Below are 72,089 nucleotides of genomic sequence, written 5' to 3'. Positions count from 1 at the left end.
AGCTTTAGGTGGGGGAAAAATGAGGGAAATCCTTTCATCACTGAGAAGGTGCCTTAACCAGGAAAACAATTATTTACTTTGTCTAAATGCATTTCTTAGTCAAAATTTTGCAAAAAGTTGCCAGTGGTCACCAATGTTTGCCTCCAATTCTAATGAAAATGAAATAGTCTCTGGTAATCTTTGTATCTCAACAGAAGAGTTTAAAATATTACAAGAGTGACTGTCAAGTTAAAGCTTCATGTAAACCAAAGTTGTAGTAGAGTTAAGATGCGATATACAGGCATCAAAAGCAGATCTGCAAAGATAAGGATGAATATTCTGACACAAAATTGTATACTTCACTTCAATCCCAGCAATATTCACTTGGAGTTGGCACAAATCCTATGAGTTAAGGGCTCAGTTCTCTGCAAGACTGCCCTCCTTTCAGACTGCCCTCCTTCCAGCTGATTGTAGAGGTCTCTAGACCACCCAAATGTTTTACCATCTGGCTATAAATTTGAGAGTACTCAAGACCTCTTCAGATTCAATAATACACTAGAAAATCTCATGGGAGACACAGAGCTATTATAATTAAAATGGTAGCCTTATTATAAAAGATACAAATTCAGTTCAGTTCAGTTGCTCAGTCATGTCCGACTCTTTGCGACCCCATGAATCACAACACGCCAGGCCTCCCTGTCCATCACAACTCCTGGAGTTCACTCAGACTCACGTCCATCGAGTCAGTGATGTCATTCAGCCATCTCACCCTCTGTCCTCCCTTTCTCCTCCTGCCCCCAATCCCTCCCAGCATCAGAGTCTTTTCCAATGAGTCAACTCTTTGCATGAGGTGGCCAAAGTACTGGAGCTTCAGCTTTAGCATCATTCCTTCCAAAGAAATCCCAGGGCTGATCTCCTTCACAATGGACTGCTTGGATCTCCTTGCAGTCCAAGGGACTCTCAAGAGTCTTCTCCAACACCACAGTTCAAAAGCATCAATTCTTCAGTGCTCAGCCTTCTTCACAGTCCATCCATACATGACCACTGGAAAAACCATAGCCTTGACTAGACGGACCTTTGTTGGCAAAGTAATGTCTCTGCTTTTGAATATGCTATCTAGGTTGGTCATAACTTTTCTTCCAAGGAGTAAGCGTCTTTTAATTTCATGGCTTCAGTCACCATCTGCAGTTATTTTGGAGCCCCCAAAAATAAAGTCAGCCACTGTTTCCCCATCTATTTCCCATGAAGTGATGGGACCAGATGCCATGGTCTTCGTTTTCTGAATGTTGAGCTTTAAGACAACTTTTTCACTCTCCACTTTCACTTTCATCAAGAGGCTTTTTAGCTCCTCTTCACTTTCTGCCATAAGGGTGGTGTCATCTGCATATCTAAGATTATTGATATTTCTCCCGGCAATCTTGATTCCAGCTCGTGCTTCTTCCAGCCCAGCGTTTCTCATGATGTACTGCATATAAGTTAAATAAACAGGGTGACAATAGACAGCCTTGACGTACTCCTTTTCCTATTTGGAACCAGTCTGTTGTTCCATGTCCAGTTCTAACTGTTGCTTCCTGACCTGCATTCAAATTTCTCAAGAGGCAGGTAAGGTGGTCTGGTATTCCCATCTCTTGAAGAATTTTCCACAGTTTATTGTGATCCACACAGTCAAAGGCTTTGGGATAGTCAATAAAGTAGAAAGAGATGTTTTCCTGGAAGTCTCTTGCTTTTTCGATGATCCAGCGCATGTTGGCAATTTGGTCTCTGGTTCCTCTGCCTTTTCTAAAACCAGCTTGAACATCAGGAAGTTCATGGTTCATGTATTGCTGAAGCCTGGCTTGGAGAATCTTGAGAATTACTTTACTAGCATGTGAGATGAATGCAATTGTGCAGTAGTTTGAGCATTCTTTGGCATTGCCTTTCTTTGGGATTGGAATGAAAATTCACCTTTTCCAGTCCTGTGGCCAATGCTGAGTTTTCCAAATTTGCTGGCATATTGAGTGCAGCACTTTCACACCATCATCTTCAGGGTTTGAAATAGCTCAACTGGAATTCCATCACCTCCACTAGCTTTATTTGTAGTGATGTTTTCTGAGGCCCACTTGACTTCATATTCCAGGATGTCTGGCTCTAGGTGAGTGATCACACCATTGTGTTTATCTGGGTCATGCAGATCTTTTTTGTACAGTTCTATGTATTCTTGCCACCTCTTCTTAATATCTTCTGCTTCTGTCAGGTCCATACCATTTCTGTCCTTTATCAAGCCCATCTTTGCATGAAATGTTCCCTTGGTATCTCTAATTTTCTTGAAGAGATCTCTCAAATGAAGAGACATATAGGGCAAGATTTGCAAAGGTTCAGAATTCAAACCTCTTGTTCTCTCTCCATATGGAATCAGGATGTGTCATCCTTCTGGAATTTCAGTTTGTTCATCAACTAGAAACCTCCACCAAGCTTGGTGTATAACATTTTTATTGGGGTTTCACCATGTAGGCATAATTGATTGAATCTTTGACCATGTGATTGAAGTCAGCCTCTAGTCCTGTATCCTCACCAGATGTTGAGAGGTTAGGCTAATATCAAGTGGCTCCAAGCCCCAACCCTGTAATTGTTTGATTCATTTTTCTGACATAACCAGTGGCTCTCATCCTGAATCATCTCTTTAGTATAAACTCAAATGTAGTCCAAGGGCTAAACATGAATATCAAAGACATTCACATCACTAGAGAAATTCTAAGGATTTAGATATTACCTCCCAGGAACCAGACACAAAGACCAGCCAAATTCTGGATTATATAACAAGGGGACTGGGTGGGTATTTCAAAGAATCAAGGGGAAAAAAATCAGTTAGATAAGAAGCAAGTAGCCTTATGGAACTCAATTGTTTATTTATTTTTATATTAGATATTCATGATGTTTAAAATTCCTTTTACTTTGGTTGCTTTCCATTCCATGCACTCAAGCTATCCCTTTCATTTAGTAGAGAGGTACAGGGGAAAAACAAACAGTAAAAATGGCCATTTTGACACTCAAATAATGTGTAAGGATTTTATTTGATATTTAGAAGTTCCAGGAACATTTCAGATAGAGGAAAACAGAATGAATACACATATTAAGATTCAATAGTCAGGAAATGTGTAACCAGTTCCAGGAGTATTTTTTCGGTAGTAATATCTCTTTAGAGTACTGGGAAACTAAGGGGAAAAAAAGACTAACCTGCCTCAAAGCATTTAGGTGATTTTATGAGGCTCTCTTGGATGTTATGGGAATTGTTTTTTTTTTTTTTTTCATATCTGTGGACTAGCACCAAGGTGAGATAGTATGACTAAGATTTATATAGAAAAGGGTTTTATAAGAAAGCAAAAAACAAACAAACAAACAAACAAAAAACTTTCTTCTAATACAAATTTTCACAGCATTTTTCTAAATTTAACACTATTGTAACTTAGTAGACCACATTGTGCATGTGTGTTCAGCCTCTCAGTCATGTCGGACTTGTTGCAACCCCATGGGCTGTAGCTTGCCAGGCTCCTCTGTCTGTGGAATTTTCCAGGCACATACTGAAGTGAATTGCCTTTTCCTACTTTGGGGGATTTTCCCGACCCAGGGATTGAACCTGAGTCTCTTGAGTCTCCTGCATTGGCAGATGGATTCTTTACCACTGTACCATCTTTCTGATCAGAATTACAGAAATTGTTATCAGGAAAAATAGGAGAATTAGGCTTAACCCCACAATTTTTGCCTTTAACTTTAAATTATTTGTCCTGAAATACTCCCTCGTTTTGAACATTCATCTCCTTGTGACATTCAGCTCAAAATCTTGGTACTTGCATAATTTGTCACTCATATTCCCATTGAGCATCAATATTTCACTTGAATATGTAAATTATATTGATACTGAAAAGCAATGACAAAAAGTGAAGTAAAGACTCTTCAAGACAAATGACAAGTAGGTTATTAAGGTCTCTGTGTTTCAAAGATAAGGACTAGCAAAATGACATGATGACACTATAATTCAGTAGCGAAGTGGGGGAAAACTATTATCCAAGACTAATTTGACATTAGTTTCCTAACTAACCAGAGGATCCTGAATATTCCTTCAGTGCACCTGGATGGAAAGCATTTCAGAGAATTGTAAACAAGACAGATCAGAATGTTGGATGGAGCAGACTGTTAGGGACTTTGCAAGCCAACCAGATGTTTTGAACTTAATATGATGCATACATTATGGTTTGCCCCCTGGAATAATGAAAGACAGTAGTTTTAGGATCAACCTGGAATGACTAAGAAGGATTGATTAAAAAGGAAGAGAGAGGACAGCAATACTTTAAATTGTTGTGGGAGATGGGCAGAATTGTGGAAATATATTCCAAGACACAGGAAATGATGAAGTTCAGAGCATAAGAGAAGGAAGTGATTTTAATAAAGAATGATTTTTTTCTCTGAATAGTAATTGCTATAATTATTAGTAACAATTATTTCCACATAAATCTAGTTTCCTCTAGATACTTCTGCCTGCTGAGAGTCCTCTGGTTCCCTAATGATCCTTCTTCAGGGAAAATTATGTATGCAGTAGCTGAAAGGCTTTTTCAGCATGTTCAGATTATAGGGCAAGTACAAGAAGTCTGTGGAGGCAACTAGGCCTGATAGACATATTCCAATATATTTTTCTTCAGTAATTTGCAATTTTGTTTTGCATTTACACCTCTTCTTTTGGCTCTCCATTTTTATTTCAAGACAAACCCAAAGGGTTGTTCAAATTATACTCCTTAAGGTATAAGTTAACTTGGATGCACCAATGTGGGGAGAAGGCAGATGACTTTTTTAACTCCAAGATTGTGGGAATTTTAATGGACGCTTTTTAATATAGTATGAATCCCCAATGTAAGACGTTTTTGCACTCATTAAATGAACTACTAATCAAAATGACTACAGTCCCAACTTCAGGGAGACTGACTATTGTAAATCAGGTTACAAATATAGTGTAATAAGAGATGAATTTACTTTAACTTTTCTCCCCTCCATTAATTTTTGAAATTTTTATATTTCTTTCTGTAACATTAGAATGCCATTATGTTTTAATTGGCACTATCATTGAATGTAATCTGGAATTCTAGAACCATGGAATAAAATTATAAGTATGCATGTAGATATAAACATTAGACCAGTAGATATAACTTTATATTTTATGTTAGATTGATGAAATAACATACATCTACTTATTAGGTATATGGTGTGATCACTCATCTAGAGCCAGACATCCTGGAATGTGAAGTCAAGTGGGCCTGAGAAAGTATCACTATGAACAAAGCAAGTGGAGGTGATGGAATTCCAGTGGAGCTATGTCAAATCCTGAAAGATGATGCTGTGAAAGTGCTGCACTCAATATGCTAGCAAATTTGGAAAACTCAGCAGTGGCCACAGGACAGGAAGAGGTCAGTTTTCATTCCAATCCCAAAGAAAGGCAATGCCAAAGAATGCTCAAACTACTGCACAATTGCACTCATCTCACATGCTAGTAAAGTAATGCTCAAAATTCTCCAAGCCAGCCTTCAGCAATACGTGAACCGTGAACTTCCAGATGTTCAAGTTGGTTTTAGAAAAGGCAGAGGAAACAGAGATCAAATTGCCAACATCCACTGGATCATCAAAAAAGCAAGAGAGTTCCAGAAAAACATCTATTTCTGCTTTATTGACTATGCCAAAGCCTTTGACTTTGTGGATCACAATAAACTGTGGAAAATTCTTAAAGAGATGGGAATACAAGACCACCTGATCTGCCTCTTGAGAAATCTGTATGCAGGTCAGGAAGCAACAGTTAGAACTGGACATGGAACAACAGACTGGTTCCAAATAGGAAAAGGAGTACGTCAAGGATGTATATTGTCACCCTGCTTATTTAACTTATATGCAGAGTACACCATGAGAAATGCTGGACTGGAAGAAACACAAGCTGGGATCAAGATTGCCGGGAGAAATATCAATAACCTCAGATATGCAGATGACATCACCCTTATCCAGAAAGTGAAGAGGAACCAAAAAGCCTCTTGATGAAAGTGAAAGTGGAGAGTGAAAAGTTGGCTTAAAGCTCAATATTCAGAAAACGAAGATCATGGCATCTGGTCCCATCACTTCATGGGAAATAGATGGGGAAACAGTGGAAACAGTGTCAGACTTTATTTTTCTGGGCTCCAAAATCACTGCAGATGGTGACTGAAGCCATGAAATTAAAAGACACTTACTCCTTGGAAGAAAAGTTATGAACAACCTAGACAGCATATTCAAAAGCAGAGACATTACTTTGCCAACAAAGGTTTGTCTAGTCAAGGCTATGGTTTTTCCTTTGGTCATGTATGGATGTGAGAGTTGGACTGTGAAGAAGGCTGAGCACCGAAGAATTGATGCTTTTGAACTGTGGTGTTGGAGAAGACTCTTGAGAGTGCCTTGGACTGCAAGGAGATCCAAGCAGTCCATTCTGAAGGAGATCAGCCCTGGGTGTTATTTGGAAGGAATGATGCTAAAGCTGAAACTCCAGTACTTTGGCCACCTCATGCGAAGAGTTGACTCATTGGAAAAGACTCTGATGCTGGGAGGGATTGGGAGCAGGAGGGGAAAGGGAATAACAGAGGATGAGATGGCTGAATGACATCACTGACTCGACGGAGGTGATTCTGAGTGAACTCTGGAAGTTGGTCATGGACAGGCAGGCCTGGCGTGCTGGGATTCATGGGGTTGCAAAGAGTCGGACACGACCGAGCAACTGAACTGAACTGAATACTTTATCTGTTCTTATATTATTGCACTAGTTCCATACTTTTTGTAACAATCATCTCTTCAGTGTGTGTGTGTAAGATTCTTTCTAGAGTGTTTTAGAATTTAACTGTAGAATATGGAATGTTTTTAACATGAAAGTAATCTATGTTTAAAATTCATGTTTTCAAGATTAATATGTCTCAACCAATAATCTTTAGAGAGTTTTTATTGTACCCTGGAAACATCTTAGGAATTTTGGGAGGTAGAGGGTTTGGACATTCTTGGCAGGGACACTTTGTCCCAGTGATTGAGAGAATTGTTAGTGGTTAAGTCATAAAAGCTAGCCATCAACATGTATACAATTACAAAATGAAGAATATTTAGAAGTTCTTCACAAGTTATAGGTTTGCCTCTAAATATGTGAAAATCTTGTTTATCACTATCTAATTCTTAAACCAAACTCTTCTTTATTTTTCCAGCATATTTTTTGCACATTTTTATGTACATTGAATTTTTAAAAATGCAAAAACAATGTCATTTGAAAAAATGTTATCATTTTTCCTTCAGATTTTCTGAAGATTTAGCTACATTTTAGAAAATCATGTCTCTTATGGCAGCATTGTGGTATTTGAATCTCCACACCAAAAACTTATATTAGCCTATAGCAGTAACTGTCGTATTCATTATAATTTCATGAATAGGTTCAAATGTCTGAATGTTTTCTTTTTCTTTTTTCAAGTGCAGTTGTACTTGAGAATTTATATATTAAAGATGTGCTATTTTATTATATTTTCTTCTTACAATGTTTGATGCTCTGCCTGTTATTTCTTTACCTGACCTAAAACACACTAGCTGCTAACTGCTGAGGTGGTGGTTTGGTCACTAAATTGTGTCCACTGTTTGTGACCCCATGGATTATAACCCACTGGCCTCCTCTGTGGATTTTCTGGGCAAGAATATTGGAGTGGGTAGCCATTCCGTTCTCTAGGGAATTTGCCTCACCCAGGGATTGAACTGGGTGTTCTGCATTGCAGGCAGATTCTTTTTTTTTTTTTTAATTTTATTTTTAAACTTTATAATATTGTATTGGTTTTGCCAAATATCGAAATGAATCCGCCACAGGTATACATGTGTTCCCCATCCTGAACCTTCCTCCCTCCTCCCTCCCCATACCATCCCTCTGGGTCGTCCCAGTGCACCAGCCCCAAGCATCGAGTACCGTGCATCGAACCTGGACTGGCAACTCGTTTCATACATGGTAGTATACATGTTTCAATGCCATTCTCCCAAATCTTCCCACCCTCTCCCTCTCCCACAGAGTCCATAAGACTGTTCTATACATCAGTGTCTCTTTTGCTGTCTCGTATACAGGGTTATTGTTAGCATCTTTCTAAATTCCATATATATGTGTTAGTATACTGTATTGGTGTTTTTCTTTCTAGCTTACTTCACCCTGTATAATAGGCTCCAGTTTCATCCATCTCATTAGAACTGATTCAACTGAATTCTTTTTAATGGCTGAAAATACTCCATTGTGTATATGTACCACAGGTCTCTTATCCATTCATCCGCTGATGGGCATCTAGGTTGCTTCCATGTCCTGGCTATTATAAACAGTGCTGTGATGAATATTGGGGTACACATGTCTCTTTCCCTTCTGGTTTCCTCAGTGTGTATGCCCAGCAGTGGGATTGCTGGATCATAAGGCAGTTCTATTTCCAGTTTTTTAAGGAATCTCCACACTGTTCTCCATAGTGGCTGTACTAGTTTGCATTCCCACCAACAGTGTAAGAGGGTTCCCTTTTCTCCACACCCTCTCCAGCATTTATTGCTTGTAGACTTTTGGATTGCAGCCATTCTGACTGGCATGAAATGGTACCTCATAGTGGTTTTGATTTGCATTTCTCTGATAATGAGTGATGTTGAGCATCTTTTCATGTGTTTGTTAGCCATCTGTATGTCTTCTTTGGAGAAATGTCTATTTAGTTCTTTGGCCCATTTTTTGATTGGGTCATTTATTTTTCTGGAATTGAGGTGTAGGAGTTGCTCGTGTATTTTTGAGATTAGTTGTTTGTCCGTTGCTTCATTTGCTATTATTTTCTCCCATTCTGAAGGCTGTCTTTTCACCTTGCTAATAGTTTCCTTTGATGTGCAGAAGCTTTTAAGTTTAATTAGGTCCCATTTGTTTATTTTTGCTTTTATTCCAATATTCTGGGAGGTGGGTCATAGGGGATCCTGCTGTGATGTATGTCGGAGAGTGTTTTGCCTATGTTCTCCTCTAGAAGTTTTATAGTTTCTGGTCTTACGTTGAGATCTTTAATCCATTTTGAGTTTATTTTTGTGTATGGTGTTAGAAAGTGTTCTAGATAAATCCACGCACATATGGACACCTTATCTTTGACAAAGGAACCAAGAATATACAATGGATTAAAGACAATCTCTTTAACAAGTGGTGCTGGGAAAACTGGTCAACCACTTGTAAAAGAATGAAACTAGAACACTTTCTAACACAATGCAGGCAGATTCTTTATCAACTGAGCCACCAGGCTATCTGCTGAGATGCTCCTTCAAGAATTATCTTTGGATGGAATAAGAGATCCCTCAACCTCTGCTATGTTCTGTCTTCCCTAAATTTATATGTTGAAATTCTAAAACCATGTGATGATATTAGAAGCTGGGGCCTTTGGGAGTTCTTAGGTTCTGTTGGTGGAGAAGGCAATGGCAACCCACTCCAGTACTCTTGCCTGGAAAATCCCAAGGACGGAGAAGCCTGGTTGGCTGCAGTCCATGAGGTCGTTAACAGTCAGACACGACTGACGACTTCACTTTCACTTTTCACTTTCATGCATTGGAGAAGAAAATGGCAACCCACTCCAGTGTTCTTGCCTGGAGAATCCCAGGGACGTGGGAGCCTGGTGGGCTGCCGTCTATGGGATCGCACAGAGTCAGACACGACTGAAACGACTTAGCAGCAGCAGCAGCAGGTTCTGTTGGGGAGCAGGACGTTTCCTCCGTTAGCCCTCTTGAGTTCTAGTGGCTGGAATAACAATAAAGTTGACACCAGACAAATTAATAGGAGAAAAAGATACAAGTTTTAATTCATGTGCACAAAGTCCTCATAGAAATGGGACCTGAAAGATGGAGAAAGCAAGCAGTTTTGATATATTTTAGACAATAAGTTTGTGAGGAATTGACAGGGGAAAGAAACTTAGGTTTTGGGTGCTCAATTAATGAAGAATCTAAACAGAATTTGGATTTGGTAGTAAACAAGAGAAGCAATAAAGTTTATTTATACAGGTTTCTTGGTCCCAAATTCCCTATCTTTGGTGACAAGGTTGTTCTTCTACCTCTAAATACAGAGAGTATACCTTTCATGTAAGATTTATTTCCTGTTTTTAGGGAGACAGAAGAGTCAGAGTGTTATTCTCGTACTGGCCATTTCTTAAATAACTATGTGTGCTAAGTTGCTTCAGTCATGTTCAACTCTTTGTGAACCCATGGACTGTGACCCACCAAGCTCCTCTGTTCATGGGATTCTCCAGGCAAGAACAGTGGACTGGGTTGTCATTTCCTTCTCCAGGGGATCTTCCTGACCCAGGGACTGAACCCACATCACTTACATCTCCTGTATCAGCAGGAGGGTTCTTTTCCACTAACGCCAACTGGGAATTCAAAACAACAGTATGTCCTTGAAACATATTTTGGGGTAACATACCCTGTTTCCTAACAATTCTAAGGAGACCTCAGGAAGCTCCTTACCCCTTATACTATGTAATGATTCAAAGGAGAACTTTGTTTCTGGGGAAAATGATATGACATTAATTTTTTATTCATCTTAAAATTAATGGGTTACATTATTTTTATAAATGTCTGTATTTTACATCAGCTATAGATTTCAGTTCAAGATATAAAGGGGAATTTCAAAATACTTTTCTTAGAAGAAGGCACGAGGTCTGACAATCTAAGAGACACTTTATGACAAATTTAAATGTGACTTTATATGTTTATATTTTTATTTTAGTGTATTTTACCTGAAAAGCATCTCAATCAGGACATTTCCAGGTATTTACAGAAAGATAAATATTATGTAAAATATAAAATTGTTAGCAATAATATTTTGCTAGTGTAAGAAGCATTAAATATACAATGGCAGTGCTGATCACATTCTCAGCAATCAGACTGCAGGTTAATTCAAATAATCAAAAATAAGAATTTGGCATTGTTTTGGTCTCCCTCCACTAACAAACTCAGAATCGAATCATAGCAATACTTGAGGAGGTGGTATTTCATGAGCAATTGCAATAACTGAAAATAGGGTATTTCTTATTGTTGTGTTATCCATCACAAAAATGCCTGTGAACAGAAGAGAAAAAGAAAAGGGCAAATTTAAATCAGGCTATATAAAAGCAAAACCTGAGCCATTTGGGAAAAAGTAGAATCAGCTTTGACTTGAGCTAGAGTAGTCCTAGCACTAGAAAAGCCCGCCTCTGGCCTCTTGAATGCTATTACCCACAATCATTTTCTTATTTTCTAACATATCATAAGGAAAAAGCGAGAGTACAGTAAAGTTAACAAGGGTTTTAAAAATCAATTAACTACCTAAACCTGTTTGAACCTCAGTCTTACATTTAAAAGGAGATAATAATTAGTTGTCACACAGGTTTTTTTTTTTTTTTTTTCTTTTGTATGTGAGAATTAAATATGACAATTTGTTTTAAATTCTATCTACATTGTTATCTAGAGGATTCTCTGAGGAATAAAATAGGAAAAGTGAATACTTGGGCATTCAGGAGAAGATCTACCAACAAGGGACAGAGATTATAATAAGTTGGCAAGATTTCTGAAAAACCTGTAGCTTTCTCTAAGACTCAGAGGGAAGAAAACCTTGGGAAAGTTGGCTGGTATGACTCTTACAAAGAACATAATGGGAAATAAGGTATTGCAGACCAGAGTAGTCTGCTCACCATATGGACCTCTTTGAGGTTCTTGGGAAGGAATGGCTCTAGGGAAAGAGAAGGCGTTGCTCAGAAGTGTGCATTGGGAAGGAGTGTTGAAGTGACTGATTCTGTATTTGAATTCAGAAGCTGATGCTTGCATGCTAAGTTGCTTCATTTGTGTCTGACACTTTTGTGACACCATGGACTATAGTTCTCCAGGCTTTCCTGTACAAGGGATTCTCCAGGCAAGAATACTGGACTGGGTTGATATTTCCTCACCTAGGGGATCTTCCCCACCCAGGGATTGAACTCAGGTCTCCTGCATCGGCAGGTAGGTTCTTTACCACTAGTTCCACCTGGCCATTTAAATGAGAATGTTGATCCAGAGGGAGTTGATAGGTACTAGTGATGATTACAACTCTCGGCTTCCTCACCTTAAGAGCAAATTTCAGTTGCCTGTGAACTTCATGAAAATATTGTACCTTTGAGCTCTTCTGAACTTACCTGTGAGTTATGCTCTCACAGGCAAAAAGACTGCCTGACCTTCCTGTAGGTGTAAATTCGTGAGCAACCATTTAGCCCCTGCCAAAAGAGGCTGTGCCAACAGAGCATTTTGCAATGATGGGGTGTTGCAAATTCAGTCAGGATGTGTAGTCACATAGGCAGAACAGGCACACTCCAGCAGTGTGGTACTTTGGCCACTTGACTCTGGGAACATAGTGAGGACATTGATGGGCACATGCAGATCTAGAATGGGTGTATTCTACAAATAAGGGAATATTTTATGTGATAGGATTTTTATTTACATTTTATTGAAAATTTCATGATTAAAAAAAACAGCTGGATAAAATCTGCTAGCCATAAGTCTACAAAAGTATTTACCAATGACTACTCAGGAAATTCCATTGATTCTTCTTCCTTGACTCTTATTTTTAATCCAAAATTATATAATCTTAGAAGAAAGTTTATTTTATATGGCCAGTATTTTCAAAGCTGAGTAGTAATTATTTTTGACATATTATTTTGAGGTATTTAATAATAAGTCACAATACTGCAAGGTTGCCACAATTTTAAAGCTGATAGAGCACCACTATTCTATTCTGTCACTCAGTCATGTCTGACTCTTTGTGACCCCAAAGACTGTAGCCCGACAGGCTCCTCTTTCTGTGGAATTCTCAAGGTAAGAATACTGGAGTGGGTTGCCATTTCTTCCTCCAGGGGATCTTCCCAACTCAGGGATCAAATTCTGGTCTCCTGCATTTCAGGCAGATTACTGAAGAGTAAAAAAGGCTGTGCAGCTACATTCTGCTTTGGTCTGCATAAGAATTTACAATTTTTCTAATAGTAATTAGGTTTGTTGAAAGCATTATGATAAATGCCCTTATGTAGTAACTCACTTAATCCTCATAACAAGGAAGGGTAGAGTACTAATTAGGAGCATAGTCTTTGTGGTCAAACCCTTTGGCTTCAAATCTGGGAGGGTTTGCATTTTCTCTTCTCTTTTACTGATTTTCTTCTCCAAGAGCACATGTGGTTTGCTTTCTTCCATCATCAGATTTCTGCTCAAGCCTCACTATTAACATAGTCTTCCCCCATTATCCTGTATAAAATCACACCTCAGCACCCTCTCTCCTCAACTGTTTCATTTTTATTCCTGCACTTGTCATAATTTAATAGACTTTATTTTTGTGTTTGTTTTACCATTGTCTGTCTGTATCCAACAGATAGTCAATTCCATGTGTCCAATGACTTTGTTTTGATGACTCTTCTATCTCTAGTACCTAAAATTGTACCTAGCAGACAACAACAACAACAACAAAAATGTTGAACAATAAATGAATAAATAGATTTTCTCCAGCATGGAAAAATTATTGTTGAATTATCTACTTTTATTTTTTTATTATAATAAATACAGTGCTATTTCAACTGGGGCTATAGACATACGTGGTTTGATTTAATAGGGATAAAAGTAATCTATGTAAAAATCAAGTTATTTTTCTAAGCATTTGAATAAACTGCCATAACTTGAAAATATGCATTCTGATTTTAATCTCTGATCCTTCTAATGTAGAGACCTGACAACCTCCTTTTGTTGACAGGTGATTGAGTCAACATTTCTTTCTTCATAGTTCTCATATTTTAGTTGCAGAAGATTTGTATGCATCCATTTGTTAAATAATTAATTATTTTAGTGAAAAAGCATCTCTGCTGTCTCTGAAAAACATTGCCTGATTCTTCCTGCTGCCATTGTCCCTCTTGTCAGAATCATTCTCTTCAATGCACTTACTGAATGATGTGTTTGTTTTCTTCCTTTTCAACTTTGTACCATTGTGAATCACTTTATAATGTTCCAGAATCAGTTGTTCACATTTGTTTACTAGTTTTGGTTCATGGACATGTACTTCACCTTCAATAAGCTTCTATTTTTCAGTCTATACTAACTGACTGAAACAATAGGAGAGAAACTCATGCAAGGTGTATTGTGAAGTTCAGATTTGACTTAAGTGTTTGAGCACATGAATAACTAAAACTAGAATCATGTACAGTTTAGCTTGGGAACATATGAGAAGGAGGAATTAAACAATTATACTTGGTAGATGGAGGAAGGTATTATAGGATGTAGATTTACAAAAATCCCAAGTAATGACATTTGATTTGTCCCTGAAGTTTAGATAATGGAACATGCATATGAGAGAGTAAAAGTGGAAAGATGCAGAAGATAAAGAAAACATGAACAAAGCATGCTTATATATTATAGATAATACTTACCAATCAGCTACTGTGATGCCTGGCGCATAATACAGGTAACTTTATTTATACGATCATTTCCCTCAGTATGCTAGCTGCGCATATGACAAAGCCAGACTTTTAATGCAGAGCGTAAGTTCAGGCTGTGTTATGACTTCATATCCTGTGGTTTTTGGCTATCAAGCCATATTACCTCCTAACCCTAGCTATATACAACACTATTAATATCCTTTTTCTTATGATTGATAAACTTTGGCTGTTTGTCAAGATCCTAATTGAATGTACCCCTAATCATCTCTGCATAGTCATTTTCAAAGGAGTTCAGTCAGGACTTTAAAATGATAAGAGATTGTTTTTTGAGAACAATGGTTACTATGATTGATAAACTGATTTGATGATACTATGAAAAGAAGGAGTGGGTGGGATGTATGGAAAGAGTAACATGGAAACATATATTATCATATGTAAAATAGGTAGCCAATGGGATTTTGCTGTATGACTCAGAGAACTCAAACAGGGGTTCTGTAATAACCTAGAGGGGTGGGATGGGGAGGGAGTTGGGAGGGAGTTCAAGAAGGAGGGACATATTTATACCTATGGCTGATTCGTGTTGAGGTTTGGCAGAAACCAACACAATACTGTAAAGCAATTATCTTTCCATTAAAAATAAATAAATTAACAAAATGATTACTTCCCTGATCTGAGCAATTCTTGCTTGTTTTCTCATTTGGCAATGTATTGTCCTAAGTAATAGGATATTTCACTCCTTTCTGTGAAGAAGAATAACTTCCTGTTAGGTGTCATGTTAACAATTGATCCCTTTTTTAAAGAATGATACCTTCCTTACTGCTGCTGCTGCTGCTAAGTCGCTTCAATCGTGTCAGACTCTGTGTGACCCCAGAAACAGCAGCCCACCAGGCTCCCCCGTCCCTGGGATTCTCCAGGCAAGAACACTGGAGTGGGCTGCCATTTCCTTCTCTAATGCATGAAAGTGAAAAGTGAAAGGGAAGTCGCTCAGTTGTGTCTGACTCCTAGCGACCCCATACTGCAGACCACCAAGCTCCTCCATCCATGGGATTTTCCAGACAAGAGTACTGGAGTGGGTTGCATGGCCTTCTCTGATACCTTCCTTATAATACTTTTAATATTTCATTAATATATCAGAAATATTGTTTCATGTTGTGTTTTCACAACTGTGCAAATGTGAGGAGATATCTCAAACTGATTCCATTCAGTCCGCTCAAATATAAGGTTAGATGTTCACGGAACTCTTCTTTGTTGGAGAGAACTTAATCTTTGATAAAGGAGAAAACTGAGAGCACAGTTGGTTGAAGCCACAGATAGACTTTACTCTTCCTGGACAAATAAAAACATGATATATTGATTAGTTTCCATGAGAGGTATTTACAGGACACAAACAAGGATGACAGCTAGTAAAGAAACTCTTCTGAGTGGACTCTGGGTACTCTTCAATGACTTCAAAGAAGTCATTGAGACACACAATGTTCACTCAGGTTGGATAAAGGCAGTCTAACAAAACTGCCTTCATTCTTGTTTACATGGCCTTTTAAAACCACTGGGAACATGTGTACACCCATGGCAGATTCATGTTGATGTATGGCAAAACTAATACAATATTGTAAAGTAATTAGCCTCTAATTAAAATAAATAAACTTAAATTTAAAAAATAAAAAAATAAAATAAAACCTGGGCTCCCCTGACCTCCCTTTGTGAAGACTTTTCTTACCTTCCTTCTCCAGACTCCTGATTGTTTACTGTGAATGATGTTGGATTTGTGATCTCCAAAGAAGATTTAGCTTCAGGACCAGGAACTAGGCTTGATCACTCAAGAGCTTTTGTGTAGCAGAGTTTTATTTAAGTATGAAAAGGGACAGAGGAATCTTCTGACATAACATCAGAAGAGGGGCAGAGAGTGCCCCCTGGCTAGTGTTAGCAAGAGAGTTATATAATTTTTAAATTAGTTATTACAATAAATCAAAAGAATGTCTCAAGGTTGTAAAATTTTACTAGACCCACTCCCAGAATTTACTTTTTAAGGTAACAGGATTAGAACTTAACAATAGAAAGATCTTACCAGATCCATTCCTATAATATACATTTTAAGGTAATAGGATTAGTCAGAAGGTTTTCAGGAAGGAAAAGTGAAAGTAAAGTCATTCAGTCCTGTCCAACTAACTCTTTGTGACCCCATGGACTATAGCCTACCACGCTCCTCCATTCATGGGATTTTCCAAACAAGAGTACCAGAGTGGGTTGCCATAAACTGTCCTCAAGCAGGATACATTGTTGTTATATAATCCTTAGTACAGAGTTGAAACCGAGTTGTTTGTTGTGAAATCATCAGTTCCTGGCTTAAAGGAAGAAAAAAAAAAAGTTTTACGTGACTAAGACTAAGGAATGTAGAGGGGGAGGAAAGAAAAAAGACGTTTGTCCTTTCCTCCTCGTTGAGAATTCCAGACCCCTATCTCCTCTTTGAGAGATCCAGATTCCTCTTCCCAGCTTGGGAACCCCAGACTTCTTATCAACCTGCCTAGCAATTGACTCTCCCACTATTGGAAATCCAAAATTCAAAAGCAGCCATTTTATTGACATATTTAGTATAGTACTATTTCAATAAGGTAAGGAAGAGAACAATAGATTATATTTTAATAGGAGATATACAAGTCCAAAAATCTTTCCTTTTGGTTATTTTTGTGGTTTTCATACTATAAAATAGTTCTGTTGGTCTTTATTACCCATATCAATAAAGATACTGTAAATATATATTTTTTCTATATGTTATTCAAACATACTGTTTTTCTGCTTTCCAGTCTAAAAAATGATGGGGCCAAATAAATGTGAGGATTGGGAGAGAAATTGACACTGATTGGGGGAAACTGATGGAACTATATTTTCTGAAAGGTTGGAATGGTGAAGAAAAAAGGAATAAAGGGAGAAAAAATGTGTTTGTTCTTCAACTGTCCTTTCAAGCATTCATCTACTTGCATTTTTTAATCGAAAGCTCTTTTTCAGTTATTTTTGTTTTTATCAAATTATCAAGGAGTAAAATATACCTAGAAATTTTCATTAATTTCTGCTCAGTGTGTTAAAGAAGTATACTTTAGTTTGAAAATGATTGTAGATAGAAGGTTTAATATGTTAAAAAAGAGGAGCAAAGAGTTGAGGAAAAGATTTTTTTCAATGCATTTACTAAGATGCTGCTAAAATTTTGTTCATACCAAATAGAGTGAAAAATTCTGGTAAACCTTAGAAGGAAAAAATAAAGAATTCTGCAACAATCAGTTGCAAATGAATTTGGGAGTTATTACAAAACTATTCCTCATGGCTTGAAATTCATTATAATTATATATTGTAAAAAGCAAGCTGAATTCTAGAGAAATAAGGTATAAATCAAAGAGATGGTCTTATTATATATACAGTAGTAAGACTTCAACTGTAGCACTATAAAACACAGTGCACATGATACCTCAAGAAAGATGTAATTGTCTATAAAGGTATAACACAAGGTAGACTGGATTCTAAAGATGCCTGTGTGAGGAACAGGGGAGTATATATTTATAATGGCCAAGGGAGAAATTTCAGCTGATACACAGGACATATTTCAATTGTAGTCAGCAATTAATTGAATTGAGTCCAACTAGTTGTGTTTCATTGATCTTGATATGGAAGCTAGTTTCTAAAGAGGTAAGATTTTTTTATTTTCTTTTCTCTTTTATGTCAATAATAAAAAAGAGTTTGATTTGGAATCTTTCACCAAGGCCGTTCAGAGAGCTTATGTTTGACTGCATCACTCCTTTCAATCTTTTTGTATGATTTAGCCTGAATATACCTGAGTCCTACTCACTCTGTGAATCACTTCTATTATTTTGTATGTCCTTCTGCTCACTTTAATCAAAACCTCATTCAAAAAAGCTTCAAAAGTGTAAAAAAAATTTTTGTGGTAGGTTGGGAGGATATTACTACTGAACAATTCTATTAGGTAATAAAATGTACTGATAATGAAATAGAACATATTGCAATAAATCTAGGGTAGATTTAAAGCACAGTCATTTGTCTTAATTTTGTTAAACCAGCTCACCTGCTACAAATATAACAAAGTAATTTACATGTTAATTTCCCTTCTCTGTCCCAAGTTTCTTTGCCATAACTGCAGTTAATGCTAGTCAATAAAATTTTGGTGTTATAAATATTTTTAAAATAAGTACATTTTAATATTATTTGATACATTTGGAGAATTTTTCTGAGTGGTTTCATCCTCTGACGTTACTTACTTCTCAACATGTAGAGACATACAGCTTTCTTCCAAAGACAAGGTAGAGGTTGAAAAGGAAACTTGATTTCCAGCATCACTGCAGATGGTGACTGCAGCCATGAAATTAAAAGACACTTACTCCTTGGAAGGAAAGTTATGACCAACCTACATAACATATTCAAAAGCAGAGACATTACTTTGCCAACAAAGTTTCGTCTAGTCAAGGCTATGGTTTTTCCTGTGGTCATGTATGGATGTGAGAGTTGGACTGTGAAGAAGGCTGAGGGCTGAAGAATTGATGCTTTTGAACTGTGGTGTTGGAGAAGACTCTTGAGAGTCCCTTGGATTGCAAGGAGATCCAACCAGTCCATTCTGAAGGAGATCAGCGCTGGGATTTCTCTGGAAGGAATGATGCTAAAGCTGAAACTCCAGTACTTTGGCCACCTCATGCAAAAAGTTGACTCATTGGAAAAGACTCTGATGCTGGGAGGGATTGGGAGCAGGAGGGGAAAGGGAACAACAGAGGATGAGATGGCTGAATGACATCACTGACTCGATGGACGTGATTCTGAGTGAACTCAGGGACTTGGTGATGGACAGGGAGGCCTGGCGTGCTACGATTCATGGGGTCGCAAAGAGTCGGACACGACTGAGTGATTGAACTGAATTGAAATCATGAATGAAACCTTTAATACCTCCAGCCACATATTACATACTGATGCATTTACTAAAGAACAAATGGAGACTGCTGCTGCTGCTGTTAAGTCACTTCAGTTGTGTCCGATTCTGTATGACCCCATAGATGGCAGCCCATCAGGCTCCCCTGTCCCTGGGATTCTCCAGGCAAGAACACTGGAATGGGTTGCCATTTCCTTAACTCCAATGCATGAAAGTGAAAAGTGAAAGTGAAGTCACTCAGTTGCGTCAGACCCTCAGCGACCCAATGGACTGCAGCCTTCCAGGCTCCCCCATCCATAGGATTTTCCAGGCAAGAGTACTGGAGTAGGGTGCCATTGCCTTCTCCTAAATGGAGAGTTCAGTTCAGTCGCTCAGTCGTGTCAGACTCTTCGCGACCCCATGAATTGCAGCATGCCAGGCCTCCCTGTCCATCACCAACTCCCGGAGTTCACTCAGACTCACGTCCATCGAGTCAGTGATGCCATCCAGCCATTTCATCCTCTGTCGTCTCCTTCTCCTCCTGCCCCCAATCCCTCCCAGCATCAGAGTCTTTTCCAATGAGTCAACTCTTCGCATGAGGTGGCCAAAGTACTGGAGTTTCAGCTTTAGCATCATTCCTTCCAAAGAAATCCCAGAGCTGATCTCCTTCAGAATGGACTGGTTGGATCTCCTTGCAGTCCAAGGGACTCTCAAGAGTCTTCTCCAACACCACAGTTCAAAAGCATCAATTCTTCAGCCCTCAGCCTTCTTCACAGTCCAACTCTCACATCCATGCATGACCACTGGAAAAACCATAGTCTTGACTAAACGGCCCTTTGCTGGCAAAGTAATGTCTCTGCTTTTGAATATGCTGTCTATGTCGCTCATAACTTTCCTTCCAAGGAGTAAGCGTCTTTTAATTTCATGGCTGCAGTCACCATCTGCAGTGATTTTGGAGCCCCCAAAAACATGGTCTGACACTGTTTCCCCATCTATTTCCCATGAAATGATGGGACCGGTTGCCATGATCTTTGTTTTCTAATTAGTGAATAAAACAAATATTGTCAAGTAGAAGCAGATGGAACAGCTGATTGCACATAGTCTTTGGTATTAGAGGAAAAGTATTCAGTGTGGTAGCACCTTCCACTCACTTCCTGTATTAATCAGTTGTGCCATATCCTGTGCAACTTTGCAAAGCCACCAGATGGCTGTGTCAGTGAAAACTGTAGTAAATTATCACCTAGTTCTAAGTGAAATATGAGCAGGAAATAGAGGTTGAAGGGCTCTACCTTAGACTTTGCAAAAGAATAGTTTTAATATTCTTGCTACAAATGTTCTTGCCATATATTGTATTACACTTTAAATACTTAGCTATGTTTTAGTATTTTAAACCATACTCTTTTGTAGGAAATTCTTATGGCATAAATTAACTAAAAAAGTATTTTATAATGAAAAATTAGCTACCAAATTGTCATTTCTCAAAAATTTGACAATAAAAATGTGTGTTTCAGTCACATTTGTTTCAATCCACTGTCTACTATGGAGACTTCCTTAAATCACTGATCACATGACTAGTCAAAGACATAATTTTGCTGAAAAAGTATCAGTATCAATGTCAAAAGTTAGCATTCTGAGAGGAAGGCCATCTGCAGCACTCAGAAGTGGGGCAGCTGAGTGAAGAGAAAGGTCTTCCTCTTTTCTCTCTCCTTTAACAACTAATTAGATACCCATAACTAAACAAAAGTACCTCTGCATATTACACTAAGTGATCCAAGAGTTTTCTGTGCATCTGAAAATAAACAAGCAGACGTCAATAAGGGCTATGAATCCATATCAAAATTGCCCAACACTATTCACCATGACCAGTAATGAAAAGAACCCGCTGGTTACAAACTTGGTAGATAAACATGTGCAAAAGAAAATCTGTGAAAGTCCAGCCTGTCTGAAGACAGATTCCAGTGCACCATCATGATGGGACAGAAATCAGTTTGGATGCATTAAAAACATGTGTTTCCTACTGGTTGCTTCAGAAATTCAGCAGGAAGTCCACCTGCAAACCCCTGAGAATACCCCGACTACAGTATCCACACTGTCCTGGGGCAATCACCCCAAACTCCCATGTGCCGAGCATATCCTTTCCCCTACTCTACTGCCAGCTCCTTGTGTATGCTCCTGAGTGAATCCATGAGTTCCAGCTACAGCAGACAAACAGGCCAAACTTGAGCTAGAGTGTCACTTTCTGGAAGACAAAAGATTTTTCATAGCTTATTGAATTGAAAGAAGACATAGAATACAGTTAAGGAGATGTCTAGTACTTCAAATGCCAAAGCAGAAGTACATAGCTACAAACACATACACACACAAAATCATGGAACTATGGTATCACACACACACACACAAAACATGATGATTCTTCAGCAATCAAACTCAAAAGCATGGGATATTGGGATTTATTTTATAAAGAATTCAAAAAAGCTCATATGAAGAAAAACAATGAGCTACAAGAAAAGGCTTTTCCATAAACTCAAGAGTAAAATTAGTGAAAATAGTGAGTTCTTTACCAATAAAATTAAATTTTTATACACACACACATAAAATTGAACAACAACAAAAATAGTAACACTGAAAAATTCAATGAATGAGATGAAGAATACTATAGAAAACATTAGTGACAGGGCTGATCAGATGGAAGAAAGAATTAATGACTTGGAGATAGGGATATACAAATAATTGAGTTAGAGGAGGAGAGAAAACTAAGATTTTTCAGAAGTGAAGAAACACAATGAGAGCTATTACTTTCTATCATATATAATGTAATAATTGGTGTAGCATAAGATGAAAGGAATAAGGAGGCAGAGAGTTTATTTAAGGAAATAATAGCAAGACATTACCAATCCTGGGGAGAAAATTGGAATATACAGGTCCAGAAAGATAATAGGATTCTCTATTTTATCCGTACAAAAAGACCTTCTCCAAGACACATTATAATGAAATTACCAAACAATGATAAAGAACCTTAAAGCTAATCAGGGAAAGAATAGAAAGTAGCCTACAAAAGAACCACCATGAGCCTATCAGCAATTTCTCAGGAAAAAAAAAAAAAAAAAAAAACAACTCTACAGGCCAGGAAGGAATAGATTGCCATATTCAAAATGTTGAAAGATAAAAACTACCAAGCAAGAATACTTTGTCCAGCAAAATTACCCATCAGATATGAAGATGAATTAAGGCTTTCCAAGAAAAACAAAAGCTGAGGGAGTTCACCACCACTATACTGTCTTGCAAGAGATGCTGAGGAGCTTAGGTTGAAAGGGAATAATGACAATCAGGGATACTAAGGCATATAAAACTATGTAAAAATGAGAAAAATGAAAAATAGAAAACTGTAACTTTATATTAGAAACACTTAGCCAATGTATGAGTATTAACAGTAATTATAGTTATCATGATTTATTAATGCATATACATCATCAAAAGAGATAAATTGTACAATTGAGAACATAAAAGAAGGTTCTTACCTGTCTTTCCAGACAGTACTTTCTAAGATAACACATTCCTGCTCATCTATCTTCTTCCATGGTGCCAACAACATGCTTCAATCCTCAGTGCTAACAGATTGGGTTAGAAACATATTTTGTGGTTGCAAATTAGCAGCTAAGAATTAACTCTGTAATTGAATGTGCCCTTGTGTGGAATGACAGATTCTTCAGATGAGAATATAAACCTCAGAAAGTCAGTTCAAAATGTTGACATAGGAATATCTTGCACTCACCTCCTCAAATGAACACACCAAATCTACAACTACAAATGGAAAAATTCCCTCTTAACAAAGACCTGGAATTAGCTGAACAGCTCCTCCATAGAAACTCACGCCTACCTCCAGAAATAAGAAAACTCTCAAACTAATTTATACCTCAAAGAGCTAGAAAAGCAACAAAAACAAAGTTCAATGTAAACAAAAGGAAGGAAACATAAAAAATTGGAGCAGAAACAAATAAAATACAGACTAAAAAAAAATAAAAGATCAATGAAGCTAAAAGTTTTTTCTTTGAAAAGAAAAAAACAAGGTTTTAAAATTTTTATCTGGATTCACCAAGAATAAAAGAGCGAGGACTCAAATAAATAAAATCTGAAATAAAAGAGGAGAGATTGAACCTGATATCACATAAATACAAAGACTCATAAGAAGATACTATGAACAGTTATACACCAATAAACTGAACAATCTAGAGGAAATGAATAAATTCCTAGAAACATGCAACCTCCCAAGACTGAGTCATGAAGATTTAGAAATCTGAATACACCCATGATTAGGTAAGGAGATTGAATAAATAGGCAAATATGTCCTAATGAAAATAAGTCCAAGATTAGATAGTCTTACTAATAAATTCTACAATCCATTCAAAAATAATTGATAATAATTCTTCACATTTTTCAAAAAAATTGAAAGAAGAGAAATATCCAAGCTCATTTTGTGAGGCCAGCATTACTCTGATACCAAAATCAGACAATACAACAATAAATTAAAATTATAGGCCATTAGGCCTGATGAACATACAATCAAGAATATTCAAGAAAATATTAGTAAACTGAACTCAGCAATATATGAAAGGAACATACTTCATGATCACTGAGGTTTATTCCAGAGATAGATGGTTCTACATCAGTAAATCAGTCAACATGACATACTACGTTAACAAAATAAAAGTTAAAAATTATATGACCTTCTTAATAGACAATGAAAAAGCATTTGACAAAATTCAGCATCCATTTATGATAAAAATCTCGATGAAGTGTGTATAGAGAAAATGTACTTCAACATAGTAGAAGCAATATATAACAAGCCTACTGCTAACATCATACTCAATAGTGAAATGCTGAAATATTTGCTCTAAAATCAGAAGCAAGACAAAGATACCCATTCCTGCTACTTTTATTCAGTATAGTATCGGAAGTCTTAGCCACAGCAATCAGACAAGGAAAAAAAGGAATAAAAGACAACTAAATGGTAAGGGAATAAACTAATCATTTGCAGATGATATAATCCTATATACAGAAACCCCTAAAGATTCCACACACACAAAAAAAGACAACAACAACAACAACAAAAAGCCTGCAGAACTAATCAAAGTTAAAGAATACAAAATCAATACACAGAACTCTGTTGTGTTTCTATACACTAATAAAAAGCTATCAATAAACTATCAGAGGAGAATTTTTTAAAAATAATACCATTTACAATTGCAATAAAATGAATAATATTTAGGAACACACTTATTTTACAAAAGATGTAAAGATCTGTATCTTTTTTCAAAATTTTTTTCAAAGTTTTGAAAAGTTTAAAACATTAATAAAACATTGAAGAAGACACAAATAAATGGAAAGATATTCTATGTTCATGGATTAAAATTATTAATATTGTTAAAATATCCATACTACCCAAAGCGATCTACAGATCCAAAGCAATCTCAAATAACCAACCTAACGTAATATTTCAAGGTACTAGAAGAAGAAAAATTTAAGCCCAGTCTGTAGAATAAGGAAATAATATTGATTAGTGAAGAAACAAAGGAAACTACAAAAGCTTTTGGAAGGATCCAAAAAAGAAAACTAACCTGTTTTTTTAAAAAGAAACATACATATTATTATTATATAATTAGTGTAGCCTCAGCTAACTAAGTCATTGTTTCTGATATTCGCTGGTGGTTCAGATGGTAAAGAATCCATCTGTAATGCAGTAGACCCAGGGTTCAATCCCTGGGTTAGAAAGACCCCCTGGAGAAGAGAATGGCTTCCCGTTTGATCCCTGGATCAGAAAGATCCACTGGAGAAGGGAATGGCTTCCCACTCCAGTATTCTTGTCTGGAGAATCTCATGGACAGAGGAGTCTGGCAGTCTACAGTTCATGCGGTCACTAAGAGTCAGACATGACTGAGCAACTAACACTTTTCAAACTAAGTTATTCTCTCTGATACTACAGAAATACATAAGACCATAAGGGGCTACTATGAACAGATTATACACTGACAAATTAGATAGGTTAAAATTAATGGATGAAATATTTTATCCATTGGTAGAAATAATACCTGCTAAGATTGAATAAGGAAAAAGTTCTAATAAACTTTTTTTTCTACCAATTAAAAAAAAAAAAAAAGATGCTATTTTTTTCTCAAACTCTTCCAAAAAATTGAAAAGGAGTAAACATTTCCAAACTCATTCTATGAAGCCAGCATTCTCTCTTTTTTTTTTTTTTTTTGAGTGTTTATAACAGCTTTATTCATATGGTCAAAATTTAAAGTGAACAAGATATCCTTCGGTAGATAAATAGATAAATAAACTGTGTTATACTGTACATCCATACAGTGAGATATGACAGCATTTTTTTAAATTTAATTTTATTTAAATTTACAATATTGTATTGGTTTTGCCATATATCAAAATGAATCTGCCACAGGTATACATGTATTCCCCATCCTGAACCCTCCTCCCTCCTCCCTCCCCGTACCATCCCACAGCATTCTCTTTATATGAAAGTCATATGAGGACCACTATAAGAAAAAAAAAATGCTATAGAGTAATATCTCTAATGCGCATGTATGTAAAAATTCTCAAAAGAACGTTAGTGAACCAAATTCAAGAACACACCAGAAGAATTCTACACCACGACCAAGTGTGATTTATATATGGAATGCAAGGATGATTCGTACCTGCAAATCAAGAAATATAAAATATTATATTGGTAGAACAAAAGATAAAGGTCACATGCCACCAAAATGCATTGGACAAAATACAGTATGCTTTCATGATAGAAACTCTCAAGAAATTGGGTATAGAAAGAGCACACCTCACATTATAAAGTCCATAAATGACAAAACCCAGCTAACATGAAAATCTGAAAACTTCTTCTTTAAGATCAAGAAAAAGACAAGGATTCCTATTTTCCTCCCTCTTGTTGAATTTAGTATTCTGAGTCTTAGCTAGAGCAATTAGTCAACACTAAGAAATGAAGGCATACAAATCATAAAAGAAGAAGTAAAATTGCATAATTTGCATAAAAATTATTTTGTAAATAGAAAATCCCCAAAGACTATCTGTTGGATAATGAATAAGTTCATTAGATTTGTAACATATGAAATCAACATACAAAAATTTTGCATTTCTATTTACCAATGATTTTTATACAATTCATTCATCTGAAAAAAAGAAGGGGGCTTCTCTGATAGCTCAGTTGTTAAAGAATCTACCTGCAATGCAGGAGACCCCAGTTTGATTTCTGGGTTGGGAAGATCTGCTGGAAGGGAGAGGCTAAAAAAGAAAGGAAAGAAAAAATAAACCAAAAAAGATAAAAGAAAGGAAAACTATCTATCATATTCTCAATAGAAGTAAAAAATAAATAAAATACCTAAGAATACATCTAACCAAGAAAGTGAAATATCTATACATTGAAAACAACAATAACTTTGAAAAAAGCTGAAGACAAAAACAAGTGAAAAGATATCTTGTGTCCATTGATTGGAAGAATTAATATTGTTAACATGTCCACATTACCCAAAGTCACAGCAATAGAATAAAAAACCCTAAAAAGTTTGTTAACTCACAAATTACCCCTAATAGCCAAGCAATTCTGTAAAAGGACAAAGTCACAAGTATCACACTAGTATGGTACCAACATAAAAACAGACATATAGATCAATGGAGCAGAATAGAGAGCCCAGAATTAAACACCAATGTGTACAGTCAAATAATGTTTGACAAGAGAGTCAAAGAATACAATAGGGAAAGGACAGTCTCTTCAACAACTGGTGTTGGGAAAGCTGGATGAAAATGCAGAAAAATGAATTTGGATACTTATTTTATACCACTCACAAGAATTAACTTCAAATGGATCAAAAATTTAAATATAAAACATGATACCATAAAATCCTAGGACAAAACATAGGGAAGAAATGACTAGGACATTGGACTCAGCAATGACTTTTTGGATGTGACGTCAAAAACACAAGAAAGCAAAATTCAATGAGTGGGACTGCATCAAACTTAAATGTTTCTGCACAACAGATGATGAATGGATAAGAAAGTTGTGGTCCATATGCACAATGGAATGTTACTCAGCTTTAAAAAAGAATGCATTTTAATCAGTTCTAGTGGGGTGGATGAATCGAGAGCCCATTATACAGAGTCAAGTAAGTCAGAAAGTGGAAGACAAATATGGTATATTAATGCATATATATGGAATCTATATATGCATTAATATAGAAATACCATAAAGATGGTACCGACAATTTTACATGCAGGGCAGACAAGGAGACACAGGCATAAAGAACAGATTTTGGACACACTGGGAGAGTGATAGAATAGCACGGAAACATATACATTACCACATGTAAAATAGCCAGTGGGAGTTTGATGTATGACACAGGGAACACAAACCCAGTGCTCTGTGACAACCTGGAGAGATGGGGTGGGGAGGGAGGTGGGAAGGGGGTTCTGAGAAGAGGGGACACATGTATGCCTATGGCCGTTTCATGTCAATGTGTGACAAAAGCCATCACAATATTGTAATTATCCTCCAATGAAAATAAATAATTTTAAAAAGGCTTACAATAATGGTAAAGGAGGGGAACATAAAACATAGAAAATGATAACAAATGAATCCAATAATTTTCAAAGGAATACTACAAACACACAGAAGGAGAAAAAAGAACTAATCTGAGTAGCTTATGAACACATTACTTGAATTCAATCTTGAGTGGAATGAGCTGGTGAGGGGAAAGTGAAAGTGTTAGTCACTCAGTTGTGTCTGACTTTTCACATCCCCATGGACTGTAGCTCACCAGGCTCCTCTGTCCATGGAATTCGCCAGGCAAGAATACTGGAGTGCACAACAATTCCTTTCTCAGGGGATCTTGCCAACCCAGGGATCAAACTTGGGTCTCCTGCATTGCAGACAGATTCTTTACTATCTAGGACACCAGTGAAGTCAGGTGATGGGAAGGGAATCTACAAGCAAGTCCTGAACTCTTTTTAGGTCATTTCACTTTTTATTTGTATGAACAAAGCAATTCTGAAATTATCTTAATTATCTTGGGTGTGTTATAAGATTGAGAAAATTAGTAAATCTGTAAATTTTGAAAGTAAGAATTTTCAAAGTTGAAGGAGAAAGATAAAAAAATAAGAAATATGTGGAAATGTTAGATATGGAGGTATAGGTATGAATTCATGATTTCTAAAATATGTGTTTATATGTCTACTTAAGTAACACGTGTATATACACATGTATGTATGTATACTATACAGTCCTGGGTGTTCATTGGAAGGTCTGATGTTGAAGCTGAAACTCCAATACTTTGGCCACCTGATGTGAAGAGCTGACTCATTTGAAAAGACCCTGATCCTGGGAAAGATTAAGGGCGGAGGAGAAGGGGATGACAGAGGGTGAAATGGTTGGATGGGATCACCGACTCAATGGAAATGGGTTTGGATGGACTCCGGGGGTTGGAGCCTCCACGCCAGGGAGGCCTGGCGTGCTGTGGTTCATAGGGTCGCAAAGGATCGGACACCACTAAGCGACTGAACTGAACTGAAGTGATATGCATATATAGATAAACAGATACAAAACTATATCAAAATATATACATAGCATATGTTCCCTAGCTCTGACCATGGAAAGAGCCTAGAAACAAATGTATTCAAGTAAAAATAAGGACATCTAACAGTAAGATCTTGGTTTCTGACAACATTTCCTACTAAAAGGAAAAGCTTCTCTCCAAATCTATGAAGTCATAAATAAGAAGCTTTCAAAAAAGTATGGGGATATGTCACAGGGCACAGGTACTAGCTTTGAAGGGGATCCACTGGTCAAATCTGGGTTAATCTGAATATCAAAGTAATTAAGTATGATAATAAATTATAAACAATTGGAAAAATAGAAATCTATCAATCTATATCAAAAATCAACAGGCAAATAATACATACATATATAAACACACATAAATACATTTATAAAGGGGAGGGGGCTGTTGCTTACAATAGACTACCAAGTGTCAGCTAGTGAATATGGAGCAGGTATTAGAACTGGAAAATTGTCATTTGCAACCATGTGGTAAAGTGTTGTTAAGACTCAACAGATGACATACTTTGCTGGGGGGAGATGGTTACAGAATATTCTCATGCCTTAAATGCTTTTCTTACAAATTGCTCATCAGTTGCAAGGGAAAAATTGTATGTTAAACAGTGGAGAAATGAGGGATGATCTTGTCTGTGTATTGAATCACCATTGGGGACAAATGGACATCAAGTGCTGTCAGGTGTGATTTTTCAGACTGCAACACATCACAACAGCCAGAAATATATAATGGGTACCTAATATTGAGGAAATATCAGGAAAAGACAGATTGATGAGTCTTCTACTAAATATGAGTAGGAAATAACTATACTGTTAAAATACCAATGTTATGAAACAAAGAAATGCTGTTGTCATATTCTAAATTTGTAAAAGGACCAAATAGATGAGACAATATAATGTTTATATCCTGCATTGATGAAAAAATGCTATACAGGAAATTATTTATTCAAGTTGAAAAATTGAATTATAGATTGTAAATTAGGCAGAACTATTGAATCATTGCTAAATTTTTAGCTAATGGCTACTCTGCAGTTATATAAAATAATAATCCTATTCTTAGGAAATACATGGAAAAATCTTATAGTAAAGGGCCATATTTTACTTATTCAAATGGGGTAAAATGTTCACAGTTTGTATGTTTGTGTGTTAGTTGCTCAGTTGTGTACAACTTTTATGACCCCATGGACTGTAGCCCACCAGGCTCCTCTGTTCATGGAATTCTATGGGCAAAAATACTGGAGTGGGTTGCCATGACCTCCTCCAGGGGAGTTTCCCGACCCAGGCATCAAACCCAGTTCTCCTGCATTGTAGGCAGATTCTTTATCATCTGAGCCACCAGGGTGTCTGTATAAAAGAGATTAAAGTATTCTTCACATTGTACTTACTCTTGAATCCTTACTGCATGGTTGAAGTACTCTCCAAGTCAAATGTTAAAACTATCAAATTGTGTTTTAAAAGCATTAACATTATTGAGTACATGATAAGTATACTAAGTCCTTAGAGAATGTTAAATCTATTAGCTAGCAGCTCCTATTATCCTCTTTCAACAATAGACATGAAAGTTAGGAAGGCATTGAGTGGAAAATAACTGGCAAATATTAAAAAATAAGTGGTTTTCATAACTTTACCCATTACTACTTAACTTTACTTTTTTTATAAGGGCAGCCCAACTATTTAAAATCATTCACTTCAGTCACACACACACACACACACACACACACACACATCTCTTTCGTATACATTAAATTTTGATTTGTGAAGATCTGTACTTCAGAATAAAAGGACCCTGGATAGACAAGGGCTGCAGCTAGTCTGTCATCCATTACCTCTTCCTTTGTCTACTTCACTGTGAATTGTTTATTTCATTGATACTTGTGAGTAAACCAAGGATACTTCTTGTTGTGAATTTCACTCACTGCTATGCTTATAAAAACCAAGGAGTCACAATGAGACCTGCCCCCCCACTGCCCCCCAAAACATGGATGAAAGCCAGCTCATAGCATAGACTTCAGATCATCCTTGCAGAGTTCAACAGTGTTCTCACAAAGCTATTTTAAAATCAATGCAATAGAAAACCATCAAGATCTCTCTGCTTTGTGAATGTGTGACTTTGATAGAAGCCAATCTTTGTATAAAAATATATGTTTTTTAGAAAGTCAAAAGGCGATTTCATTATTTTAAGATACAAGGAAGCAGTTATTCAGAAGAGTTTAAAACTCAAGAAAAATAGATTCCTTTCAGAACGTCATCTTCTAAACAAATAATAAATCCAAACACCAGGCTTTGAATAATTTTCAGTGCTTCTCCTAAACGCAAACAACAGGGAATGACCTTGAAGAAATCACTGTTTAGATAAGTTGAATTTCACATCATAATGCTCTATTAGTCACCTACCCCACAGATAAGTCTCTAAACTTTAACATCTAGAATATATAAGAGAAAATGCAGTTAAACAGCCTGTACTCATTTCTTTTCAATTATTATGACAATATTCTTAATAGCACCTTCTTAATACCTGTATCTCTCTGATATGTTAAGAAAAGCAGATTCATATTGAACCTGATAGAAAAATGGAAGAATTTAGTTGCCACTTTTTTTCTTATCAAAAAGTGCCAAACCAATAAGTACCTGATCCGTGAACTATAGAGAAGGCCTATTATCTGGATAGTTCTTCTATTAAAAGTCATTAGTTAAAACTTGGATTGACTCATGCTGTTGTTGTCACTGACTTTTGTTTTTTTATTTGTACTACTTGAAACTGAGTATTTGTATTGTCAGTGTACCCAAAATTTTCTCCATGACTCTAAATTTCTTTAATTTTATATTCCACAGATAATCAGTATCTAATCCAAGTATTTGTCACAAATGTCAGGACTATCACTGTAATCTGTTGATTTAATTTCCAGTCTCTGAATTTAATCTCTTTCTATTTTAATTGCCAAAGGTATCCTTCATGATCCTATTGTCTCATGCCTGAGCCTTGGTAATTAAGTCAAAATCATGTCTCCGTGTTTCATCTCCTTCTGATGGAAAAACCAACAAATCTTATCACTGCTTTCAATAAGTATAATATGAAAAAAAGTGATATAAGCAAATCTTAAAATTTTTGGTGAATTTTGAAAGTCAAGATTAGAGCATATTCTCAGGCACCTGGGCTTTGGGAGAGGTGTGCTGAATGAATTGAACTGTAACACTTACTAACATTAATGCATTCAGCTGCAAATAGAAATTTATTCTCCTCCTGCTTTATTTTCCATTTATTCACCAAAATCAGATAACTAACTCTTTCCCAAATGCCCTTGTATAGTGTGGAATTTGTGTTTTCAACACCTTCTTTTGATATATATTTGTTTCATATATTCTTGGTATTTCTTCTTGCTTTGCTGTTGTTTTTCAATCACAAGTCAGGTCTGATTTTTGCAATCCCATGGACTGCAGCAAGCCATGCTTCCCTGTCCTTCACTATCTTCAGGAGTTTGCTCAAACTCATGATGCTATATAACCATCTCATCCTCTGTCACCCCCTTCTCTTCCTGCTGTCTAACTTTCTCAGCATCAGGGTCTTTTCCAATGAGTCAATTGGCCAAAGTATTGGAGCTTCAGCACCAATACTTCCAATAAATATTCAGGGTTGATTTCTTATAGGATTCACTGGTTTGATCTCCTTGCAATCCAAGGGAGTTTCAAGAGTCTTCTCCAGCCCCACAATTTGAAAGCATCCATTCTTCAGTGCTCAGCTTTCTTTATGGTCCAACTGTCACATTTGTACATGACTACTGGAAAAAACATAGCTTTGAATAGACAAACCTTTGTTAGCAAAGTGATGTCTCTGCTTTCTAATATACTGTCTAGGTTGATCATAGCTTTTCTTCCAGGGAACAAGCGTATTAATTTCATAGCTGCAGACACCATCTACAGTGATTTTGGAGCCCAAGAAAATAAAATCTGTAACTGATTCCACTTTTTCCTCAACTATTAGCCCTGAAGTGATGGGGCCATGATCTTAGCTTTTTGAAAGTGGAGTCTTAAGCCAGCTTGTTCACTCTACTCTTTCACCCTCATACTTCATTCTTCATCAAGAGGTATCTAGTTTTTAGTATTCAGTTTTTCTGAGACATTTTTTCTTGTCTCATAAAAGTTGTTGGCCATTTATTAAAATAATAAATATTTACAGTGTGTGTGTGTGCTCAGTTGCTCAGTGATATTGACTTTTTTTGGACCCAGGGACTCTAAACCACCAGGCTCCTCTGTTCATGTAATTTTCCAGGCCAGAATTCTGCAGTGGGTTGCTGTTTCCTATTCCAGGGGATCTGCCCAACCCAGACATTGAACCCACATCTCTGTTGTCTCTTGCGATAGCAGGTTGATTCTTTACCACTGCACCACCTAGAAATCTCCATTCACAGACAGAAATGTTATTTCTTTTATTTAGAAAATTTATCTTCCAATGTATAATTACTGCTATAATAAGACTTATTTTGCCACTTTTATTTTATATTTTCCTCTTATAGTACTTGATTCATTTGTTTTCATATTCTCCAGGCATTCAAAATTCAATGCAAAGTTAAGTATCTGCAAAAAAACCAACCTCCAAAATTGCATAGACATCAAAGGTTTTTTTTTAAATTTATTTTTTAATTGAAGCCTAACTGCTTCACAGAATTTTGCTGTTTTCTGTCAAACATCATCATGAATCAGCCACAGTTGTACACACGTTGTATGTGTACATATTGAACCATAGGTGTATATATTGAACCATAGGCGGACATACTGAGCCATGGGTGTACATATTGAACCCATTTTTGGCCCCGTATCTGCAGGCTATACATTTTGTCAATGAGAGGGAAATCTCCCTCAACCCCTCTTGAATTCTTGTGACTGGACTAGTAATAAAATTGACGCAGATTAACAGGAGAAAAAGAAACAGATGTAATCGGTGCACACAGAGGTCGTATGCAAATAGGACCTATTGCTATTGCTATTGCTAAGTCACTTCAGTCGTGTCCGACTCTATGTGACTCCATAGACGGCAGCCCACCAGGCTCCGCCGTCCCTGGGATTCTCCAGGCCAGAACACTGGAGTGGGTTGCCATTTCCTTCTCCAATGCATGAAAGCGAAAAGTGAAAGTGAAGTTGTTCAGTCGTGTCCGACCCTCAGCGACCCCATGGACTGCAGCCCACCAGGCTCCTCCATCCATGGGATTTTCTAGGCAAGAGGTAGTCAAAGCCAACAATGTTTATACATTTTAGACAAAGAAGCAATAAATTTGAGAGGAATTGACAGAAAAAAATAACAGGCTTTGTTTCTTAATTAATAAGGAATTTAAGCAAAGTTTTGGCTTCGGGCATAGTTAAAAAGTAATACACTTTGTTTATATAGTCGTCTCAGCTGGAGTTCCTTGTCTCTGGTGATAAAAGTCTTTCTACCACTCAGTACAGAGAGGCCACCTTTCACATGGCAGATTTATTGTCTGCTTTTAGAGAGACAGAGAGGAAGATCAAAGTATTCCTACTGCATCTGCCATTTCTTAAGTAACTTTAATTAAAACTAATCAATATGCCATTGAGGCATATTTTGGGGTGGTCTGTCTTGGGTCCTAACACACTCAAATAAAACACACTCAAATAAAACACACTCTAACTCCAGATGCATTGAAAAATAATTAGTTTCCTTGCAACTAGTTTCTTTAAAGTGGTATCACTATGAGTTTACAACCAATCCCTTGGCCAACTTCATAAATTTTCTTTTAGACATCTCTCCTTACCCTGAAAACCACCACACACAGAACCTGCTAAAAATTCCCTTTTAGTCTTTCTCTCTCTGCCTCCACAGGCTCCCTATCCCACCTCCCATACACAGACACATCAATATCACACAGCAAATACCTTTGAATCACATTGTTCTTCTGCTCCATTTTCATACTCCACTGAGCTACCCAAACACACTATTTCCAGATGTTTTCACAGGAAAATCACATATTATAAAGCCTCCTGGGCAAATCTAGTTCACTGTGGATACCTAAGTCATAGTTTCTAGATATTTGCTACTTCTCTCGAATGGGAGATTGTATTTCCTTGAGATTGTTGCACATGGGCTTGGTAATATGATTTTCTTAGCTACTGAAATATTTGCAAACATGCTGTGTGTCATTGTAAGGTAGCAAGTTTTAAATCCATCAGAAGGAGTGGTTAACCATGCTCAATACTTTTCCTTTTTTTAGTTGGATTTATCTTCTGTTCAGATAACACTGAACATTGAGTCCTAACAGAAGCAGAAGATAAAACATGAGGTGCAAGCATACACAAAAGAACTATACAGAAATGTCTTAATGACCCAGATAACCATGGTGGTGTGATCACTCATCTAGAGCCAGATATCCTAAAGTATGAAGTCAAGTGGGTCTTAGGAGGCATGACTATGAACCAAGTTAATGGAGGTAATGGAATTCCAGTTGAGCTGTTTCAAATCCTAAGAGATGATGCTGTTAAATTGCTGCAATCAATATGCCAGCAAATTACACAACTCAGCAGTGGGCCACAGGACTGGGAAAGGTCAGTTTTCATCCCAATCCCAAAGGGCAATGCCAAAGAATGTTCAAATTACCACACAATTGCACTCATTTCATGTGCTAGCAAGGTAATGCTCAAAATCCTTCAAGCTAGGATTCAGCAATATGTGAACCAAGAACTTCCAGATGTACAAGCTGGATTTAGAAAAGGCAGAGGAACCAGAGATCCAATTGCCAACATCCATTGGATCATAGAAAAAGCAAGGAAATTCTAGAAAAACATCTAAGTCAGCTTCATTGACTAGGCTAAAGTCTTTGTGTGGATCACAACAAGCTGTGGAAAATACTTCAAGAGATAGGAATACCAGACCACTCACCCTGCCTCCTGAGAAATCTGCATGTAGGTCAAGAAGCAACAATTAGAACCAGATATCGAACAACACACTGGTTCAAAATTGGGAAAGGAGTATGTCAAGGCTGTATATTGTCACCTTGCTTATTTAACTTATGTGCTTAGTACATCATGTGAAATATCAGGCTGGATGAATCACAAGCTGGAATCCAGATTGTCAGGAAAAATATTGATAACCTTGGATATGCAGATGACAACACTCTGATGGCAGAAAGTAAAGAACTAAAGAGCCTATTGATGAAGGTGAAAGAGGAGAGTAAAAAAGTTGGCTTAAAACTCAGAGTTCAAAAAATAAGATCATGACATCCAGTCCCATCACTTCATGGCAAATAGATGGGGAAACAATGGAGACAGTGACAGATTTCACTTTCTTGGTCTCCAAAATCACTGCAGATGGTGACTGCAGCCATGAAATTAAGAAATTAAGACATTTTATCTTAAGAAATTAAGACAAATTGCTCCTTGGAAGAAAAGCCACGACCAACTTAAACAGCATATTAAAAAGCAGAGACATTACTTTGTCAACAATAATACAGCTACTCAAAGGTATGGCTTTCTAGTAGGCATATACAAATGTGAGAGTTGGACCATAAAGGAGGCTAACTAATGAAGAATTGATGCCTTCAAACTGGTGTTGGAGAATACTCCTGAGAGTCACCTGGATTGCAAGGAGATTAAACCACTCAATCCTAAAGGAAATCAGTCCTGAATATTCATTGGAAATACTGATGCTGAAGCTGAAGTTCCAATACTTTGGTCACCTCATGTGAAGAATTGACTCATTTAAAAAGAGCCTGATGCTGGAAAAGATTGAAGACAGGAGGAGACGGGGACCAGAGAGGATGAGATGGTTGGATGGCATCACCTATTCAATGGACATGAATTTTACCAAACTCTGGGAGATGGTGAAGGACAGGAAAGCCTGGCATGCTGCAGTCCATGGGGTTGCAAAGAGTTGGACATGACTAGCAACTGAACAACAACAAGCTTTTTTTTTTTTAATTGATACATAGTTGATTAACAATGTTGTGCCAATCTCCACTGTACAACAAAGTTACTCCTTTAGACACAAGCATGCATGCACATGTGCTAAATTGCTTCAGTCATGTCTGACTTCCTGTGACTCTATGGACTGTACCTTGCCATGCTCTTGTACATGGGATTGGCCAGGTTCCTTTGTCTGGGGATTCTCCAGGCAAGAATACTGGAGTGGGTGCCACTCCCGCCCCCAGGGGATCTCCCTGATCCAGAGATCAAACTCTTGTCTTTTATGTCTCTTGCATTGGCAGGCAGGTTCTTTACCTCTAGAGCCACCTGGTAATCCCTGTTATACATATACATACATTCTTTTTGATTATATTTTATCCCAGGAGGTTGAATATAGTTCCCTGTGCTATATACTAGAATTTTGTTGTTTATTCACTCTAAACATAACAGCTTCCATCCACTAACACCAAAATCCCAGTTCATCTTCTCCCTCCCCACTCCACGTGGCAGCCACAAATCTGTTCTCTATGCCTATGAGTATGCTTCTGTTTTATAGATAGTTTAATTTGTGTCATATTTCAGATTCCATATCTGATTGATATCACATGAGGTATCATTTGCCTTTCTCGTCTTGACTTTCTTCACTTAATATGATAATCTCTAGTTGCATCCAAGTTGCTGCAAATTGCATTATTTTGTTATTTTTATGGCTGAGTAGTATTCCCTTATAAATATGTACTTCTTCTCTCACAAATGTGAGTCGTGATTTCATGATGAATATTTAGCATGAGTGATAAATAAATCTTGTCATTTGTGAATTATCAGGGTTTGGGGGTCAGCATTTTATGCAGTTTAGCCAAGCACCACTTGATCATTCATGCATATTTAATTCTTCCCTATGCATGCTGTGTTGCATTTCTTACTATTTCTGGGATGTTTGTAGAGTAAATTGTTCCACCATATATAAGACTGACTGTGAAAGTAATATATCAGAAATATTTAAAAATTAAAATAATTAAAGAGAGTAGATACTTTATTCTGATGGCTGAAATTAGGAAAGTTTCATGGAGATAGGTCTTAAATCAATTAAGTAAGTTAATCTTATAGGAATGATTAGAACAAAGATGAACTAGGGTAGGTACACATGTGTGTGTGCTAAGTCCTTTCAGTCGTGTCTGACTTTTTCACTTCACTCATGTCCATCACTTTTCGACCTTTCGGATTTTAACCTACCAGGATTCTCTGTCCATGAGATTCTCCAGGCAAGAATGCTGGAATAGGTTGCCAAGCCTTTTTCAAGGAGATCTTCCCAACTCAGGGATTGAACCAGGGTCTTTTATAGCTCTTTCCAGGTTCTTTAACATTAGTGCAACCTGGGAAGCCCAGGGGAGGTATGTTAGTTTTCTATTACTGCTGTATCAATGTATCAAAAATTTAGTGTCTTAACAAAAATTTATTATCTTACACTTTTGTTGTTCAGAAATCCAACATTAATGGGCTAATCTCAAGGTAGTATCAGGGCTTCACTACTTTCTGGAGGCTTTAGAGCAGAATTCATTGGATTATCCTGTCTAGCTTCTCACAATCCTCTTTTCTCTGAGCCTTGCCTCTTCTGAATTTTCTAAGCCAGAAACACCAGGCCTCCTTCTCATTTTTCCAACTTAACAACTCTTTTATATAAGTCCCTTTCAACTTTTAAGGACCCTTTTTATCACACTGGGGCCTTCTGCTTATGCAGAAGGATACTTGCCCTCTTTTAAGGTCAGCTGATTGTCATCCTTAATTTTATCTGTAACCTTATTTTCCATGTGTTAAGCAACCGTATATATTCACTGGTTCTGGGAATTAGGATATAGCCCATCACCCTGCTTATTTAACTGATATGCAGAGTACATCATGCGTTGTAAATGTACATAAGCACAGTCTAAATACTGCGCTGGATGAAGCACAAGCTGGAATTAAGATTGCTGGGAGAAATATCAATAACCTCAGATATGCAGATGACACCACCCTTATGGCAGAAAATGAAGTGGAGCTAAAGAGGCTCTTGATAAAGATGAAAGAGGAAAGTGAAAAAGCTGACTTAAAACTCAATCAAAAATCTAAGATCATGGCATTCTGGTGGCTCAGCTGTAAACAATCTGCCTGCAATACGGGAAACCCCAGTTCAATCCCTGGGTTGGGAAGATCCTCTAGAGAAGGGAAAGGCCATCCTCTAGAATTCTGGCCTGGAGAATTCCATGAACTGTTTAGTCCCTGGGTTCACAAAGAGTCAGATATGATTGAGCGACTTTCACTTTCCTCACATCCACTCCCACCACTTCATGGCAAATAGATGGGGAAACAATGGAAACAGTGACAAACTTTATTATCTTGGGCTCTAAAATCACTGCAGGTGGTGACTGCAGCCATAAAATTAAAAGATGCTTGCTCCTTGGAAGAAACCTAGATAGTGTATTAAAAAACAGAGACACTACTTTATCAACAAAGATCCATCTAGTCAAAGCTATTGTTTTTCCAGTAGTCATGTATGGGTGTGAGAGTTGGATCATAAAGAAGTCTGAGAGCCAAAGAACTGATGCTTTCTAATTGTGTTGCTTAAGAAAACTCTTGAGAGTCCCTTGAGTTGTAAGATTAAACCAGTCAATCCGAAAGGAAATCAACTCTGAATATTCATTGAAAGGACTAATGTTGAAGCTGAAACTCCACTACTTTGGCCACCTTATGAGAAGAGCTGACTTATTAGAAGAGACCCTAATACTGAGCAAGATTGAAAGCAGGAGAAGAAGGGGATGACAGAGGATTAGATGGTTGGATGGCATCACTGACTCAATGGAGATGAGTTTGACCAAACTCCAGGAGATGGTGAAGGATAGGGAAATCTGGTATGCTACAATCCATTGGGTCCCAAAGAGTTGGACATGACTGAGAGACTGAAAAATAACAGTCTTTAGGGGAGGGGACGTTATTCTGCCAAACTCAGCAGGCAATTCTGCTTTCTGATTAATGTTGTGATTGAAGTGTAATCTTCCAGGAAACGTGAGTATGGTTAAATAATAAAGGAAATTGCAGCCGTACCTTTCCCCTTTGCTTTTTTAGGTGACTGCATCAAATGCCCACGGAAGAATTCTGCTCTATTGTCTTACAAATATTAAGAGTAAAGGGATTTTCTACGGAGATATTTCACACAAACTTTGCCTGTGCAATCTGATTGACTCCCAAAGTTTTGTTATATATGGAACCTTGTTTCCGAAAGCATCTACATGAGCATTTCATGAGGAAAGATTATATATGGTCACTGCTTCCCTCAGACTGCTATCAGTTCAGTTCAGTTCAGTCACTCAGTTGTGTCCGACTCTTTGTGACCCCATGAATCACAGCACGCCAGGCCTCCCTGTCCATCACCAACTCCTGGAGTTCACTCAGACTCACGTCCATCGAGTCAATGATGCCATCCAGCCATCTCATCCTCTGTCGTCCCCTTCTCCTCCTGCCCCCAATCCTTCCCAGCATCAGAGTCTTTTCCAATGAGTTAACTCTTTGCATGAGGTAGCCAAAGTACTGGAGTTTCATCTTTAGCATCATTCCTTCCAAATAACACCCAGGGTTGATCTCCTTTAGAATGGACTGGCTGGATCTCCTTGCAGTCCAAGGGACTCTCAAGAGTCTTCTCCAACACCACAGTTCAAAAGCATTGATTCTTCAGCGCTCAGCTTTCTTCACAGTCCAACTCTCACATCCATACATGACCACTGGCCTTGAATATATGGACCTTTGTTGGTAAAGTAATGTCTCTGCATTTGAATATGCTATCTAGGTTGGTCATAACTTTCCTTCCAAGGAGTAAGCATCTTTTAATTTCATGGCTGCAATCACCATCTGCAGTGATTTTGGAGCCCAGAAAAATAAAGTCTGACACTGTTTCCACTGTTTCCCCATCTATTTCCCATGAAGTGATGGGGCCAGATGTCATGATCTTTGTTTTCTGAATGTTGAGCTTTAAGCCAACTTTTTCACTCTCCTCTTTCACTTTCATCAAGAGGCTTTTTAGTTCCTCTTCACTTTCTGCCATAAGGGTGGTGTTCTCTGCATATCTGAGGTTATTGTTATTTCTCCCAGCAATCTTCTTTCCAGTTTGTGTTTCTTTCAGCCCAGGGTTTCTCATGATGTACTCTGCATATAAGTTAAATAAGCAGGGTGACAATAGACAGCCTTGACATACTCCTTTTCCTATTTGGAACCAGTCTGTTTTTCCATGTCCAGTTCTAAATTAAATTCATGATTTAAGCAAGTGTTAAAGAGGAACTCAGGTTCCTCAGATGGTAAGGAATCTGCCCACAATGCAGGAGTCCCGGGTTTGATCCCTGAGTTGAAAAATCCTCACAAGAAGGAAATGGCAACCCACTTTAGTATTCTTTCCTGGAGAATCCATGGACAAGGGAGACTGGTGAGTGACAGTCCATGAGATGGCAAAGAATTGGACAGAACTTAGTGACTAACTCATACACACATACACACACACTTCGTAACTATACATTTCTCTCAAAAATTCCAGAACAAAACCATAGCAGGAGTGAAACTAAAGAATGGAGATCTATCCAACAAATCCTTGTTAATGTGAGTGTCACTGTTGATACCAATAGTTCTTCACCTAACAAAAAATCCAGGACAGTTATTAAATGACATGGGAAGTTGAGACAATATGGAAATTAATCAGAATTGTTTTGGGAAAATTGGGATGTGGGGCGACTCAAAATTCATATTAATATTCATTTCTTTAGGATTTCTAGAGACTATAGAGGGTATTAAAAATAAATCCACAGGAACAATTTATTTTAGATAACTATAATGTTCATTAATCTAATTTTTATTCAAAATGTATGTCACTATAATGTGATTTTATGGATATTAATTTGTATATTATTCTTGTGGAGGTCTTAAAATATATCTACAAATTATTTGTTATACATCATTCCAAAAATTAGAATCTAATTTTCTTCCACTTGACTTTGAGTTGTTCTCATTTATAACAAAAATGAAAAATGGGATAGATTCATGTTTGTGACTTTTGAGACTTTGTTCGAAAAAGTGCTGTGACCTCTCCCTCTTGATTCACTCATTCTGAGGGAGACTGCTTGTAAGAGCACTCAAATGGTTTGACAAGTAGCTGAGGAGGAGCTGTAACCTCTTGTCAGCAGTCATGTGAGGGAACCAACTGGCAAGCAGTTATTGTAGCTTCAGCTAAGCCTTCAAATGACTGAGGCTCTGGGCGAACTGTGGCTGCAAACTTATGGAACACTAAGGAAAAAAAAAATCTTGCTAAGTTACCCCCTAATTCCTGACCAACAACTGTTTGTTTTAAGCTACTATATTCAGAGTAATTTTTTTACACAGCAATATTAGTAGAGGACTCATTTTACAAACTTAAAATCTGGTAGGAGCAATCAGATATAAACACAAATAATTAAAATGTAAGACAAAATCTAAACAAAGGTCTGCACCTTAATAGGGAGAAATGCATTCTCAATGGAAGATCAGTGAAGGCTTTGTGAAAGAATTATATGTACTGAAAGTTGAAATTTAGGCTGTTGAGAGGTAGAGGAAATGACAACCCACTCCAGAACTCTTGCCTATAAAATCCCATGGACAGAAGAGCCTGATAGGTTACAGTCCATGGGGTCCCTAAGAGTTGGATGTGACTGAGTGACTTCACATGGTCATTTTCCCAACTGGAGAGGTAGAGAGATTGAGAAAGCTAATTACAGGAGATTCATAGGCTTAATCTCTTCCAAAATTAAGAAGAGGTGACAAGATACACAGAAGAACTACACAAAAAAAATGTCTTAATGACCCAGATAGCCATGATGGTGCGGTCACTCACCTAGAGCAGGACATCCTAGAGTGTGAAGTCAAGTAGACCTTAGGAAGCATTACTACAAAGCTAATTGAGGTGATGGGATTCCAGCTGAGCTATTTCAGATCCTGAAAGATGATGCTCTTAAAATGCTGCACTCAATATGTCAGCAAATTTGGAAAAGTCAACAATGGCCACAGGAGTGGAAAAAGCCAGTTTTCATTCCAGTCACAAAGAAGGGCAATGCCAAAGAATATTCAAACTACCATACAACTGTGTTCACTTCATATGCTAGCAAAGTAATGCTCAAATCCTTCAAGCTAGGCTTCAGCAGTATGTGAACTGAGAATTTCAAGATGTATAAGCTGGATTTTAAAAAGGCAGAGGAACCAGAGATCATAGAAAGTGCAAGGGAATTCCACACACACACACACACACACACACACACACACAGCCCTACTTCTGCTTCATTGACTAACATTAGAGCCTTTGACTGTGTGGTTCACAACAAGCTGTGGGAAACTCTCTAAGAGATGAGAGTACTAGACTACCTTACCTGTCCCTAAGAAACCTGTATGCAGGCCAAGAAGCAACAGGTAGAACTGAACATGGAAAAGTGGACTGGTTCAAAATTTGAAAAGGATTATGTCAAGGCTGTATTTTGTCACCCTGCTTATTTAATTTGTATGCAGAGTACATCATGTGAAATTCCAGGCTGGATGAATCACAAGCTTGAATCAAGATTGCTAGAATCAAGATTGCTAGAAGAAATATCAATCTCAGATATGCAGATGATACCACAATAATGTCAGAAGTGAAGAGGAACTAAAGAGCTTCTTGATGAAAGTGAAAGAGGAGAGTGAATAAGCTGGCTTAAAACTCAACATTCAAAAAATGTAGATCATAACATCTGGTCCCATCTCCTCATGTCAAATAGATGGGGAAAGTGGAAACAATGGCAAATTCTATTATCTTGGGCTCCAAAATCACCATGAATGGGGACTGCAGCCATAAAATTAAAATATGCATGCTCCTTGGAAAAAAGTTATGACAAACCTTGACAGTGTGTTAAAAAGCAGAGACATCACTTTACTAGCAAAGGTCCATATAGTCAAAGCTATGGTTTTTCCATTAGTCATGTATGGATGTGAGAGTTGGACCATAAAGAAAGCTGAGTGCCACATATTGGTGCTTTTGAATTATGGTGCTTGAAAAGATTCTTAAGATTCCCTTGTACAGCAAGGATATCAAACCAGCCATCTTAAAGAAAATCAAGCCTGAATATTTATTGGAAGGACTGAGGCTAAAGCTGAAGTTCCAATAATTTGGCAACCTGATGCCAAGAGTTAATTCATTGTATAAAACTTTGATCCTGGGAAAGATTGAGTATGAAAGGAGAAAGGGGTGACAGAGGATGAAGTGACTGGATGGTGTCACTGACTCAATGATATGTGTTTGATACAAATCCCTGGAGATAGGAAAGGAGAGGACAGACTGTCCTTCTGGAATCCTTGGGGTTGCAAAGTTACAGATATGACTTAGAAACTGAACAAAAACAAGAACAAAGGCTTCAAAGTCAGAGGATGAAAAGTGTGGGACTAAATTTAGACAATCATAACAATTTTACTTTGACTGTAATTTACTATACACACACACACACACACACACACACAAAGTGGGAAAAGTGAAAGTATTATTCTCTGAGTTGTGTCTGACTCTTTGCAACCCCTTTGACTATAGCCCACCAGACTTCTTTGTCAATGGAATTCTCCAGGCAATAATTCTGGGTAGCCATTCACCTCGCCTGGGGATCTTTCTGACCGGCATCAAACCCAAGTCTCCTGCACTGCAGACAGATTCTTTGCCTTCTGAGCCACCAGGGAAGCCCATGTATATATAGTGAAACAAAACTACTGTTGTAGGTTGGAATCAGTTTTTATACAGCCTTGATTCTAAAGACATTTGAATATTATTTAATATGAACTTTATACATATCAAAGAGTAATAATTATAGGTAATGCAATTTATAAGAAAAGGAATCTTGGATATGTTAGTATCTGATTTCAGATACAGAGTTTCTAAGTGTTTCCCTGATATGCCTTCATAAGTTCAGCAGAATTTATTTGGCTGTGGCATCATTAGTGGTTATTAATATTCTGTTTCTGTAAGAGTTAAGAAGAGTTGATAATCTTGACCTGAGCATCACTGAATTTAAGAACAAAAAATTTCAGTCAACTTCTAAGGAAACTATGGACTAAACAGAAGGAGAAGATATTAAGAAAAGGTGGCAAGAATACACAGAAGAACTAAACAAAAAAGATCTTAATGACCCAGACAACCATAATGGTGTGATCACTCACCTAGAGCAAGACATTCTGGAGTCTGAGTCAAGTGGGCCTTAGGAAGCATCACTTTGAACAAAGCTAGTGGAGATGATGGAATTCCAACTGAATTCCAACTATTTCATGTCCTAAAAGATGACGCTGTCAAAGTGTTGCTCTCAATATACCAGTAAAATTGGAAAATTCAGCAGTGACAACAAGGATTGGAAAAAGTCAGTTTTCATTCCAATCCCAAAGAAAGGCGAGGAATGTTCAAACTACTGCAAAATTATACTCACCTCACATGCTAGCAAAGTAATGCTCAAAATTCTCCAAATCAGGCTTCAACAGTACATGAACCAAGAACTTCCATATCTTCAAGCTGAAAATGGAAAAGACAAAGGAACCAGAGATCAAATTGCTAACATCTGCTGGATCATAGAAAAAGCAAGAGAGTTCCAGAAAAATATCTACTTCTGCTTTATTGACTACCCCAAGGTCTTTGACTGTGTGGATCACAACAAACTGGAAAATTCTTCAAGAGATGGGAATACCAGACCAACTTACCTGCCTCCTGAGAAATTTGTGTGCAGGTCAAGAAGCAACAGTTAGAACTGGACATGGAACAATAGACTGGTTCCAAATTGGGAAAGGGGTATGTCAAGGCTCTTTATTGTCACCCTGTTATTTAACTTATATGCACAGTACATCATGCAAAATGCTGGGCTGGATGAAGCACAAGCTGGAATCAAGATTGCTGGGAGAGATACCAATAACCTCAGATATGCAGATGACACCACCCTTATGGCAGGAAGTGAAAAGGAACTGAGGAGCCTGTTGATGAAAGTGAAAGAGGAGAGTGAAAAAGCTGCCTTAAAATACAACTGTCAAAAAACTAAGATCAGGACATCCGGCCCCATCACTTCATGGCAAATAGATGGGGAATCAATGGAAACAATGAGAGACTTTATTTATTTGTATTTTTTTTTCGGGGGCGGGGGGGGGGGGGGGGCTCCAAAATCACTGCAGATGGTGACTGCAGCCATGAAATTAAAAGATGCTTGCTCCTTGGAAGAAAAGTTATGACCAGCCTAGACAGCATATTAAAAAGCAAAGGCATTGCCAACAAAAGTCCATCTAGTTAAAGCTATGGTTTTTCCAGTAGACATGTATTGATGTGAGAGTAGGATCATAAAGAAAACTGAGCACTGAAGAGTTGATGCTTTTGAGCTGTGATGTTGGAGAAGACTCTTAAGAGTCCCTTGGACTGCAAGAAGATAAAACCAGTAAATCCTAAAGGAAATTCACTCTGAATATTCATTGGAAGGACTGATGCTGAAGCTGAAGCTCCAATAATTTAGCCATCTGATGTAAAAAACTGATTCACTGGAAACGACCCTGATGCTGGGAAAGACTGAAAGGAGGAAGAGAAGGAGACAACAGAAGATGAGATGGTTGGATGGCATCACTGACTCAATAGACATGAGTTCGAGTAGGCTCTTGGAGTTGGTGATGGACAGGGAAGCCTGGCCTGCTGCACTCCACGGGGTCACAAAGAGTCAGACATGACTGAGTGACTGAAATGAACTGATGAGACGTTTACCAAAATTGACCATATGCTAAATCATAAAATAATCCTTACTGAAATTCAGTTTCTTCTCTATCTGAAATGGAATTAAGATAGAAATAATGAACATACATATAAACAGAAAATCTCTAACTCCTTTCAAATTAGCTCCAGGTAGGGAACAAAATCAAAATTAAAAGGAAAAAAAAGTTTTAACTTTTTTCTGGCTAATGAAGGCTAGTGATGGCTAATGATGATTGGGTACTTCAAAATGAGGGAAATATAGCAACAGCAGTACTTAGAAAAACAATGTGGTATTTTGCACATATAAAATACAAAAGGAAAAACTGAAAATTAACTAGGTAAAATCCTACCTCCTAAAGGTAGAAAAACAACAGCAAATTGAAACCAAATTACTAAAGTAGAAAATAAGAAAATTAGGGAAAAACTTAAAAAACTGTTAATGACTATAAGCAGAGCTTAAAAAGCCCCAAATTGGCTCTTTAAAAAGATTAATAAAATTAAATAATATTTGGTGAAATTAATGAAGGGATAAAAATAAAACCATATAAAAATGACCATTATCAGGAATCAAAAGGAAAAATTTCAAAAGAAAGTTAGGCTTTAAATAAATAATAAGAGAATGTGATTAAAAACTTTAAGCTAATGGTTTTGATTAATTTTAATTTTTGTTTAGATAGAAAAACTCACTGAAACAATTTAGTAACATTGAAGTGAGAAGGTAAGGTTATTACAATAAAACAAAATTGTATGCCTGTGTTTCTCAGTAACATTTGTGTTAAATTATTCAACAAAATATTAGCAAGTCAAATTCTATAATATATAAAGATGTTAGTACAGAATTTCATGGTTTTGATCCAGGAAATTAAACATCATTTAATATTTGAAAATCTATACTGTGCTTCACCACATTAACATAAAAAGAAAGATTTGATCTTCTAGATGTACACTGAGCACATATTAAAAAGATTCAAGTCATTTATGTAAAAGAAAAAACAGCAAACTATGAATAGAATATAATTTCCTTAATCTGATGTATAGTTTACACAAATAATTCCAAATAAATCATAGTTAATGGTGAATGATTGAAAGTATTTGCCTTAATCACACTCTCTTGCCTGCCCATACCAGTCCTCACAAATTCATCAACTAGTTTAGCTGAACTTTTCAGTGTTTGGTTTTGTCCAGTAAAGAAATCCTGCAGTCACCTTTCTCCAAATTTGGGATTGTTTAGTTATCTTGATACCTCAGTTATTTGATGGTTTCAAAAAAGATTGTGAACTTAAATTTTATCTTGCTTTTGCTTGCTTTAAATTTGAGAGTGATGGTTTGTCAGCTGTTTAGACCCCCCACACAGAAATGAGTCTTAAAAACATTTATTAGAACATGCTATTCAACATGATAGTAAGTATATTAAAAAATGCTCTATATGAAGGTCTTTTTTTTTTCTGACCTCATTTTTATTTGTATTTATTTAATAATAAAATAATGGCTATTTATTATTTTTTGTTTTAATTAAATAATTTATTTGTTTTACTTTACAATATTGTATTGGTTTTGCAATACATTGACTTGAATCTGCCATGAGTATACATGTGTTCCCCATACTGAACCCTCCTCCCACCTCACTCCCCATCCCATCCCTCTGGATCATCTCAGTACACCAGCCCCAAACCCCCTGTTTCATGCATCAAACCTGGACTGGTGATTCGTTTCACATGAGATATATTACATGTTTCAATGTATTGGTTAGTATACTGTTAGTATACTAACAAGTATAGCGTTAGTACACTGTATTGGTGTTTTTCTTTCTGGCTGACTTCACTCTGTCTAATAGGCTCCAGTTTTATTCACGTCATTAGCACTGATTCAAATGTATTCTGTTTAATGGCTGAGTAATATTCCATTGTGTATATGTACTACGGCTTTCTCATCCATTCATCTGCTGATGAACTTCTAAGTTGGTTCCATGTCCTGGCTATTATAAACAGTGTTGCAATGAATATTGGGGTACAGGTGTCTCTTTCAATTCTAGTTTCCTCAGTGTGTATGCCCAGCAGTGGGATTGCTGGGTTATATGGCAGTTCTTTTTCCAGTTTTTTAAGGAATCTCCACACTGTTCTCCACAGTGGTTGTACTAGTTTGGATTCTCACCAATAGTGTAAGAGGGTTCCCTTTTCTCCACACCTTCTCCAGCATTTATTGCTTGTAGACTTTTGTATAGCAGCCATTCTGACTGGCGTGAAATGGTATCTCATTGTGATTTTGATTTGCATTTCTCTGATAATGAGTGATGTTCAGCATTTTTTCATGTGTTTGTTAGCCATCTGTATGTCTTCTTTGGAGAAATGTCTGTTTAGTTCTTTGGCCCATTTTTTAATTGGGTTGTTTATTTTTTCTGGAATTGAGCTGCTTTGAGATTAATTCTTTGTCAGTTGCTTCATTTGCTTTTATTTTCTCCCATTCTGAAGGCTGTCTTTTTACCTTGCTTATGGTTTCCTTTGTTGTGCTAAAGCTTTTAATTTTAATTAGGTCCCATTTATTTACTTTTGCTTTTATTTCCAGTATTCTGGGAGGTGGGTCATAGAGGATCCTGCTGTGATATATGTTGGAGAGTGTTTTGCCTATGTTCTCCTCTAGGAGTTTAATAGTTTCTGGTCTTATGTTTAGATCTTTAATACATCTTGAGTTTATTTTTACGTATGGTGTTAGAAAGTGTTCTAGTTTCATTCTTTTACAAGTGTGGACCAGTTTTCCTAGTACCACTTGTTAAAGAGATTGTCTTTTCTCCATTGTATATTCTTGCCTCCTTTGTCAAAGATAAGGTGTCCATAGGTGCATGGATTTATCTATGGGCTTTCTATTTTGTTCCATTGATCTATATTTCTGTCTTTGTGCTGTAGCTTTGTAGTAGAGACTAAAGTCAGGCAGGTTGATTCCTCCAGGTCCATTCTTCTTTCTCAAGATTGCTTTGGCTATTCGAGATTTTTTTGTATTTCCATACAAATTGTGAAATTATTTGTTCTAGTTCTCTGAAAAATACCATTGGTAGCTTGATAGGGATTGCATTGAATCTATAGATTGCTTTGGGTAACTCATTTTCACTCTATTGATTCTTCTGATCCTTGAACATGGTATATTCTCCATCTATTTGTGTCCTCTTTGTTTTCTTTCACCAGTGTTTTATAGTTTTCTATATATAGGTCTTTCTTTTCTTTAGGTAGATATATTCCTAAGTATTTTATTCTTTTCATGGCAATGGTGAATGGAAATGTTTCCTTAATTTCTCCTTCTGTTTTCTCATTGTTAGTGTATAGGGATACAAGGCATTTCTGTGTGTTGATTTTATATCCTGCAACTTTACTATATTCATTGATTAGCTCTAGTAATTTTCTGGTGGAGTCTTTAGGGTTTTCTATGTAGAGGATCATGTCACCTGCAAACAGTGAGAGTTTACTATATACAAATAAAATGGACAACTTGGAAGAAATGGACAAATTCCTAGAAAAGTACAACTTTCCAAAACTGAACCGGGAAGAAATAGAAAATCTTAACAGACCCATTACGAGCACGGAAGTTGAAACTGTACTCAGAAATCTTCCAGCCAACAAAAGCCCAGGAACAGATGGCTTCACAGCTGAATTCTACCAAAAATTTAGAGAAGAAATAACGCCTATCCTACTCAAACTCTTCCAGAAAATTGCAGAGGAAGGTAAACTTCCAAACTCATTCTATGAGGCCACCATCACCCTACTACCAAAACCTGACAAAGATGCCACAAAAAAGAAAACTACAGGCCGATATCACTGATGAACATTGATGCAAAAATCCTTAGCAAAATTCTAGCAAACAGAATCCAACAACATATTAAAAAGATCATACATCATGACCAAGTGGGTTTCTCCCAGGGATGCAAGGATTCTTCAGTATCCACAAATCAATCAATGTAATACACCACATTAACAGATTGAAAGATAAAAACCATATGATTATCTCAACAGATGCAGAGAAATCCTTTGACAAAATTCAACATCTATTTATGATTAAAAAAAAAAAAAAACCCTCCAGAAAGCAGGAATAGAAGGAACATATCTCAACATAATAAAAGCTATATATGACAAACCCACAGCAAACTTTATCCTCAATGGTGAAAAATTGAAAGCATTTCCCCTAAAGTCAGGAACAAGACAAGGGTGCCCACTCTCACCACTACCATTCAACATAATTTTGGAAGTTTTGGCCACAGCAATCATCACGGTCTTTTGAGCATTAATGTGTATAGGAATCAACTGGCGATTTTAAAAAATGAGTTATTGGATTAGGGTGAAACCTGATATTCTACATGTTTAACAACCTCCCAGATGATATAAATGCTGCTGCTCGTTGGGCCACATTTTGATTAGCTGTGCTCTACATTGGTCTTCATCAAGGAAATGCAAATTATAACTGCGAAGTGACTCTATTCCGAACCTATTAGAACGCCAAAAAATGACAGTAGTGGATGTTGACAAAGAGCAACAGGAATTGTCATATACCATTGGTAGGAGAAAAATTGTCACTTTGGTGCATGTTTTGTCAATATCCACTGAAGTTAAACAAATGCCCATCTAATAATCCAACAATTTCAGTCTTAGTTGTAAAGTCAAAAAAGAAGAGTATATATAGTACATATGCTTGGCTTCCCTGATGGCTCACTAGTAAAGAATCTGCTTGCCAATGACCCAAGTTTGATCCAAGGGTCAGGAAGACCTCTGGAGAAGGAAATGACAACCCACTTCAGTATTCTTTGCTGCGAAATCCCATGGACAGAGGAGCCTGGTGGACTATAGTCTATAGGGTATCAAAAGAGTCAGACATGACTTAATGACTAAACAACAGCAACAATGTATGCTTACCAAAGGATATACAGTATACAAGAATGTTAATAATAACACTATTGAATTAGCCTTAAACTAGAAAAATACATTGGTTTCCCCAATGGCTCAGCAGGTAAAAAATATCTGCCTGCAGTGCAGGAAATGCAGGTCAATCCCTGGGTTGGGAAGATCCCTTGAAGGAGGAAATGACAACCTATTACAGTATTCTAGCCTGAAAAATTCTGTGAACAATGGAGCTTGGAATTCTATAGTTCATAGGGTCACAGAGTCAGACATGACAGAGCACACATGAGCACAGAACAACACAAATGTTTTTCAAGAGAAGAAAGTGTATAATGTTTTTCAAGAGAAAGTAAGTATATAAATCATCATATGCTCAAACAAAAATCTACTCCACAGCAATGGGATTGAATTAAGTACAATATCCAAAACAGTAAATGAAACCAGTTACCTTATAAATACATGATTCCAGACATAAATTTCAAAAATGGTGAAACTAATCCATGGTGTTAGAAATCAGATAATGTTTAACTTAAAAGGGGAAGGTTGTACCCTGCTTCCAAGGGGATAAAAGTTAATCTTTTGGATCTTTCTAATCTGGCAGTTGGCTACCTTTTTCTGTTTTTTTTTTTTTTTTTTTGCTTTGTGAAAATTCATCCAGCTGAATGTGTATGAGTTGTATTTTTCTCTGCAATTGTTTTATTTACTTAACATTTTACTTAAATTTACCCAATTAATGATAGTTTTTAAAACTACTGTGAAAAAGTGAATGTTGCTAATTTGTGTCCCACTCTTTGCGACCTTATGGACTGTAACTTGCTGGCTTCCCTGTACATGGGATTCTCCAGGCAGGAATATTGGAGCATGTAGCCATTGCCTTCTTCAAGGGATTTTTCCCAAAACAGAAATCAAACTTGGGACTCTTGCATTGCAAGTGGATTCTTTATCATCTGAGCCACTAGGGAAGCTGAAAACTTGTAAATCACTCTAAAGAAAAGCCTATGAAGCCTGAAATGAGGAATATTTATGAAGGCATAATGGAGGGTTAGAATATGTGATTTTTAGTTTTTCTCTCTCATCTGGAAATGCAGCTTTTCAAGTTAAGTAAGTTTTTTGATTTATTGCTACACTCTCTGTTGAACTCTTAATTCTCATCTTTATGAGAGTGTAATGGTATTAGGCTCAATTTCTATAGCATTTCATACATTTGAAGCATGTTCTTACATATCATTTATATATTTACAATTTACAATGAATCTGTAGGGGGGAAGAACACTTATATCAGTTTTACTGGCTTAAAATTGTATCTTCTCTTGAAAATTGGGCTTCTTTTTCCACAAGAGAGACACAGGAAAAGAGTCAAGGTAGAATTTCATGTCCTTCTTTTAGCAATACTGTTCCTTTCCCTCATGCTTGCACTGTAACGGAAACTTTCTCTAATTCTTCCTTTGTCTCCACTTTGATAGTGAACATTAGCAACTTACTGTAATTGTTGTATAAATGTTGGCTTTTATAGCCTCTGAGAATAACTCAGAAAATACTAGAAAATTTAGCAAATTAATCATTGCCATGATTTAAGAATAATATTAATAAACTTTAAAATATGCTTACAATGCATGTGAAATGTTAAGGCAGTGTGGTCTTACATTCCAAGGGAGAGTCCACATCTGTTCTGAAAAGATAAACATCCTCTTTCTCCCTCCAAACATCCACAGAGACCTTCCTTGCAAAGACACAATACAATCTTTGGATCACATTGGCCATTAAACAAATGTTCCTTCTCTCTAGAATGACCTTGATACTCTCTTTTCCTTATATAAATCTCACCCTTTCTTCAGATTGCTGATTAAGTACTATTCCAGTCTGTCTTCTGTGTACACTTTGAGTAGGGGTTTTCCCTATATAAACTCCCACAATATTTTTGGATGCAGCAGAGGGTTCAATGCATAGTAAGTGTACAATTAACTTTTTGAATGAATGAAAAAATTCAAATAAGCAAAGCAACATTGAGAGGGAAAAACAGATCTGGAAGAATCAGACTCCCTGACTTCAAACTATACTACAAAGCTACAGTAATCAAAATAATATGATACTGGAACAAAAAAGAAATATTCATCCTGCTCAATGGAGCAGTATATAAAGCTCAGAAATAAATCAATACACCTACAGTCAATTAGTCTATAACAAAGGAGACAAGACTCTACAATAGAGAAAGGAAAGTCTGTTCACTAAGTGGTACCAGGAAAACTGGACAGTTACCTGTAAAAGAATGATATTAGAAAATTCTCTAACAGAATATGCAAAAATAAGGTCAGAATGGATTAAAAACCTAAATGTAAGACCAGATACTATAAAACTCTTAGAGGAAAACACAGAACACTTTTTGATGTATATCAAATAAATATTTGTTTGGATCCTTCTCCTAGAGTACTGGAAATAAAAACAAAAATAAATATTTGGGACCTAATTAAACTCAAAAACTTTTGCACAACAAAGGAAACCACAAACAAACCAAGAAGACAACCTATGGAATGAGCAAAAATATTTACAACTTATACAATAAAAAAGGGATTAATTTCCAAAATACACAAATAGCTAATACAACTCTCTCTCTCTCTCTCTCTCTCTCTCTCTCTCTATATATATATATATATATATATATATATATATATATATAAAACAACCCAATTAAAAAATATGTATAAGATCTAAACAGACATTTTTCCAAAGAAGGCATACAGGTGGCCAATAATTAGGTGAAGAAATACTCAATATGGCTAATTATTAGAGAAATGCAAATCAAAACTACAATTAGGTATCATCCCACTCCAGTCAGAATGTCCATCATCAAAAAGTCTACAAATAATAAATGCTGGTGAGGGTATGAAAAAAAGAGAACTCTCCTACACTCCTGGTGGGAAGGTAAGTTGGTACAGCCACTATGGAGAACAGTATGGGGATTTCTTAAATACTAAAAATTAGTTACCATATATGATCCAGCAATCCCATTCCTAGGCATATGTCTGGAGAAAATTAAATTTTAAAAGATATGTGCAACCCAATGTTCACTGCAGCTATAATAGCTAAGACACGGAAGCACCTAAACATCAAAAACTTAGAGAAAAAACTTATAGTTACCAGGGAGGAAGGGTTGGGAGGAGGGATACATTGGGAGTTTGCAACTGACATGTACACATTACTATATTTTAAATATACAGCCAACAAGAACCTACTGTATAGCAGAGGGAATTCTGCTCAGTATTCAACAATAATTTAAATGGGAAAAAATAATACATACATGTATATGTATAGCAATCACTTTTCTGTTCACCTGAAACTAACATACTACTATTAATCAAGTATGCTTCAATATAAAATAATCTTCTTAAAATGTGATATAGTGAGTGAGCACTATCTTTACATTAAAAAAGTTTACTTTTCTGTCATTAAATATCATTTGGAAACTTATCTATTTAAAAATTTTTTTTTAAATATTTTTTAACTGAAGGATAATTGCTTTAACCTGTCTTTTAATGGCCATGCTACTTATCATACTTATTGGCTTTAATAATCTACTTTCTAAGACTTTAAAACAACATTCTAGAGAAATACCTTCATTAATATACAAGGTTGCTTCCTATTTCATGAACTAGAAGTTTTTCCAAAGTAAGTTTGATATCAGCTTTAAGGTTCCATTACTTTTCTTTGTTTCATAGCAAAACAAAGAAGAAAAGATCATTTTCCAGAAGTGCCTTTCTCTTAAAAGATAATATCTTGGCAATCTTCACTAAGACTTGGAAAGCAGGAAAATGGAGATGTATGTGGTTTTGTGACATGAATCAGCCATGGATGTACATGTGTCGCCCATCCCAAAACCCCCTCCCAAACCCCTCCCCATTCCATCCTTCTGGATTGTTCCAATGCCCCGGCTCTGAGTGCCTTGTTTCATGCATCGAAGTTGGACTGGTGATCTATTTGACATATGGTAATATACATGTTTCAATACTATTTTCTCAAATCATCCCACCCTCACCTTCTCCCACAGAGTCCAGAAGTCTGTTCTTTATGTGTGTGTCTCTTTTGCTGTCTTGCATATAGGGTCATCATTACCATCTTTCTAAATACCATAATCTTTTTCTATAGCTACATCTCCGAACATCTTAAGAGAAGCCATCTGAGCCAATAACATTTGTTATAGAGTTTAAAAGTGTTGCAAGAATTACCAGCCCTGAAAGATGGAGATAGTATCTTTCTTCAGAGTTGAGAGCAAAAAAGTTTTTGTTTCCAATTTTTTCTGTTTTTGACTGACTGATATATTACAGATAATATGTCCCTGAAGGGCAACATCCTATAGATTTTCCTGCAGCCATTATTATAACAAATGTAGGTGAGCATCTATCTGGGACCCTCTACTTTGCCACCATGAGACTCAGGGAATGAGGAGATGCGAAATGAATGTGAATGTCATGCTGACTCTGTGTCATGAGTAATATAGATTTTTGTCTGACCCAAGGTTTCTATCTTCTGATAGCATTCATAAAATTGTGGAAAGCTAATTTATTAACCAGGAAGTAGTATAAAATCCAAAGCTCTTCACAGTTCTTAACTGTTGCCATACAAAAGAAAATAATTTTCATGAAGAAGAGTAAGCATCAAAGATAAAGGAAATTAAGGTCATTTCAAACAGTGTTTGAAAAGAACACATGCTTGGACTGGAAGTAGTCATTTTGCACTGACTTTTGGAAATTAGGGTCTTGCTGCTAAATATGATATTAAATTGTCAAAAAGTAGTGATTGTTCAGGACTGTCCAAATAATCTATGTAGACTAGAAAACATTTTCACTTTGTTTTATACATCCTGTATAAGTTATTACAGAGGCTCTACCACCTGATCTGCCTCTTGAGAAATGTGTATGCAGGTCAAGAAGAAACAGTCAGAACTGGACATGGAACAACAGACTGGTTCCAAATAGGAAAAGGAGTTCGTTAAGGCTGTATATTGTCACCCTGTTTATTTAACCTATATGCAGAGTACATCATGAGAAACGCTGGGCTGGAAGAAGCACGAGCTGGAATCAAGATTGCCGGGAGAAATATCAATAACCTTAGATATGCAGATGACACCACCCTTATGGCAGAAAGTGAAGAGGAACTCAAAAGCCTCTTGATGAAGGTGAAAGTGGAGAGTGAAAAAGTTGGCTTAAAGCTCAACATTCAGAAAACGAAGACCATGGCATCCGGTCCCACCACTTCATGGGAAATAAATGGGGAAACAGTGGAAACAGTGTCAGACTTTATTTTTTGGGGCTCCAAAATCACTGCAGATGGTGACCGCAGCCATGAAATTAAAAGACGCTTATTCCTTGGAAGGAAAGTTATGACCCACCTAGATAGCATATTCAAAAGCAGAGACATTACTTTGCCAACAAAGGTCTGGCTAGTCAAGGCTATGGTTTTTCCTGTGGTCATGTATGGATGTGAGAGTTGGACTGTGAAGAAGGCTGAGTGCCAAAGAATTGATGCTTTTGAACTGTGGTGTTGGAGAAGACTCTTGAGAGTCCCTTGGACTGCAAGGAGATCCAACCAGTCCATTCTGAAGGAGATCAGCTCTGGGATTTCTTTGGAAGGAATGATGCTAAAGCTGAAACTCCAGTACTTTGGCCACCTCATGCAAAGAGTTGACTCATTGGAAAAGACTCTGAAGCTGGGAGGGATTGGGGGCAGGAGGAGAAGGGGACGACAGAGGATGAGATGGCTGGATGGCATCACTGACTCGATGGATGTGAGTCTGAATGAACTCCAGGAGTTGGTGATGGACAGGGAGGCCTGGCGTGCCGTGATTCATGGGGTCGCAAAGAGTCAGACACGACCGAGTGACTGATCTGATCTGATGGAGTTTTATTTTTTTTTAAAGCAAGCCACATAGGAAATGCCCATTAACTTTCAACAAATGATCAACAAATTTAAAATGCAAAATCAAAGTCTTTTTACATATACAATTTCTTCAATATTTTTAAGAGATGCTATTTTTTGTTTTAATTTAAAATGTTAAGACTTTGCTTGAAAAACTTATCTCCTACCACATTAAATTATTAACATCCTTCTTAAAAAGATGATTCTTAATATAAAGAAACTGTTTTCCCTGAATTAAATCTATTTCTTTAATGTGTATCTCCATAGGCTATTGATTCCCTCCAGTATTTATGCTATTCAAATATTTGTAAATAATTGTTACAAGTTTCAAAACTTATTACATATGTATTAGTCACTCAGGCATGTTCAACTGTTTGTGGCCCCCTAGACTGTAGTCCCGGAGAAGGCAATGGCACCCTACTCCAGTACTCTTATCTGGAAAATCCCATGGATGAAGGAGCCTGGTAGGCTGCAGTCCATGAGGTTGCTAATCGGACACGACTGAACGACTTCACTTTAACTTTTCACTTTCATGCATTGGAGAAGGAAATGGCAACCCACTCCAGTGTTCTTGCCTGGAGAATCCCAGGGACAGAGGAACCTGGTAGGAGGCCATCTATGAGGTAGCAAAGAGTTGGACATGACTGAAGTGACTTAGCAGCATCAGCAGCAGCAGACTATAGTCCACCAGGCTCCTCTCTCCATGGAATTCTCCAGGCAAGAATACTGGGGTGGATAGCCATTCCCTTCTCCAGGGGATCTTCCTGACCCAGAGATGGAACACACTGTGGGTAGATTGTTTACTGTTTGAGCCACAAGGGAAGCCCAAGTTATTACATATCTAGTAGAAATGGAATTAGGTTCTTAGTTTTGTTCTTGCAAGTTTAAATATAAACTATCTCATATATAATTTTAAATTCCCACCATAATCCTAACTATGGAATACTTCCTTTTGGATTAGGCACATGCAGAATTTTATTCCTGTGACCTCACAATCCTGGGCCAGGACATTGATTCAGTCAAGCAGATAGGCTTATGGGTTCACTGTAGCAACCTACTTAGAGCTTGACTGAACTTTAAAGCCCTTCTGTCCTGGTACCTTCAATGAAAGGTAATGAAGCTGAATCTCTTGATCTTAAATGACTAGGCCAACACACATGTGGACCATTTCAGGTATTTTCTACTAGAGAGCGCCAATGATTGAGGGAAAGGGAATAGTCCAATGTTAAAAGGCACATTCTTGAGAGAACTCAGGAAATTCAGCCTGTAAAAACTCATAAAGAAGTGAACAGTGAGTATCAACTGTCATGATGATCACATTTGGAATTTAAGGGCATGTTAGTGACTTACAGACCCCTTTTAACAACGACAAGAACAACAAAAAAAAACCCCAAGAACTAATGATGTAGTCAGTCAGTCAGTCATTTCAGTCACTCAGTTGTGTCCGACTCTTTACGATCCCATGAATCGCAGCATACCAGACCTCCCTGTCCATCACCAACTCCCGGAGTTCACTCAGACTCACGTCCATCAAGTCAGTGATGCCATCCAGCCATCTCATCCTCTGTCGTCCCCTTCTGCTCCTGCACCCAATCCGTCCCAGCATCAGAGTCTTTTCCAGTGAGTCAACTCTTTGCATGAGGTGGCCAAAGTACTGGAGTTTCAGCTTTAGCATCATTCCTTCCAAAGAAATCCCAGGGCTGATCTCCTTCAGAAGGGACTGGCTGGATCTCCTTGCAGTCCAAGGAACTCTCAAGAGTCTTCTCCAACACCACAATTCAAAAGCATCAATTCTTTGGCACTCAGCCTTCTTCACAGTCCAACTCTCACATCCATACATGACCACTGGAAAAACCATAGCCTTGACTAGACGAACCTTTGTTGGCAAAGTAATGTCTCTACTTTTGAATATGCTATCTAGGTGGGTCATAACTTTCCTTCCAAGGAGTAAGCGTCTTTTAATTTCATGGTTGCAGTCACCATCTGCAGTGATTTTGGAGCCCAGAAAAATAAAGTCTGACACTGTTTCCACTGTTTCCCCATCTATTTCCCATGAAGTGATGGGACCGGATGCCATGATCTTTGTTTTGTGAATGTTGAGCTTTAAGCCAACTTTTTCACTCTCCACTTTCACTTTCATCAAGAGGCTTTTTAGTTCCTTTTCACTTTCTGCCATAAGGATGGTGTCATCTGCATATCTGAGGTTATTGATATTTCTCCCAGCAATCTTGATTCCAGCTTCTGTTTCTTTCAGTCCAGCGTTTCTCATGATGTACTCTGCATGTAAGTTAAATAAGCAGGGTGACAGTATACAGCCTCGATGTACTCTTTTTCCTATTTGGAACCAGTCTGTTGTTCCATGTCCAGTTCTAACTGTTGCTTCCTGACCTGCATACAAATTTGTCAAGAGGCAAGTCAGGTGGTCTGGTATTCCCATCTCTTGAAGAATTTTCCACAGTTGATTGTGATCCACACAGTCAAAGGCTTTGGCATAGTCAATAAAGCAGAAATAGATGTTTTTCTGGAACTCTCTTGCTTTTTCCATGATCCAGCAGATGGTGATTTGATCTCTGGTTCCTCTACCTTTTCTAAAACCAGCTTGAACATCAGGAAGTTCATGGTTCATGTATTGCTGAAGCCTGGCTTGGAGAATTTTGAGCATTACTTTACTAGCGTGTGAGATGAGTGCAATTGTTCGGTAGTTTGAGCATTCTTTGGCATTGCCTTTCTTTGGGATTGGAATGAAAACTGACCTTTTCCAGTCCTGTGGCCACTGCTGAATTTTCCAGATTTGCTGGCATATTGAATGTAGCACTTTCACAGCATCATCTTTCAGGACTTGAAATAGCTCAACTGGAATTCCATCACCTCCACTAGCTTTGTTCATAGTGATGCTTTCTAAGGCCCACTTGACTTCACAATCCAGGATGCCTGGCTCTAGGTCAGTGATCACACCATCATGATTATTTGGGTCATGAAGATCTTTTTTGTACAGTTCTGTGTATTCTTGCCACCTCTTATTAGTATCTTCTGCTTCTGTTAGGTCCATACCATTTCTGTCCTTTATCGAGCCCATCTTTGCTGAAATGTTCCGTTGGTATCTCTAATTTTCTTGAAGAGATCTCTAGTCTTTCCCATTCTGTTTTTTCCCTCTATTTCTTTGCACTGATTGCTGAGGAAGGCTTTCTCATCTCTTCTTGCTATTCTTTGGAACTCTGCATTCAGATGCTTATATCTTTCCTTTTCTTCTTTGCTTTTCACTTCTCTTCTTTTCACAGCTATTTGTAAGGCCTCCTCAGACAGCCATTTTGCTTTTTTGCATTTCTTTTCCATGGGGATGGTCTTGATCCCTGTCTCCTGTACAATGTCACGAACCTCATTCCATAGTTCATCAGGCACTCTATCAAATCTAGTCCCTTAAATCTATTTCTGACTCCCACTGTATAATCATAAGGGAGTTGATTTAGGTCATACCTGAATGGTCTAGTGTAGTAACAGTTCATAAAACAGAACTTACAAAACCACTAATGTACACAGATATTGCATTTTATTCTGATAAAATATCTTTCAACTACAAATGCCACAGTAGAAGAGAATTTTATTCTTAAACAGATAAAATGCTTATTTACATTTTTTTACATTTTTCATAACAAACTGATATTTATTTAAAATGCTATACTTTAATCAAAAAATCTTATTCTTTCCCTTGACTTAAAAATTTTTTTTTTATTTTAATTGGAGTATAATTGCTTTACAATATTGTGATGGTTTTTGCCATATGTGAGTATGAATCAAACATAGGTATACTTGTGTCCCCTCCATCCTGAAACCCCCTCCCATGTCCTACCCCGCCCTATTCCTCCAGGTTCTTTGAGAGAATAACATTAAAACTTATAGATTACCTTCCCTTGACTTTTAAAAATACATTTGCAGATTTCAGAAGTCAGACTACACAGATCTCAACTTGTGAGATATAAGATGAGAGAGATCTATGCATGTGAAAACATGAAGGGCAATAATAGGTCACATCTACTGAAATGAAAATGTCTATATAGGATGCAAAGAAAGAGCTGTCCATTCTAGCTGGAGTTGGGAATATAGAAAGGATTAACAGAGAAGTCCATTCTTAAACTAGGTTTTGAATGATGAGATGGTACTGCAAGAAAAACAGCGTATTTGAATAGGAAAAATGCAGCATTAAAATAAATATATAATGGCAAAAATTCATGGAATAACAGCATGTTTAGTGAACTTCTGATGCTCCTGTTTGGCTAATGATAGGTGCTGAGCAGGAAAACATGAATGAAAAAGTAAGTCAAGAAGGAGGCAAAATAGATATAAATGACATTGAATTGGAAGTGAAAAGCAGATATAAATAGTTCTAAAGGAAGGTCAGCCCACTGGAATCAGAGTTAATACTGCCCTGGTTTACTCAGGATTTAGGGGTTTCCAGGACACAAATAAAGATGACTGTTATCCTAATTAAAATGTAAACAAATATCTGTTTAGTTGTCATGGATGCTGTTTTCCCTAACCTGTTTTGTGTGCATGCTAAATTGCTTCAGTTGTGTCCAACTCGTGACCCTATGAAGCCCACTAGGCTCCTTTGTCCATAGAATTCTCCAGGCAAGAATACTGGAGTGGGTTGCCATGCCCTCCTCCTAACCATGTTTTAATCTGTACTATACTAAATTCTCTTTAATGGTATTCCTATTTCATACTTCTACTCTCACATTTGGTTAAAGGGTATACTGAGATCTAAATTCTGTCATATTTATTATTGTTAAAAAAAATCAAAAAACGAATCAAAAAAAGAAAAACCTTTCATCTCAAACTTGAAGTTCTCTTTTCCCACAATCCTGGCAGAGCTGAACTGTGTGTGGCTTCATAAATTGAGAGGCATTGGAAATCTCCTTTCTACAAACATCTCCAATTTCTCTCCTTTTAATGATTAACTCCTCTTAATGCATTGGGCAAGGAAAGATGAGAGAAAAGAAAAGAAAAAAAAAAAAGTTGTACTTATTAGGCTGAGATTGAGATCTTTCCCTTGGTGAGTGGTTTTATTGCCCATAACCTCAAACTTCTTATCCATCAACTATTTCCCTAAGTCAACAAGAAAAGTTTCTTCCTATGCATTATGCTCACTGGCTAGCTGCTGCTTCCAGCCATTTCTTCTAGCTCAGCAATAGTTGAACTATTTTCTTTTCTGTTTTTAATTTTTAAATATATTTTTTGAAAATGAAATATATTTACTCATTATACTGAATGAAAACTTCAGCTCAGTTCAGTAACTCAGTCATGTCCAATTGTTTGTGACCCATGGACTGCAGCACACCAGGCTTCCCCCTCCATCACCAACTCCTGGAGTTTACTCAAACTCATCTGCATTGAGTTGGTGATGCCATCCAACCATCTCATTCTCTGTCATCCCCATCTCCTCTAGCCTACAATCTTTCCCAGCATCAGGGTCTTTTCCAATAAATCAGTTCTTCCCATCAGGTGGCCAAAGTACTGGAGGTTCAGCTTCAGCATCAGTCCTTCCAATGAATATTCAGGACTGATATACTTTAGGATTGACTGGTTGGATCTCCTTGCAGTTCAAGGGACTCTCAAGAGTCTTCTCCAACACTACAGTTCAGAAGCATGCTAACAACTTAGTTTGACACCAGACAAAACTGAGGTAGTAAGCATAGCAAAGTAGTTAAACAAACAAGCAAACAGTAGTCTCTGGTTAGATGGCATGGATTCAAAACTCATTAGGATAATCAGCAGTTGAGGAATGTATTTAAAAAATTCTGTGCCTCAGTTTCCTCCACCATAACACAGATATAATATTATAGTAGTCTAAAATGCCGATCAAATAGATCTACATATGTAAGAGCTCTAACAAAGTAAAAGTCCATTTGTTTCACTTGTAGTCATCCAGGGCAGAGATCAAGATTGTGAATGACATTTATCATTGTGATGAATGAGAAAACCTGTTTCTTCTAATATGCAACTCTGCCTATCCCATAGACCTTATCAGGGAAACCCTTATCCTTGACATACCAGCTGGCCAAAGGGAAAAGTGGTAGAGGAGAATGCACGCCTGCTTCTTCAACGTTTTGGCCAAGAAGCAGCACATATTCTTTCCTCTCACATTCCACAGGTAAAAATTTGTTGCAAGGCTACAACAATTTTTATATCTAGCTGGGAAATGACACATATAGAGTTGCTTAGAGGATTAAATACTGTAATATATACAAAGGGCTTTGAAAAATGCCTGACTCAAGCAAAGTATTCAATAAATAATAGGTATTATTATTATTAGCTGTGACTTAGCTGTTCTAAGATCTTAAAGACCCTTCTCTCTACTAATGCAGTTTGAAATCTCAGCAGCAGGAATGAATCTAGAGAAGATGGAATGAATCTAGAGAAGATAAAATGATGTGCCTTTGCAGTATGAATTCTAAAAATAATTTTAAAGAACTTGAGAGTTTAATATTCATGTATTCATAGTCTAAAGTAACTTCAGCATCTTCTAAAATAAAGTTTTGTTAGTAATTTAAAGAATCCATGCAAGTTATCCTTCTCCTTAAGGCAGTGGCACTTTCCCCTTGGAACCTATGCATCAAGATGCAGTCTTGGATTTAAACCATTTCTTCTGATAGTTGTGAGTGACTGTTTTTTTTCCTGGCTCCACAAGATTAATTGACAGTGATCATTTCCTCTTAACAGTGAACTAAAGTGATTTGGGGATAACACTGTTGTGCTTTCCACCCTTTTTCAATGACCTTCAACAGAGTTGAAGCCAACTTTTCTCAAACTCTTTCATTAATGAGCTGATACTTCCATTTTAAGTGTATTTCTGCAAACTCATCATGAAACTTCCACCTGACAGTTTTAGAAGTTAATGGACTCCAAATTGCTATTCAGCAAGGTGTATACATTTACAAATCACCAGGTAGCCACAATTATAGCTTATATTTGATTAATAAAATTATATTATCAAATAAACAAAGCATGTAAGCATGTTAATTATATTACTTGTTAGCTGAAGCTAGTAATTAACTCCCCACTTGGCAACTCCCCACTTTTATTTTAATAATATATATATATTTTTCCTCTGTAAGGGGAACATAATCCCTTACAAAATTCCCAGGTAGTATATAACACCTACAAAGCTAAATACGCACAATTCACTTCAACCCTTTCTTCTTATTCCATCATTTTCAAATAACTAAGCTAAATGAAACTTTTTTCTTAGTTTTTTTTTTTAAATTTTTATGTCATAACTTTTAATTCCTCAATACACATGTTATTTTTCAAGATCCATATAGCAGATATCAAGTTAAAAGCTTTTCTTTCCTCACTAAGAATTCTTTTATCCTAAAAGTATCTTTATTAGATAATAATTTAGCATTCTTCAAGTTCTTTGGCAAATTTGACATTTTAATGTGTTCTTTTTTTTTTTTTCCCTGACTACTCAAATTGTGAAAGTGAAAAATGAAGTCGCTTAGTCGTGTCCCGACTCTTTGCAACCCTGTGAACTGTAGCCTACCAGGCTCCTCTGTCCATGGGATTCTCCAGGCAAGAGTACTGGAGTGGGTTGCCATTTCCTTCTCCAGGCGATCTTCCCAACCCAGGGATCAAACCCTGGTCTCCCGCATTGCAGGCAGATGCTTTAACCTCTGAGCCATCAGGTAGTTAAATAATATTCTAGATTTAGGTGGCACTAGTGGTAATGAATCTGCCTGCCAGTGCAGGAGGTGTAAGAGATGAAGGTTCGATCATGGGTTGGGAAGATCCCCTGGAGGAGGGCATGGAGATCCACTTCAGTATTCTTGCCTGGAGAATCCCATGGAGAGAGGAGCTTGGTAGGCTACTGTACATAGGGTCACACAGAGTTGGACATGATTGAAACGACTTAGCATGCACATAATATTCTAGAAATTTGGAAATTCAGAAAGGATGACTCATTTCTTTTTTAATTGAAGTATAACTGATTTACAATGTTGTGTTAGTTTCAGTTATACAGTACAGTGATTCATATATATATATATATATATATATATATATATATATATACACACACACACACACACACACACATATATACATATCCTTAATTGCTCACTGGTGTCTGATCCTTTGCAACTCCATGGACTGCAGCCTGCCAGACTCCTCTGTCCATGGGGATTATCCAGGCAAGAATATTGGAGTGGGTTGACATTCCCTTCTCTAAGAGATTTCCCAATCCAAGTATTGAACCCAGGTCTCTGGCATTGCAGGCAGATTCTCTACTGTTTGAGCTACATACTATTGAGTATGTTATTGTTGGTTATTTGTTTTACATATAGTGATGCTGCTGCTGCTGCTGTGCATATGCTAATCCCAACCCTCTAACTTTATCCCTCTCACCATCCTTTTCCCTTTGTGTGTCATATGAATCTTTTTTTAGATTTCACATATAAGCAATATCATAACATATGTGCCTTTCTTTCCCTGACTTATTCACTTAGTATGACAATCTTCAGGTCCATTCATGTTGCTGCAAATTAATTCATTCTTTTTTATGGCTGAGCAATGTTCTATTCTATATATATATACCACATCTTCTTTATCCATTCATCTGTCAATGAGCATTTAAGTTGCTTTCATGTCTTAGCTAGTGTAAACAGCATTGCAGTAAACGTTGGGGTGCTTGTATCATTTCCAACCATGGTTTTCTTGTGATGTATGTCCAGAAGTGGAATTGCTGAATCATATGGTAGCTCTATTTTTAGTTTCTTAAGGAACTTCCACACTATTATCCACAGTGTCAGTCCAATTTATATTCCCTTTTCTCCAAATACTCTCTAGAATTTATTTTTTTGTAGATTTTATGATGAAGGCCATTCTGATTAGTGGGCTTCTTTTATAGTTCAGTTGGTAAAGAATCTGTCTGCAAATCAGGAGACCCCAGTTTGATTTCTGGGTCAGGAAGACCCACTGGAGACGGTATAGGATACCCACTCCAGTACTCTTGGGCTTCCTTTGTGGCTCAGCTGGTAAAGAATCCGACTGCAATGTGGGAGATCTGGGTTTGATCCCTGGGTTGGGAAGATCCCTTGGAGAAGGGAAAGCCTACCCACTCCAGTATTCTGGGCTGGAGAATTACATGTACTTTATAGTCCATGGGGTCACAAAGAGTTGGACATGACTGAGTGACTTTCACTTTCATTTTGATTAGTGTGAGGTGATAGCTCATTGTAGTTTTGATTTGTATTTCTCTAATAATTAGTGATGTTGGGCATCTTCATGTGCCTTTTAGCCATCTGTGTGTTTTCTTTGAAGAAATGTCTATTTAGGTCTTCTGCCCATTTTTGGATTAGTTTATTATTATTACTATTATTTTAATTTAAATTGCTTACGCTATTTGTAGATTTTGAATATTATTTCCATGTCATTACATCTTTCACAAATGTGTTCTCCTATTTTGTGGGTTGTGATTTACCTATGGTTTCCTTTCCTGTGAAAAACCTTTTGAGCTTAATTCGGTCCTATTTGCTTATGTTTGTTTTAATTTCCTTTTCTTTAAGATACAGCTCAAAAACTATGTTACTGTGATTTATGTAAATGGTGTTCTGCCTATGTTTTCCTCTATGAATTTTATAATATTTAGTCTTTCATTTAGATATTTAATTAATTTTGAGCTTATTTTTGTGTGTGGTGTTGGAGTATATTCTAATTTCAATTTTTTGTGCTAGTACAATACTGATTTGAAGGCTGTAGTTTTGTAGTATAGCTGGAAATATGAGTTCAGGGTGCCTAGTTCCTCCAGCTCCATTATTCTTTCTCAAGATTGCTTTGACTATTCAGTCTCTTTTACATCTCTCTATAAATTAAAAAAAAAATTTGTTCTAATTTTGTGAAACATGCCATTGACAATTTGAATGATATTGCACTGTAAATTGCTTTGGGCAGTATAGTCATTTTCACAGTAGTGAGTGATTCTTCCTATCCAAAAACATGGTATACCTTTCCATCTGTTTGAGAAATTGTTGATTTCTTGCCTCAGTGTCTTACAGTTTTTGGACTACAGGTCTTTTGTCTCCTTGAGTAGATTTGTTCCTAGGTGTATATATATATATATATATTATTCAATAGTAAATGGGAATAAAAAAAATTCCCTTTGTGATCTTTCATAGTGTATATAAATGCAAGAGATGCCTGTGTATTAATTTTGTATCCTTTAACTTTGCCAAATTCATTGACTCTAGTAGTTTTCTGTAGCAGCTTTAGGATTTTCTATGTATAGTATCATACCATATGCAAACAGTGACAGTATTACTCCTTTTTCTCCTCCAATTTGGATTCTTTTTATTTCTTTTTCTTCTCTGATTTCCATGGCTAAGACTTCAACAGCTATGAAAAAACTGTTAAATTTTATGAAAAAAAAAAATGAGTCAATGGTGGACAACCTTGTCTTGTTCCTGATCTTAGAGGAAATTTGTTTAGCCTGTCACTATTGAGGATGACGTTAGCTACATATATGACCGTCATTATGTTGAGGTATGCTCCTTCTAAGCCAACATTCTGAAGATTTGTTATCATAATTGGGTTTTGAGTTTTGTCAAAAGCTTTTTCTACATCTTTTGAGATGATTATATGGTTTTTTGTTTTTCAATTTGTTGATATGCTGTATTACACTGCTTTGCAGATACTGAAAAATCCTTGTATTCCTCAGATAAACCCCACCAGATCATGGTGTATATTTTTATTGTATTGCTGAATTTGGAGCACTGGTATTTTGTTGAGGATTTTTGCATCTATATTCACCAGTGATATTGAATATAATTTCCTTTTTTTGTGATATCTTTGTCTGGTTTTGGTGTCAGTGTGATAGTGGCTTCATAGATTGAGTGTGGGAATATTCTCTGGTCTGGCCTGGTGTGCTGTAGTCCATGGGGTCACAAAGAGCTGGACATGACTGAGTTACTGAACTGAACTGCAAATTTTTAGAGTAGTTTGAGAAGGATAGGTGTTAAGTCTTCTTTAAATGTTTGATAGAATTTACCTGTGAAGGCATGTGGTACTGGACTCTTTTGCTGGTAGTTTTTAATCATAGTTGCAATTTCAGTACCTGTGATTTGTCTGTTTTTATTTTCAATTACTTCCTGGTTCAGTCTTGGGAGATTTTATTTTTCTAAGAATTTGTTCACTGCTTCATTTTATTTGCATATAGTTTCTTATAGCAATGTCTTATGATCCTTTGTATTTCTGTGGTGTCCATAGAATTTCTCCTTTTTTATTTCTAATTTTACTGATTTTAGCCATCTCCCACTTTTTTCTTGATGAGTCTAGTTAAAGCTTTATCTATTTTGTTTATCTTTTCAAAAACAAGCTTTTAGTTTCATTGATCTTTGCTGTTGTTTTCTTTATTTCTATTTCATCATTTTTCTTTTACTTTTTCAGTGACCCTTTGGTTGTTTAGTAGCATATTTTTAGCTTCCATGCATTTGGGTATCTTCTCAATCTGTGCCTCCATTCTTTTTCTGAGATATTGGATCATCTTCACCATCATTACTCTGAATTCTTTTTTCTGGTGGATTGGCTATCTCCACCTAGTTGTTTTTCTGGGGTTTTATCTTGTTCCTTCATCTGGAATATATTCATCTGCTGTCTTGTCTTATCTAACTTTCTGTGATTGCAGTTCCCATTCCCCAGGCTGCAGTGTTATAGTTTTGCTTTTTTTTTTTTTTTTTGCTTCTTCTGTCTGCCCTCTGGTACATGAGGTTATCTATGAGGCTTGTAAAGTCTTCTTGGTGGAAGGGCCTTATTCCTGCCTTCTGGAGAGTGGAGCTGGTTCTTGCTCCTCTGATGGGCAGGGCTGTGCTCAGGAAGATTTTAAAAAGCCTGTCAGTTGATCGGTAGGGCTGTGTTCCCCACTGTTAGATATTTGGACTCGGGTGTCCCAACACTGGAACTTACAGGCTGTTGGGTGGGGCTAGGTCTTGAAGGGGATATGTTGACCTCCAGGAGGGTTCATGTTAATGAGGACTTGCCAGACATGCTGCTACAAGTTTTTTGTTCCTGCAAAGACACTTGAGCCATAACATCTCCACCCACCTCCATAGGAGATTCTAGCAGGTAAGTCTGGCCTAGTCTCTTATGTGTGTGTGCATTCGGTTGCTCAGTCATGTCTAATTCTTTGTGACCCCATGTGCTGTGGCCTGCCAGGCTCCTCTGTCCATGGGATTTTCCAGGCAAGAATATTGAAGTGGGTTGCCACTTTCTGCTCCAGGGGATCTTCCCGACCTAGGGATCAAACCCATACCTCTTGTGTCTCTTGCATTGGAAGGTGATTCTTTACCACTAGTACCACCCAGGAAGCCCCAGTCTTTTATAAGAGCACTGCTTTTTGGGGGACGTCTTGGTGCACATTATACCTGTGTGTGCTCTCCAACAGTGGAGTTTCTGTTTTCACAAGCCCTGAGGAATTTCTGCAATCTAATCCTGCTAATCGTCAAAACTAGATTATCTGGAGGCTCCTCCGCCACATTACAAAAACCCCAGGACTTCCATTTCTGTGGGATAACTTCTGTGGCTTCATTGTCTTCCAGTTTGCACCCACCTGCCGGTGTGGATTTTATTTTATAGTAATTGTGCCCCTCCTACTGTCTCATTGTGGTTTCTTTGTCTTTAAGGGTAGGGCATTTTTTTTTTTTTGATAGGTTCTAGCTTTTTCTTTTTTTTTGTCAACAGTTGTTTAGCAGTTAGTCCTGATTTCAGTGTTTTTGTAAGAGGGGGTGAGCTTACATCCTTCTACTTCACCATCTTATTCAGTTCAGTTCAGTAGCTCAGCTGAGTCTGACTCTTTGTAACCCCATGAACCATAGCACTCCAGGACTCCCTGTCCATCACCAACTCCCAGAGTCCATCCAAACCCATTCTGTTGAGTCGGTGATGCCATCCAACCATCTTATCCTCCGTCGTCCCATTATTTTCCTACCCTCAATCTTTCCCAGCATCAAGGTCTTTTCCAGTGAATCAGCTCTTTGCATCAGGTGGCCAAAGTATTGGCGTTTCAGCTTCAACACCAGTCCTTCCAATGAACACTCAGGACTGATCTCTTTTAGGATGGACTGGTTTGATCTCCTTGCAGTCCAAGGGACTCTCAAGAGTCTTATCCAACACCACAGTTCAAAAGCATCAATACTTCGGCACTCAGCTTTCTTCACAGTCCAACTCTCATATCCATACAGGACCACTGGAAAAACCATAGCCTGACTCGATGGACCTTTGTTGGCAAAGTAATATCTCTGCTTTTTAATATGCTGTCTAGGTTGGTCATAACTTTCCTTCCAAGGAGTAAGTGTCTTCTAATTTCATGGCTGCAATCACCATCTGCAGTGATTTTGGAGCCCAGAAAAATAAAGTCAGCCAGTTTCCACTGTTTCCCCATCTATTTCCCATGAAGTGATGGGACCAGATGCCATGATCTTCGTTTTCTGAATGTTCAGCTTTAAGCCAACTTTTTCACTCTCTTTTTTCACTTTCATCAAAAGGCTCATTAGTTCTTCTTCACTTTCTGCCATAAGGGTGGTGTCATTTGCATATCTGAGGTTATTGATATTTCTCCTGGCAATCTTAATTCCAGCTTGTGCTTCCTCCAGCACAGCATTTCTCATGATGTACTCTGCATATAAGTTAAATAAGCAGGGTGACAATATACAGCCTTGATGTACTCCTTTTCCTATTTGGAACCAATCTGTTCTTCCATGTTTAGTTCTAACTGTTGCTTCCTCACCTGCATACAGGTTTCTAAAGAGATGGGTCAGGTGGTCTGGTATTCTTATTGGCAAATCTCAAAAAATGATCTTAGAATATTAGAACATTATTACAGTGGAGTACAAAGTACAATATATACTGTGTGTTTAAATTTTGCAATAACTTCAAGTGTACATCTGTTTGCACATACACATGCGTGTTCACAGGGTTAGAAGGTTATACACCAATAATTTAAAAGTAGGCAACTCAAGTGGTAAAATGAGTAATATTTTCCTTTCTGTATGCTTAAATAATTCCTAAGTTTTCTATAACTAGTGCATTATTCTGTTTATAGCTATAAAACAATAACTTTATTTTAAAATCAGTTTGAGATGGAACAGACTCTATTCAATCAATCACCCTTATTTTATAGTTGAGGCAAGTAATGTGTAATGACTTGGCCAAGCTTGCACCATATATTCAGTCCATAGATGGACTGATTGCAGTTCTCTTGCTTCTGGTGCAGGGAGTTTTCAATTAGTACACTCGTACATCCTTTTATTGTATTCTGTTGTGTCTATATCCTACAGACATTTTATATTTATCTTGGGAGTTGATTTTTACTCATGGCTTTAAAGCTCTTTGAAATTTGAACATTTATAAATCTGACAGCAAAGCTGTGGAAGCAGAAGGATGCATCGTGCTGTATTCTGCACAGAATAACCTAGACATCTCAGACAGGCAGAGATCAGTACCTGGAAAGTCCGACTGGAGCTTCCAAGGCACCTGAGGAGGCCAGGATACAGATGACAAAAAGAAAGACTTAAAAACTGGCTTCTCAATGGATAGCAGATGGGACTCTTTAAAGGGTGCTGATTCAAGTTAGAAAATTGATAGACTAGAAATAATGGGTTTAATTTGGAGTAAC

The sequence above is a fragment of the Bos indicus genome, chromosome 15 (assembly GCF_029378745.1).
Source record: "Bos indicus isolate NIAB-ARS_2022 breed Sahiwal x Tharparkar chromosome 15, NIAB-ARS_B.indTharparkar_mat_pri_1.0, whole genome shotgun sequence".
Lineage (NCBI taxonomy): Eukaryota > Metazoa > Chordata > Mammalia > Artiodactyla > Bovidae > Bos > Bos indicus.
The sequence above is the reverse complement of the archived record's forward strand: the minus strand, read 5'-3'. Positions refer to the sequence as shown.